The sequence below is a fragment of the Misgurnus anguillicaudatus genome, chromosome 19 (assembly GCF_027580225.2).
Source record: "Misgurnus anguillicaudatus chromosome 19, ASM2758022v2, whole genome shotgun sequence".
NCBI lineage: Eukaryota > Metazoa > Chordata > Actinopteri > Cypriniformes > Cobitidae > Misgurnus > Misgurnus anguillicaudatus.
In genome coordinates this window covers 18,059,877-18,131,965 of record NC_073355.2, presented here as the reverse complement: position 1 = coordinate 18,131,965, position 72,089 = coordinate 18,059,877, and the positions used below count along the sequence as shown (strand labels likewise).

The following is a 72,089-nucleotide window of genomic DNA, read 5'->3' as shown; positions in this document are numbered from 1 at the left end:
TTTCTTTATTGTTTATTAGATTTTTCCCACCTTTTTGCTGATCCGAAAAATAATCTGATCTGTGCCTCAAAAACTGTAATGTGATCCGAACTGTGAGGTTTTTTTTTCTCGTCACACACCCCTAGTAAAGTTAGTACACAGTGATAGCCATAAATGCAATTGTACTAATAATTGGCATAATAATTTATTTCGTGTTTCGGTTTCAGTTTTTCGGCCTTGGTTTCCTTTTTTCGGTTTTCGGTTTCGGCCAAGAATTTTCATTTCGGTGCATCACTAGTAAAAAGTAAATGAACCCAGATACTGTTGTGCTTTAAGTTCACTAAAACATGTAATTTCTTAACCCTCATGTCGTTAAGTGAGGTATATTTTCACATTTACACTATAATCTGTTTATCATATAAATGTTAATGTATTAACTAACACTAACAAACAAAAAACAATACATTTGTTTAAGTACTTGTTTATCTTTTTTTACTACGCTAATGCTCACAAGAGAAAAACTGAGATAATGCTGCTAAAATTATTCTTTTTTTTACCTTGAATGCCATTGGTCTAATTTATTTTTTATATTTTGATATATTTCATATTTTGCTTAAATGTTTAATATATCTGCTGTTCATATGTTCATTTATTAGTGTGTTATATGATTAGAATGTTGTGCTGTTTTTAAAATAAAGCACAGCAATGATATTTGAGAGTGTTTCTCCCTTTTCAGGAAAAGTATCGAAAAAGTATCGGAATCGAAATCCTTGACATAGTATCGGCATCGAACCAATAATTTTGGTATCGTGACAACACTAATTTGTTGGAGTTTACCTTTTAGACAAAAATTTATGGGAGGAGAGTATTTAAATGAATTACTCAACACGATTTACTAAGGTTTGCGTCTGTTTACTGATATTACCTTTATTTAATGCCCATAAAAAGCATGTCTTAAACCCTATTCTAATTGTGCTGCTCATCATACTGTAGATTGTGTTGGTCATTATAAAAATAACATTTTGGCATCGGCCCCCCTGGAATATGATAGTAATATGATAGCCCCCCTGGAATATGATTGCCCCCCCTGGTGCCCCCCTCCTCCAATCTCATTGGGCCAGCTAGATTTACTCTCAACCTTTAAATGCCCACCGCACCATTGGACCAGAGAGCTGTCAATCACTGTTTGATTTGAGACTCGAGCGAAAACGAAGCGAGCACAGTAGTTGCGGGTTTTTAAAAAAGCGGGAAAGAGACACCATGACACCCACATCACCACTGGACCAGTTGTCAATCACTGTTTGATTTGAGAACACGAAAAAGGAGCAGGCACCCCGCCACAGACTCAACACTGGCACAAATCAACACAAATCAAATAGATTTTTCATGATTACCATTTACATTTTATTTTACTATTTAAATGGCTTTGTTCGCTTTTGCAAGCGCTCAGCAGCGCCTCTCTCTTGCGTGCACGCTTTCTCACTTCTGCGTGCGGAACCTCGACAGTGCCTCTCTAATGACACTGAGTGAAGGAATTAAAAGTTGGCGGTGTTTTCCACCTGGGTTCCTCCGTTGTCTTTTCACGTAACAGTTAACAGTCAACAGATGTTACTGACAGAGAGACAGTTGATCGAGTATCATGACTTAACGAAAGGTTAGTAGTGTTTTCCCACACACACACACCAGGGGCCTTATTTATAAAATGGCTCGTAAAAGCCATCCAACATTTGATCTTATGATCATTTAACAAAAATGCGTACATGTGATTCATAAACTGAACGTACGCCAAAACGCGCGTACCCCTTTTAAATCTATAAATCGCAAATTAACTTGAACTTGTGCGCGTAGCCGAGCAGTTTCAGATCTCCACCTTTAAACAATGTCTAATTAATATCATAGACATATAAAATAGCGCTTGTCAATGTTTAAACGCAATTTCAAACAGCAAGATTGGCTTATATTTCCAAAACCTGAAGCAATCAGAAAAGCAAAAGTGGGTACGTCTGCTCAGACACTGACTTGGCGTTAAGCACTTTTCCCCGTCAAAGACAGTTTTTATAAATATTGACTTTGCCGTCGATTTTTGCACATGCACACTTTACGATCAAATCTGTGCCTACGCACGCTTTATAAATGAGGCCCCAGTTCTCTGTGCACAAGCTCTCTCCCTCCCTATGGTGCGGTATGCGCGTGCGCATAACAGTATTCTCTGATATTTTTAAAATTGGCGCTGAATTGTCTGCGCTATACGCGATCTACAATTAAACTATCACTCGCATTTAAAATTAAAAGCGCTCATAAACACAATCAGATGAGAAGAGTAACCCTGCATGAGACACACAGGTAATCCAAAATCACCTCGTATCAGCTCTTCAATGTAAACTGTATCAGACAATGTCGCATTTAAATTAGTATTTTAGCACTATAAAGTACAGCTGGTTGGATTAAACACTAGGGGGTAGTTTCCCGGACAGGGATTAGCTTAAACCAGGACTAGCCTTATTGAATTTGGAAATATAACTAGTTTTAACAAACATGCCTTACTAAAAACATTACTGGCGTGCATTTTGAGGCAAAACAGAGGGCAGTGATGTATTTTAAGATATGTCAGTGCAAGTTGTTTTCAGTTTGGACACCTCTTACATTTTTTTTTAATCTAGGACTAGTCAAATCCCTGTCTGGGAAACCGCCCCTATGTGTTATTGGGTCGTGTTTAATCACTATTTTAAACTCTTACGTCTGACAACAGAACAGATAATATGTAAAATTAGCATTCAGTTGTGTTAAAATACAATATAATAAACAATGAAAGTCAGATCAGACAGAGTAAAAAAAAGTAGGCTAATATTTTCCCAAAATCCTGATTTGTCAGAACGTTAACTAATACCAGCTACACGCAATGTAGATAGCCTGGTTAAATGAATAGTTCACTTAATTTAAATGGTCATATACCTAAACTTGTTTCAAACCTGTATGAGTTTCTTTCTTCTGCTGAACACAAAAAAGAAAAGAGTTAAGAATGTCGGTAACCAAAATCAGTTGATGGATCCCATTAACTTCATATGTAGGAACAAAATAACATGCAGTCAATGGGGTTCATCAACTTTCTGGCTACTAAGATTCTTCAAAATAATTTATTTTGTGTTCAGCAGAAGAAAAACTCATACAGGTTTGAATAAATAAATTATGACAATTTATTTAAAGTGAACTATTCTGGAACAGAACTGTGTTGTCTAATTCATGCAAAATACAAAAAATTAATACCATCTATATTAGAGAATGTGGCATTGCACAAGAACCATGCTTAATATTTTCTAAACCAGTATTTATTTTCATTAGAATTTTCTGATTGGCCCCCCCTGACTGGTTCTTGGTCCCCCCTGTGCCCCCCCCCCCATTTATAAAATCCTGGAATCGCCCCTGTTTACCTGCACCTTCAATTGCGCCCTTATTTGCCCTGTTTAATAAATTTGCCCCTCAAATGTAAATGCAATATTTATCTGTAAAGCTGATTTTAAAAAGTGCATTGTGAAAGGTGAATGCATCTAATTCTTTCACCTATTCATCTAATGTGATGAATGCATGTGTTTTTACATCGGACCTGCTTCTAGCGCGAACCCAACGTTTTTAGACACAATTTTTAGACTGCCATTGATAAATCTAATGTGGCTGCATTCCGCCTTATGTTTCATTTTGCGAGAGTTTGAAAGTTGTGCAAGCTTATTTCATCACATGTACAAAACTCTGTCTGTTTACCAACAAAGCAAGCAGCACAATTGTGCTTCAATTTGAACCCGTTATTTCTCCTGCTCGCCAACAGCCCAGTCGCTCCTCGAAGTAATTAGGGCAGACGTGGCTGAGAGTGAACAAAAGAGATTGATTAAAACATCAGGGGCCTGATGTATAAACGTTGCGTACGCACAAAATGGGCATAGAAATATGTGTACACAATTTTCCACGCACATATCGGGATTTATAAAAAATAAACTTGCCGTAAATAAGTGCGCACCGTACGAGTGCTCTCCACTGCACGTACGCACTCTTTTTGAGTGCGTACGCACTCATCCTCGCGCGAGAATAGTTTAAAAATGTGACAAAAACCACAAATCTAACCCGAATCCCAAGCAACAATGGTAAGAAAATAGGAAAAACAATTGAGTAACCAATACGTGAAACTGGCACGAACAAGAAAGTCGTGCCACGGACACGTGAAAACGCGTCACTTAAATGCTCAAAACGTTTCGAGCTGAGTTCAAAAACAGTCTCATTCCTATCTTACCATATCTGCGCTACTCATCTGACCAACGGTGAGCTCGAACTGCTTCACTGCAGAAGCTGCCTTGGAGGCTCCGCTGAGGGCTTAAACCAGTAACGAGCATTTTGATTGGTCGTTTTTGTGAACCAATCACATTCTTTCTGCCCTCAGAACATGTTTGAGTAAGGAAAACTCCTACGTGCATTATGCACGCGCTTGCCGCCTGAGATAAGGACGAACATGACCCGAAACGATCTCTACCATCCGCTTGTCAAAAACATTTAATCTCCCTCTGAGTTTGTTTTCCATTAAAAATGTTATGAATATAATGACACCTGTCTGGCCATATGTGAGACCAGTATCAACTTTGACAATGCCAGTGTTTAAACAGCGTTTTTATAATTTCATAAAAACCCATAAGGCAAAAAATTATAATTTCTCTGGCCAAAAGTATATTTTAAACATATGCTAAATAAATAATATAATTTATAAAATTAACTTAAGTTGAAACTATTTAATTTTAATCTTTTTAAAACTGTTTTGTTTACAGGTTCGTAACAAAGTTTTTCTTCCAATGTGACGTGAATATATTTCCTTGAATTAAAATATATGAAGGGCTAAATATATGTTTTAATGTTTTAAAATGTATTTATTTGTGAAAAGTATATTTTTGTAAAAATATTTCAAAATATATTTCAGCAAATATATATTTTTGGCATTTTTATTTTATTATTTTGAATTTAAAAATATATTTTTACGATATTTTCCTTGTGATTTGTAATGTCAATCCATATTAAAATGATATGCAGACCATATTATGCCAAGTAAAACTAAGGGTTGTACGCTCCATATATGGTTGTTTCGGGGAGGAAATGGGGGCGGGACGCACGTACGCACAATCTTCCGCTCATTGGGATTTATGAATGGAATTTAGCGCGGTTTCTGGAGTACGCATGGTTTATAAATCTGAAAACTTTTGTGCGTACGCATATTCTGCCTTATGTGCGTACGCACACTTTAAAGGGGTCATATTATGAGATATTTTTAAGATGTTAAATAAATCTTTGCTGTCCCCAGAGTGTGTATGTGAAGTTTTAGCTCAAAATACTCCACAGCTAATTTATTATAGCATGTAAAAATTGATAATTTGTAGGCCTGAGCAAAAGTGAGCCGCTTTTGGATGTGTCGTTTAAAATGCAAATGAGCGGATGAAGTGCAAACACTGATCACAATGATGGTGATTTGTTGTAATTGAAACTCAATTGTGCTGTCAATTATTTTTTCTTTCTCTTTTTCTCTCTGCACTAAATGGCAGTGCTGTGGTTGGATACTGCAGATTAAGGGGGCGGTATTATTGTAATTCGCCTTACTACCTACCTCACAAAAGAGGCAAAATCTGAACAACCTAATTTTTCACATACTTGCAGAAAATGGCTTACCCAAACAAAGTTACTGAGTTAATCTTGATTACATTTTCTAGGTTGATAGAAGCACTGGGGACCCAATTATAGCACTTAAAAATGGAAAAAGTCTGATTTTCACGCTATGACCCCTTTAAGGATGGAATCTACGCAAAGTTTTATACATGAGGCCCCAGGTGTGAACGGGAATGTGTCCGTCTCTCTCATCCACTTGTGATCCAATTGACCAAGGCACATCGTAATACCAGGTGTAAAGTTTTGCCATAAATGTAATGTAAAATCTTTCAGTACACAAAAGGTGTGATTGGTTCACTATGAAACTCCCCCCAAGACAAGAGGCATAAGAGAAATGTAACTTTAATTTCATTCATTTATTTCATGTTTTTGCTGTAATGGTTTGCTGTTGTTTTCACAGGGATTTACTGCATTGGGGTTTTCTCACTTATTGGCATAAGTATTCTGGAGACCATCTTTGTGACTATTCTGATTGCTAAAGGAAAAGAGACCAAATCAGTAACACCAACAGAAAGCGGAGTAGATGTAACTGTTCAACATGGTAAGAGTCAACACAGCAATTGAATATGAGAAACACTGTCTTATTTTTTTTTCACAAATTAAGATGACACAAATTAGGAATCCCGGAGTATGGTAAAAAGTCACCATATAGACAAAAGTCATCCACAACATCAACTTTGATTGTAGTAACCACAACATAACCAAAACCACACATCACCTACAATTGCCACAGCAGACAACAGAAGATGAACTGAATTAATTCCTTAGTTAATTATGTTACAGCCTGCTTAAGTGGGGAATAATTGATGACGGGACGTTGAATTATTGGAAGGTGGTGTCTTTTTCAGGATTTTTTCCTCTTATACCACCACAGTTACAACAAACATTGCTATGGTGGTTATTTTACGACATTTGACAGGTCAGGTGTGCGTTTTACAGAAAAATAACACATTTCTTAACCAATCAGAATAAAGCATACAACATCCCTCTCAGCTAGCAGAAAAAAGTTCTAAGAACGTTCCCTGAAAGTTTCCAAGGTTCCCCAAAACGTTGTGCCAACATAAAAAGTGTCCAGTTTTCTAGGAACGTTTCTGGGTTGTCTGAACTGGATGTTAGAGCTGGATCTATACATTATTGACAGAAAATAAACTTTTGATTAGTAAATTAATTAGGTGATGATCTTTACCATTATATACCAACAACCACAGAATTACACTATTAACTATACATGTTCATAACAAATGTGGTGCATTGACACAATATTAAAGGGGACATATTATGAAAATCTGACTTTTTCCATGTTTAAGTGCTATAATTGTGCCCCCAGTGCTTCTATCAACCTAGAAAATGTGAAAAAGATCAACCCAGTAACTTAGTTTTGGTAAACCATTCTCTGCAAGCATGTGAAAAAATAGGTCATTGTAATTTGGCCCTTATTGTGATGTCAGAATAAGGTAATACCGCCCCCTTTATCTGCACTATCCAACCACAGCACAGCTATTTAGTACAGAGAGAAAGAGAGAGGGAGAGAAAATAATTCACAGCACAATAGAGTTTCAATTGCAACAAACTACCATCATTGTGATCAGTGTTTGCACTTCGTCCGCTCATTTGCATTTTAAATGACACACCCAACACGGCACACTTTTGCTCAGACCTAGATTAAGACTTAGTTTACATCTTAAACAAAATCTCATAATATGTCCCCTTAATATGTAATACAACCAGGAAACAAAATAGCAAGCAAAAAGTCAAGTGTCAAGAGTCCAAGTAAAACAAACACTAATCACAATATTGGTGACTTATAATTAAACAAAACATCAACATCTAAACCTAATAAGTGAATTGTGTTTTCTACAGCAATAAATGTCCTGGGGCCTATACCATGAAGCTGGTTTAGTTGGTTAGCCAGCTTTGTTTAGGATTAGTTTGTGCAAATCCTGGGTTTTGGGTACCATAAAAATATCTTTTACCAACAAGGCCTGCACATTGGCTTGGTTTTGTCAACCTGAAACTAATCCTGTAACCCTGAGTTTGTTTAACCATTTTCATGGTACGGGCCCCTGAACATTCAGAAATAATGTTTTATTAAATAATAAAATGCAATGTTTCTCTATCATTTACATAACAATTAAACAAGTCAATATTGTTGTTTTAAACATTGTGTGAACATTAAAACATGACATTGTCATAACGTTAAAAATGGTAAAATGTAACATTCCTCTAACGTTCAGACAACCCAGAAACGTTCTTAGAACTTAAAGAAAACAACACTTTTTACGTTGACAGAATGTTTTTGGGAACCTTGGGAACTTTCAGGGAACATTCTTAGAACTTTTTTCTGCTAGCTGGGCTGCGGTATAAAAGGTATTAAAACATTATACACATTGTCAAGAACTTCTTGACATTTTGTGCAGCTGTATAGAGTAATGTAAAATATGTACATAAATTAATTTGTTACAATTACTTTTCCAGTTACCTTAAGTTAACATGTTTAAAAATATGTAAATAAAAATGGTTGAAAATGTTTCTATTTTTGTATTAAAATATTTTAACGTAAAGCTGCTTTGCTCCAATGCACCTTAATAAAATGGACTAAAATTTTTCAAAATTAAGTTTTAATTTTAAAATTAAGGTTTAAATGTTATGATTTCCCATAAGCATTATATACAAAACCATATGCTGACCAGAGCCATGGCTTGTATTTCTTTCCACAGATGGCGTAAAATACTTGCATAACTCTCTAGACACGGTTACCGGTAGAACTGAACAGATGACATCTACATCTGAAATTCTGAAGCAGATCCTCATGGAGTTTCGGGCTTTAACTCACCACCAACAACCTCAAAAAGTCTCATCGTGCTGGACCTTAGCAGCAAGAATTGTAAATGTGATCTTTATTGCTATGTACATAATCACCATTATTGTGTCTCTGTCCATTCTTGGCAAGGTTTGGTTTAAATTTTAAAGGGGACATTTCAAAAAAAATTTTAGGATGTCAAATAAATCTTTAGTGTCCCCAGAGCACATATGTAATAAGTTCTAGCTCAAAATACCATAGATAATTTATTATATCATGTTAAAATTGACCCTTTCTAGGGCTATGTTTACATTAATGCGTTTACCATTTAAAATGCATTACTTTTGCCACGTTTACGCCTTTCATTTACACTACGCCACCGTTTTCGACCCTCATAAACGGAGTCGTTCGTAAATGCTGAAGACACTGTTTTAGTTTGAGAACTCAAGACGTTGCGCTGCAGTGTACTGTAAATGAACATAGACAGAGTCTTATGTAAACAAACAGCTGATGTTAACATGACCACGTATCATTTTCAAAGTAAAAATTATTTTTCTTCAGGTAAATGGAGGTTTGCAAAGGAGGTTTTACCAAAAATAGTAAACATCTACCAACCAGCTATTCTAAACGCTATATCGGATTGTTTTAACATGTATCTTTAATGTCTGTTTTATGTTTGAGTATTGTTGGGTTTGAATATTGTTGTAATACTATTGTATCCGTTAGTTTTCTTATTATTCTTCCGTCTTCTTCTTCTTCCGCCATTGCGGTCTATGGCAGCCCATAGCATCGTACATAGGAAAGTTATGAAATTTTGCACACTGATAGAGGACTGTACAAAAAGTCTCTACAGCAAATTTGGAGTCTGTATCTCTAACCCACTAGCGCCACCAACAGTCCAAATTTGCACTTATGTTTTTGCTTATAACTTCTGATCCATAAGTCCTATAAACATAATTATTGCCTTCTCTGATTCCTTGGCTCAAGACAATTCGATTGGACCCTATGCCGTCATTTTCCGTCATGAAAATTTTCTGACATTTTGAATTATTCGTAAAACCTACTTTTGCGAACTTGTCCTAGAGCTTTTGCCCGATTGCCACAAAAATCGGTATGCAGCATCTATAGACTCAAGGCAAAAAGTTATTAAAAGAATTTTGATAAACCAATCCGTTGTTGTATAGCGCATCAACAAATTTTACGTAGAGCGCAATGAAACAGGTTTTAGTCTGTATTTTCGGCAATCTTATGCCTATTGACAAGACACTTGGTAGTTGTGATGCCAGTCAGGAACTGAGTGTGCATGCACCATTTCATTGCAGCGCCACCTAGTGGTCATACTTATGCTTTAAATGCCTATAACTTTGGCTCTGATTGGTGTTTTTTCACGGGACTTGTTTCCCTGAAGTCCTGAATAGTTGCCGAGTCCAACGATACCAAACATGCCAGAATTCCCCTTACAATTAACCCTATGCAGCAAAATAGCGCTTAAAAACACGTGTGAATATCTCCGTGAGCGTTTTTCCGATCGACTCGAAAACACCATAGGAAGAAACTAACCTTACCTTCTGAACAAAAGTTCTATTGGCGTTATATTAAAATTTCCATCAGAAATGGCCGAAAATTGCAAAAAACAAAAAATTACCTTTACATTTTGTATTTTTTACACACAAATGGTTATAACTCTGCAACAAAAAGAGATTTTTTCACCAGATTTGATACGCTGATACGACCACAGTCTGAGGCTACACAAAAATTGTATGCTTGCACCACTAGTTGGCCTTATAATTGAACAAAACCTTTCATATCAAGCAAGCCCTATGGTCATACAACTATTTTATTGCTAAACTACAGTGTATAGTCATAAAAAACAGCTAGATGTAACGCAGTCATGACCTGAGGTTGCATGCATGATTTTGTCATAGCGCCACCTACTGGTTTTGAGATAGAAAATGGCTATTTTTGCCTAAAACTACTGCAACAACACATCTAAAACCATGAGTCATCATGGATTATTCCTTTCATGGCTTGGACTATAATCACTGGTGGATGTCAATTTACTCTCTAGCAACCAATGAGAATACCATATCAACTTTTTTGCAAGAGTTTTTTCTCTGCATCAGAACATCGTTGTAACATGATGTGACCCATGTTTTGCCACTACAAACACCACTCACATGTCCTTCAGTGCTCTAATGTTCCATGATTGTCAATAACAGAAGAACGATTGCAGTAGACAAGCACTGTTTTTTCATCTAAAATTATTAGGTTTACCTAGGTTCTTCAATCTGCTTATCCAATCTGAATTTTACATCCTTTTGTGCCCTTTTCGGCTTGACCCCGATATTGCTGCTTGCAGCTATATTGTTGTTTATGTTTTGTTTAAATTGAGTTAGCTTATTACGAAAGATAGACTGTAATTTTAAACGCCATATAGGGAGTTGTAAAGGCCAATATGAAGGGAGAATTATAATGGGTCAGACATTATTTTTGAGTTTAATATAAGTTTTGTTTGCTACTTTAAAATGAATTTCATTTCATATAATTTGTCTCTTAATTTTAATCGATGTTTTGTTGATAGGTTTAGTGAATATAAATGAATAAAAACAATAAAATCAATGTCAGATTAATGTTCATTGTTTAATGTTCAAATTTTTCCCAAAGATGAAATATATGAATTTGTGTTGTATTTGTAAGTATATTAAACAATCAATGTCAATAATGAAAAAAAAAACATATTTGAAAAGAACCTGAAAAAATGTGATTTATATCTGGTCACAATTGTGACCGGTCGTAGGACACAGGGAGTCTAAGTCTATGGTGTATATAAATACATAAATATATACACAACAGCATTTTTATCAGCAAGGGGATTTTTAAGTGGACTATTGACACAAAATTTCCACCAGATGTAGCCATCAAGCCAAATATTGAATTCATACAAAGAAATCAGAACATTTAAGTATACAATTTGAGTCATAATAAATAAATAAAGTGAAATGACACAGGGAATAAGTATTGAACACATGAAGAGAACAAGGTGCAAAATGGCATAGAAAGCCACGAGATCACCTGAAATCGGTTAGAATTGTGAAAGAAACCCTGCCCCCTATCAGAACTAATTGATATCAGCTGCTTTAGTTCCAATTGATGGCCTATAAAGGGTTCTCACTACCCAGGAGGCACATAGGAAAGACTTCATGATGGATAAAAGCAAAGAACTCTCTCAAAGTCTTTGTAATCGTATCGTTGAAAAAGCATTTTGATGGGAATGGTTATAGGCGCATTTCCAGAATGCTGAATGTTCCTGTGAGCACTGTGTAGGCTATTATCCGTAAATGGAAAGATCATCACTTCACCATAAACCGACCATGATCAGGTGCGCCATGTAAGATCCTTGTCCGAGGAGTCCAAAAAATAATCAGGAGAGTTCTCCAAGAGCCGAGAACCACTTGGGCAGAACTTCAGAAAGAACTTGCATCAGCAGACACTATTGTTTCAAAGAAAACTATAAGCAATGCACTGAACCGCCATGGCTTCCATGCACGCTCACCATTCAAGACTCCATTGCTGAACAAAAAGCATGTTGAGGCTTGATTAAAGTTTGCAAAACAGCATTTGGAGAAGCCTGTGGATTATTGGGAGACTATAGATTTGGTTGGCCACTGCAGGCAGGTTCAGGGATGTTTTCTGGCAAGGATGGTATGGTGGCAGTAGTACCATCTGAAGAGGGAAATAAAGATGATGACAGCTTCAAGTTTTTTTGAAAGATTTCTTGTTTGAATTGTGAGTTTTGTTTGGTCCTCGAATTCAGGTTCAGTTTCCTTAAAATTATCAGATCCAAACAGTTCTGCAGTAGAATTCAAAAGTCTTGATGGTATGTGAGCTGAGTCACCAGTAAAATCCATGTCAGATGCATTGCTATCACAGTCACTTTCAATTGCATCTTTATCCTAGGGACCACTGCTATATTACAAATTGCAGGCTCTGGATCATCAGTGTCAAGTAAATCCAAAACTTGACTTAAAGTCAGTCTGAAAGAGAGTTCATAAAAAGAACACAGAATTATAAGGAACATAGACTCCCTGTGTTATACCACTGGTCACCATTGTAACCATCTTTATTTATCTGCAGTTTGACAACAGAATAAAACATGTATTCATTTAATTTCAATGTGTATGTATAGACAACCCTTTCATGATCATATGTGCAAGAAAAATTTTAGTTATTCAAAAAGGAACTTGGTATTCTTACCTGTCCTTTCCGAATTTTGACGTTATCCTTTTGTTCAGATGGCAGCACCAGGAAATAAATGTGTGTGGTCACATGACCAAACTAACCAATCATGTTAGATCTGCCATAAACTCATAAAGACATATTACATTTTCAATATATATGAACATATGCTTCATAATATCAGTTACTTTTTAATTTTACACAAAAATATGGAAAAATTGTGGTCACAATTGTGACCTCAATGCTCGTTTAGCCGATTGCGCTTTTTGCTATTTCTGTGTTGTTCTGTGTTGAGGACGTACACTTTTAAAAATTAACGTCATATTCATTTTTAATACTTTAGCCGGTCACGCTTTTTTGACGGAGAACGCGTGTGAGGAAACACACACACGCACTGAACAGCGACAGGAAAGGGAAAATAAGTTTTTGGTGTTTTTCTGAAGAATACAGTCAGTTTGTACAAATATTTTCAAATGGACTATAAGATCATAAATATGAACTGCGAACAATGAACTATTATAAATATAACAGTGTGAAATGGCTGAAGAGGAACTCCCTACATTAAAGCAATAGCATTTCTGTACACTGAAAAAAATGATTCATTCAATTTAATCAATTTTTTTAAGGTAAGCAGTTTCAATCAATTTATTTAAGCTACATTTAAACAAAATAATGTGTTGAATTTAATCAATTTTATTTAGTAACCCTAGTATAAAAAAGCTTAGTAAGTTGTAACATGTAACGTGCAACGTGACTGATTGCGCTACAGCTAGTAATAATTTTCAGTCTGGGCCAATGAATATCAGAAGCAAGGAACGTCTACTGGAGAGTGGAGGCAGTACAGCAGGTGAGTAAGTGACTGACAAAGTTTTGTTCTGATTCAGTGAATTGTATTATTATAGAAAATTTCTATTTTGTTATTTGTTTCAATGAATAATTCACAGATATAGACTCAGTTGTTAACAGTGAAGATCAACAATTAACAATCTTCTTTCATTTCTTATAGGATCAAGAATTCAACAGTTTGACAGATTCAATTCAATTTGAAGTGTCACACTCTTCACAAAATATAAAAATAAATAAAACTCTTAAAATAAAACAGTAGTGTGTTTTTCTTTCACTTCAGGGAAAGTATTTTACAAATAATATGACCTTCAGCAAAATATTACATTCAATAAAACCCCAAAAAATATTGAATGGACATTCAATTTAACTCAGAACACTGAATGTGATTCAAATTTCTCAGAACAGATCACTTTTCTTTTCAAACTCAACAGAATACTCAACAATATGAGATGAAAATACACAAATGCATCAAATTGATTCAATTCAGTTCAAATAATGATCAAACGACTCAGTTGAACACAGTTCGTAAATCAAATGATTCAGTTCAGTTCGAATAAAGATCAAACGACTCAATTGAACACAGTTCGTGAATCAAATGTTTCAGTTCAGTAACAAGAGTTATTAAACTCTCGCAATGAGCTCAAGTTCAAAAGACAATCTCTCCTTTTGGTAGAAGGAAAAATATCAAGAGTTCAACGAACAAGAGTCTTTTGTGTCCAAAAGCAAGAAAAAATTGGAAATTTCCTACCAGTTGGTGAATTTTAGCACAGTTCAAAGTGGAAACAGGTTCGTTGATGGCTCGCCATTGTGCATATTTAATCACGTCAGATACACAGATTCCTCTCCAGAAGGATTAAATATGGCACAAAACAGGAATCTCTCACAGGAAATCACGTAGAATAAATCATAGACAAAACAAAAACCCAGCCTTGAAGAAATACAAGGCAGAAAGATAATCAATATCAATTTCAAATTTTTAACAGCAAATATCTTAACAGCAAAATCATGTATACACTTCGATTAAGATATTAAATCATGTTTTAACACTTATTGAACTTATAAACATATAAATTTCACATTCACATTTCATCAGCATCTTTACACGTGAAATTAGCTTTAGCCCTCATGCTAATACTACAGCTCACGCTGTGCTCACGTGGCCCATGTAAACACTGCATATCAATAGCTTATTTAGTTAATGACAGTTTACTCAGATAATGTATTACGTAAAATGTGACTCACCAAGCCAATAACTTCATATATGTTCAAATAAGCTCATTTGCAACACTCCAATTCTCCGTTGGATTTCATCCACTTTCAGTTCACAAATCTTTGCTTTGTCGTCCTCTCACTCCAATGACAACTTCACGTAATCGAATCCGTTCAGAAATATGACTATTTACTGCATCCAAAGTTATTTGCGATCTATTTTAAAACTTTCTTATAGAGGATCTCTGAATATCGCTCTGTGTAGCTGCTCCGTTTCACTCTCCCACTCTGTCTTTCAAACTGACAGTCTAGCAGCGCCACTGCAGGTTGTGGGCGGGGCTTATGAAAGTGCTGCTAACATTGGCTCTTTGGAGAGTCAGTCACTGAAATAAGGGCTGTGATTGGGCAAAACAGTTTTCCTTCTAGAACTTTCCTCCTTTCTTACTTTTTTCACTTTTCTTCACTTAATTATTTTATTATATTTCACTTTATTATTATTTTATAATTCTTAATCTTAACTAGTAACTTGGTTACCCGGGTTACACTCTCCCCGTCTGGAAGATATGCAGGTCCCGCTGCATCTTTTAGGCTGCGAAACAATCGCAGAAGGAATTCCGCCATACGTTTCCACAGACGTACTCTTAAGGGAATCAGGCATTTCCAAAGACACAGTGAAGGCAGTACTAAGCCCTTGCAGTAATGACTGTACAACTAATGAAAGGGGATTACCCAACTTAGGGTACTGCAGTCTCTTTGGTGGCTCACAATGTCTCTGAGAGCGCCGGGGGACATCTTCTACCCTCTGGCTAGTCTCCATTAGGCTGTCTTGAGTACTCAAATTTACAGATTCATCCTGTATCAGGCCATCACTCCTTTCATCCTCCTGATTGAGGGTTTCAGATGGGGGCTCAACAGACTCCTGGTCCTGTTGTTTATTCTGCACAGGTAAGTTATTTAAGACATCAGTTCCTACAGGGTCTATAAACTGCAATGTCTCTCTTTCAGGTTCATCATGCAATGTTCTGTCTTCGTCATCAGGTAGGTCAGGTAAGTTCCTTTGTGATTCCACTGAGAAAGGGTGCATGATGTCTGCATTAGTTGTAGTTCTCATTTCAGGAGAAACTTCTGTTGTCACTCCAGGTTTTGACTGTTTCTCAGGCCTATGTTTGGAGATGATTCTGCTCTCAATGGTAGGTAAGTATTCAGGCACGTAACTTGTAAAGTCATCTTCGGTCTCAGAACTCTGGATTTCACTCTCAGACTCTCTTGAAACAGGATTTGCTCGAGTCCTAGGCCTGCGGGGTTTGTGTGGGCCTACTGTTTCATCAGGTTCATCTTTCTTTTGCAGAAACCCACAGGGTAATAGCAGGTCACGGTGTAATGTGCGGAGGGGCCCATCTTTGCCTTCAGGTCGAACAGTGTAAACTGGTAAATCGCCAGCCCTCTTGATCACAACATAAACTTCCTTCTCCCACTTGTCAGCCAATTTATTCTTTCCTCTTAGTCTAACGTTCCTCACCAGGACACGATCACCAACCTCAAGGAACGATGCGACCACTCGCTCATCAAACCTCTGCTTATTGCGTGCCGCTACTTTTGCAACGTTCTCTTTCGCTATCTTGTAGCTCTCTTTCAGGCGATCCTTCAGATTCCTCACGTAACTCAAGTGAGACTGGGGTGACTCATCAGCAGGCAAACCAAAAGCCAGATCGATTGGTAGTCGGGGCTGCCTCCCGAACATTAACTCGTATGGTGAGAATCCAGTCGAATCATTACGAGTACAATTGTACGCGTGGACTAATGGCTTCACAAAACTCTTCCAGCAGGTCTTTTCTTTATCATCCAAGGTCCCCAACATCTGAAGCAATGTCCTGTTGAAGCGCTCCACTGGGTTGCCACGAGGATGATAAGGCGTCGTTCTCGTTTTATGAATTCCTGCCATTGTGCAGAGCTCTTTAATCAATCTTGACGCGAAGTCGGGCCCTTGATCGCTGTGGAGTTTCTCCGGGAATCCATAGTGAACTAGAAAGTTATCCCACAGGCATCTGGCCACTGTCTCAGCTTTCTGATTTCTGGTGGGTATCGCTACGGCATACCTGGTGAAATGATCGGTGATCACTAAAATATCCTTTGTGTTACTCTGGTCTGGTTCAAGCGACAGAAAGTCCATGCAGACTAGCTCGAGAGGTCTGCTTGTAACTATATTCACCAGAGGTGCGGCTCGCTCAGGGGGGGTCTTTCGTCTCACACAGCGCTCGCAGGTCTTTATTTTCTCCTCTACAGCCATCGCCATCTTTGGCCAGTAGAAACGGGACCTAATGAGGTCCAGCGTCCTCTCAATCCCTAGATGGCCCATGTCATTGTGGAGGCTCATTAACGCTGTCTCCCGAAGGTCCACGGGTAACGCCAACTGATACAGCACTCCTCCTCGATCTTGTTTCTTTCTGAACAATATTCCGTTCTTGAACTCAAATCTGTCCCACTCTCTCAGCCATAAGGATACTTCTACAGGCTCGACTTTCCCAACTGGTTTCTTACCAGACTCCAAGCATTTAATAACAACTTTAAGTTCTGGATCCGCTCTCTGACGTTCCTTCAGCTCTTCTTCAGACATTCGAGGGAGTACTGGAAGGCCATGGGCATCCTCTCGCTGGAACTCTTGGGGTATCGCATCAACTCCTAGGGACAGGGACTCAAAGACGGTAGGTTGGAAGTATGAAATGCTAGGTTCAGCACAGCTTTGATACACTTGATGTCGCTCACAGAGCGCTTTCACCGCTGCTGGCAGAATTGTTGGTTGATCAGATTCTGTCAAATGGTGAAGGGTGAATTGTCTGATTCTTTCACACTCCTTTTGAAAGACGAAGTCATCCAGAGGTCTATCATGCGGACGTCTCGAAAGTGCATCTGCGTCTAGGTTCCGCTTGCCTGCACGATATTTGATCTTGAAATTAAATGTTGACAGGCTGGACAACCACCGATAACTGGTTGCATCGAGCTTTGCAGATGTCAGAATATAAGTGAGTGGGTTGCTGTCTGTTATTACAGTGAACTCTCCTCCATACAAATAGTCACTGAATTTGGTCGTAACTGCCCACTTGAGCGCGAGGAACTCTAGCTTGTGCGCTGGATATCTCATTTCACTTTTGGTTAAACCTCTGCTGGCAAAGGCGATTGCCCTCATTCGGCCCTCTTGTTCTTGATAAAGTGCAGCTCCAAGTCCAATGGTGCTGGCATCTGTAGTTAACACATAGGGAAGGCTTGGATCTGCGAATCCGAGGACTGGGGCTGAAGTCAGCTTCTCTATCAGAGTGTTGAAAGAGTTTTGGCAATCCTGAGTCCATCGGTCCCCAAATTGCTCTTTAGGATCTCTGTATTGCATACTTGTCTTGGGGTCTCGTCTCTGGTTTTTCTGCAGAGGGGGGTAACCAACAGTAAGGTCATTGAGAGGTCTTGTTATCTTAGAAAAATCTTGTACGAACCTCCTGTAGTATCCAGCGAATCCAAGGAAAGATTTGAGCTCTTTAAGGTTTCTGGGCCTCGGCCAGGTCTTGAGGGCTTCAATTTTGGATGGATCTGTTTCGACACCGTTTTCAGACACGATATGGCCCAGATATCGGACTGACGTCTGAAAGAATTTACACTTTTTAGGAGAAAGCTTCAGTCCGTAGTGTCTCAACCGCTTCAGGACTTGCAAAAGTCTGGCTTCATGTTCCTCTAAGGTCTTAGAGAAGACAATGAGATCGTCAATGAATACAAGTACTTCTCTTCTGTTAAGGTCGCCCATGCACTGCTCCATGAGTCTTTGAAATGTACTTGGGGCATTAGTAATCCCTTGTGGCATGCGGTTGAATTCCCAAAAGCCTAAAGGGCACACGAATGCTGTCTTCTGTTTATCTGCCTCCTCCATCTCAATTTGATAGAATCCGGATTTTAAATCCAGGACAGAAAACCACTTGGAGCCGGTTAGGACTGAGAAGGCCTCTTCCAAATTTGGCAGCGCGTATGCGTCCTTTATAGTTTGGGAATTCAGCATTCTAAAATCAACACACAAGCGTACATCATTGTTCTTTTTCCTCACGACTACAATTGGAGAGGCAAAGGGGGACTCAGACTTTCTTATAACACCGGCATCGAGGAGCTCTTTAAGGTGCCTTCTTACTGCATCCATGTCCTGAGGATGAATAGGCCTAGCACGTTGTTTGAAAGGTGTGTTGTCATTAAGATTGATATGGTGTTTCACTTTATCTGTGTGGCCATAATCTAGCTCATGCAGTGCAAAAACATCTGGCATGGAGTTTAGTTGTTCTGTTATCTTTTCCTTCCATTCACTTGACAAGCAAGAGTCACCAAAATCAGGAACGACTTTAACTTGTGAAGGATTCACAGTTTTGCATTCTGAAGCACTCATAGGGTTTCTTCCTTCAATCACGTGCTGGATAGCATGTACTTCAGCCAGTACCGCTTTTGGAGGTATTATCAAATCAGTCTGCGTCTCATTCTTCAATACTACTGGTATTTGGACATTGCGTTTTGAAGGTAAGTTGTGCAGACTACTAGCCACTAGCAGTCCGCCAGGCAAGGAAGACGTTGTTGATGGTTCTACAGTCACACAGGTTTCTGTCAGTGGCCCAATGATGTTGACACAGCCATCGAGAACTACAGTACTTCCAGCCGTTACAACTTCAGGTATGCTTCCTTTCACTTTAACTTGACCCAATATACTCTCACCAGCTCGTCGATGTCTTGCCTCAAGCACTCTTATTATGGCTTGATACCCATGGTGATATGACACAACTTTTGGTATGATTGCTTGCGCATGATTGGCATACAGGACATCCAAAGTGTTGGTGCCAATAAGAATTTGGGGTGTAAATGTCAGATCTGGAACCACTAAGGCCAACGTCGGAACTTCAGCTTCAACCCCGAGGAATTCCGGAGGAAACTGCAGAATTAATTCGACGTATCCCAGGTAGGGAACAGCTTGCCCGTTTGCTCCTTCAACTTCCAAAAGATGGTTCAACGGCTGCATGGTATGCTGTGACAAATGGCTGTTGTAGAAAGACAAGGGAATTGTTGTTACCTGAGATCCTGTATCCAATAAGCAGTTCACTCTCTTCCCTTCAACTTTAATTTGTGCAGTGCATTTCATTCCTACCAGGCCGGTTGGTAACTTCAAGGAGTTCCTGGTGTCAGCTTGCTTGTTAAACACTTGTCGATGTTTAGGGCGTTGTTTGTTTTTCTCAGTCCCCGTCAGCCCTGCGACAGAGACCGTCTTTAATTTAAAGGCTCTGTGGCGAATCCATGCTGGAGATCCCACTCAGCCTGTCTTTCTCTCAGCTTCCTTCGGTTTTCTTCAACTCTAGATGGATTTGGCGGACTTTCGCAGTTAATGGCTAGGTGGCCGTCTCCTCCACAGTGGAAACAATACCATGGCCGGGGCCGATTGGTTCTAATCTGGGTGTGTTTTGGTCTCTCATTTTTGTCTCTGCCGATTTCGCTGGCTCCAGGTCTACTCAGATTATCTCTTTGACTGAAGGATCTTTCAGAACGGTTTCTGTGCACTCCAGAAGAAACAACTTGGACTTTAAGTTCTGCTATCTGTTCTCTTAGTTCTTGAAGATCATTTGTCATTCCTTGCTCTCTCACTTCCTTGTTAGTAGCTGTTTTAATGGCCGCAATTTGGCTTTGGAGAGCCACAATTTCTTTCTTCAGAATGCTTACTTCAGACATCTCAGGGTGTTGAGTTTTAGTTTTCTGCTTAGATGTGTTCTGCTTAGGAGTGTCAGGGGCTAGAGTGTTGTTAAAATCCTCCTCTGTTGCATCACAACAATAAGCAGACTGTTGGTGGGCTGCAGTTCGCAGTTTGAGTTGAGCTGGTTGGTGTTTACTCCCACCGAGATGCTTTCTCATTCTCTCCTCCTTCGACGTTTGCTTTTCTTCAGCCGTACGGATAAGTATAGCTAACTCGGCAAAAGGAGGTGGGTCCAGTTTTCTGTTTTCGAGCTGCAGGTCGGCAATCAGAATATTGTCCCAGCAGCCACGACAGAACTGCTTTAGCAGACATCGGTCTCGTTCATTTTCTGCAACTCCACCCCGTCTGATGGTAGCACTCAAGGCGACGTGTAGTCTGTGAAGGTAGACGGATGACTTCTCGCCAGGATTCTGAAGAGTGCTTATGAATTTGGCTAACAGTTCGTCTCCGTCCTCCACTGAACCGTAAACAGACTCAAGCAGCTTAAGGCACTCTGTCGAAGGGGCAAGTGGGCTCACATGTTTGATAATGTCAGAAGCTGGTGGTAACAGACTATCTATAATTCTGCGTGTTTTGTGTGACTCTGGAAGGGATGGCTCGTTTAGCAGGTAATCAACACTTGCCTGCCAGGTGTCAAAGTCAGGCTCATTGCTTGGGCGTGGGCTCCGTCCAGAGAAAGCTTTAAGACGGAATGAGGTGTTGTGCGGGGACACAGGATCACTTGTCTTTACAATATGCTCCATTACTACTCTCTGGACACCTGGGGGGTGCACAGCAGACGTGGGAAATTTCACTGATATGGTCTCAACAGAGTCAGCATCATTCAAACAGTGGGGCGACGTTGCGCTTTTGGTTGCTTTGGCTGGGTTTTCGGGTTCCAATCTCAAGACAGAGGGTGACTTGAATCCTTCCAACCTTGAGGGGGTGCTAGTAGCGCTTGTCAAGGGGTTTGTCCCTAGTGGCACATCAACTGGAGTTTTCGCCCCACCAACCTTCATCAACTCTCGTTGGAGGACATCTTGTAAAGTTTCTCCGTTGGCGCTTGCTATTTCTTGTAGTTTCTCCAAGCACTCAACAGTGGCAGTACCAATGGTGGGGGTGTGAACCGTACCCAGGGCACGCACACGGAACACAATGTCTGTATTAGTGGGGCTCACTAAAGTTAGAGGCAGCTGGGGCTCGAGATTGCTCATAGCTGACCTGTGTGTGAACTCTACTATTGCATTGCGATGAAACTCTGACTGCGGATCATCAATTAGCAGGTTGCGTCGTACAGAGCCAAATCTTGAAAGGTATGTTTCTAGAACTTGGTCCTCTTCAGTCAGTGTTACTCCACTAACGATGACTGCATTTTGCACATTGACATCTTCTCTCCCTACAACATCCATTTTGTCTGTTTGTCTGATTCACTGTACGTCGATCTCAGTAGTTATTCACCTTAATTTCTGCTGCGTCCTCTCTCCTGGATGGCTCGCCAAAGTTGTAACATGTAACGTGCAACGTGACTGATTGCGCTACCGCTAGTAATAATTTTCAGTCTGGGCCAATGAATATCAGAAGCAAGGAACGTCTACTGGAGAGTGGAGGCAGTACAGCAGGTGAGTAAGTGACTGACAAAGTTTTGTTCTGATTCAGTGAATTGTATTATTATAGAAAATTTCTATTTTGTTATTTGTTTCAATGAATAATTCACAGATATAGACTCAGTTGTTAACAGTGAAGATCAACAATTAACAATCTTCTTTCATTTCTTATAGGATCAAGAATTCAACAGTTTGACAGATTCAATTCAATTTGAAGTGTCACACTCTTCACAAAATATAAAAATAAATAAAACTCTTAAAATAAAACAGTAGTGTGTTTTTCTTTCACTTCAGGGAAAGTATTTTACAAATAATATGACCTTCAGCAAAATATTACATTCAATAAAACCCCAAAAAATATTGAATGGACATTCAATTTAACTCAGAACACTGAATGTGATTCAAATTTCTCAGAACAGATCACTTTTCTTTTCAAACTCAACAGAATACTCAACAATATGAGATGAAAATACACAAATGCATCAAATTGATTCAATTCAGTTCAAATAATGATCAAACGACTCAGTTGAACACAGTTCGTAAATCAAATGATTCAGTTCAGTTCGAATAAAGATCAAACGACTCAATTGAACACAGTTCGTGAATCAAATGATTCAGTTCAGTAACAAGAGTTATTAAACTCTCGCAATGAGCTCAAGTTCAAAAGACAATCTCTCCTTTTGGTAGAAGGAAAAATATCAAGAGTTCAACGAACAAGAGTCTTTTGTGTCCAAAAGCAAGAAAAAATTGGAAATTTCCTACCAGTTGGTGAATTTTAGCACAGTTCAAAGTGGAAACAGGTTCGTTGGTGGCTCGCCATTGTGCATATTTAATCACATCAGATACACAGATTCCTCTCCAGAAGGATTAAATATGGCACAAAACAGGAATCTCTCACAGGAAATCACGTAGAATAAATCATAGACAAAACAAAAACCCAGCCTTGAAGAAATACAAGGCAGAAAGATAATCAATATCAATTTCAACTTTTTAACAGCAAATATCTTAACAGCAAAAATCATGTATACACTTCGATTAAGATATTAAATCATGTTTCAACACTTATTGAACTTATAAACATATAAATTTCACATTCACATTTCATCAGCATCTTCACACGTGAAATTAGCTTTAGCCCTCATGCTAATACTACAGCTCACGCTGTGCTCACGTGGCCCATGTAAACACTGCATATCAATAGCTTATTTAGTTAATGACAGTTTACTCAGATAATGTATTACGTAAAATGTGACTCACCAAGCCAATAACTTCATATATGTTCAAATAAGCTCATTTGCAACACTCCAATTCTCCGTTGGATTTCATCCACTTTCAGTTCACAAATCTTTGCTTTGTCGTCCTCTCACTCCAATGACAACTTCACGTAATCGAATCCGTTCAGAAATATGACTATTTACTGCATCCAAAGTTATTCGCGATCTATTTTAAAACTTTATTATAGAGGATCTCTGAATATCGCTCTGTGTAGCTGCTCCGTTTCACTCTCCCACTCTGTCTTTCAAACTGACAGTCTAGCAGCGCCACTGCAGGTTGTGGGCGGGGCTTATGAAAGTGCTGCTAACATTGGCTCTTTGGAGAGTCAGTCACTGAAATAAGGGCTGTGATTGGGCAAAACAGTTTTCCTTCTAGAACTTTCCTCCTTTCTTACTTTTTTCACTTTTCTTCACTTAATTATTTTATTATATTTCACTTTATTATTATTTTATAATTCTTAATCTTAACTAGTAACTTGGTTACCCGGGTTACAAATTTCTGCCATATTTAATTGTGCTACATTTTCGTATATTATTTATTTATGACTGATGAAAAATTATTAATTGAATTGAATAATTTTTTTAAGGTAAGTGGTTGCAATCAATTTATTTTAGCTACATTTAAATAAACACATTTCATTGACTAACTTTCAACATTTTTAAGGAAATTGTTTGCAATCACTAACCTTAAAAACAATATATAAAAATGACCCTTAAATGGCTTTGCAAATACACCAAGTGGTAAGTTAAATGTTATTTTTTAATGTCAGCAAATACAATTTCTTTGTGTGTACAAGTGTTTAAATTTTAAAACAAGTGCACTGCACATTCACAAAATATAAATAAAAAAAAAACACAGATGGAAAGAGGCCACAATGTTTGTGAATCAATAAAACAGCACAGTAGTGCTGACTTCACACATTGCACAATAATTATTTAAAAAAAAAGTGTTACATTTTTACAGACAACAGTTATGAATCATTAAAAGCATTATTAAAATGTTTAAAACTACGGATTCCCAGGTCTTAAATGATAAACAGAGTAGACTGTGACATCTGGACTAACATTTCTGAGCATGCACATACATGTCTGCTACAAAATTTCAGTATTAAAGGTGCAGTGTGAAATTTTAAGAAGGATCTTTTGACAGAAATGCAAAATAATATACAAAACTATATTATCAGGGGTGTATAAAGACCTTTCATAATGAACCGTTATGTGTTTATTGCCTTAGAACAAGACCTTTTCATCTACATACACCGAGGGTCCCCTTACATGGAAGTCACCCTTTTGTGCTGCCATTTTTTTACAGAAGCCCTTAAAGGACAATTTTTTGCTAAGTTGTCTCCAACGATGACATGTTTGTCCTTCTCTATGTGTTTCAAAAGCGAGAAGTGAGCCGTGGACTATAAGCCGTTGGTTGCAACTCGCAACCTCACCACTAGATGCCGCTAAAATTTACACTGCACCTTTAAAACGTTTTTCAGTCCTTGAATTTTTGGGGAGAGCTTTAGAATCCATCTGCATAATAAATTTCTAAAAAATTTCAAAAACGTAGTATTTTAGTTCTTTGGGGTACGCCAAAGTAAGCAAATAGATTGTACCCAGCATCAATGCAGGCTTGTGCCACAGATTTGAGCTGCTCAAGAATCATCACTCCAACAACGATTCCAATATCGTCATAGTCGCCAAGAACACCTTCTTTCTTTTTGATTACACATATGCCCATGGTGATGTTTTCCAGGTCTTTCAATAAGTCATCTTGTTGACTGTCCTACATTTAAATAAAAATAAGCTGTTTTGTTCTGAGTCATAACACTTTGACAAGTCTACAGGCAAGGGTAATTACAAAAACCATGACACCCCTGTTGCCCATATATTATACAGTGCCCTCCATTAATATTGGGACAGAGTGCACACTTTGAGCTGTATTTAGAGGGTATTCACAAATTCCAATTTGTCTTTAGGATTTAGGAATTACAGTCGTTTAAATGGGCCAAACGTAATGGGACAGTTGAGCTGTAATGGACATGCATTTTGTATTTGTTAAATAATTTCCTCATATATGAAGCATGTTGTGATCTAAAGTTGAAGTTTGGCATTTGGACGCTGTGGCTGTAAACACACATCATGTACACAATTCACGTCCATAAAACAACTTTTAAGGGAACTGTCCCATTATATTTGGCCCTGAAATACACTGAAATACATTTTTACATATATAATAATATATCCCAATATTTATGAAGGGCACTTTGTGTGTGTGTATATATATATATATGTGGTTAAATTGGCTTTTGTAGGGAGGGGGAGCCCTTATTTACCGTAAATGGTCATCATTCAAAATCGCGCCGTAAAATTACTTAATGTATTTTACACCAAAGGGGCTCTTTTTCCAGTATTAATGTGTAAGGTATAGGTTATTCAAACAAAGATAAATACATTACATTCACTTACAAGTTTGTTTTAAAGCTGTGCCAGAGGTTGACCCAAACTTTAAAACCTGAACTTTTAATGGGTGGTTTCCCGGACAGGGATTATCTTAAACCAGGACTAGGCTTTAGTGTAATTAGGAAATGCAACTAGTTTTAACAAACATGTCTTACTAAAAACATTACTTGTGTGCATCTTTAGGCACAACAAAGGGCGCTGATGTATTTTAAGATATATCAGTACAAGTTGTTTTGAGTTTGGACAGCTCTTACATTTATTTTAGTGTAGGACAAGTCTAATCCCTGTCTGGGAAACCGCCCCCAAATTATGCACATCTATGAGTCTGACACCCTATAGGCCTATGCATTTGTTGCACATGTCATTATGCACAATTGTTTCATCTAACATAGGCTATTGTAATGAGATGAGTGACATGGCTATATACTTTAATCATTTGTTTCTAAGTTTTCTCGACGTGTGCACCATTCTTAACTCTCTATCGCTCTCATCTCTACAATGTCTAATGTCATGATCCTGTGCAAACGCGCATTCTTGAGGATCTGATCGAGACGCGGCCTGCGTACCAGTGATGCGTTTTCAACTAACCCGCTGCAACTTGGACCGCAAAAAAGACGTCTGTGATTTTGGCCGATTCGGAACGGGATTAAAATTCTTATGCTATTCTTGAGATAGGAGTGTCTGTTTCATGCGTTTTGGAGTTGCAGAAGATCACGTGCTCTGGATATGCGTGTTTGTAACCTAATTTGTAACCTAAGTTTGATATTTTGCTTTAAATGTAAAATTATTACAGAACATGTAATTTATTAATTTGATTTTAACAAATCAAAATAACTTATACAAATCATAGCCTACGTGTTTTATATAACTGGCTGCTTATAATAAACCCAAAGAAATTAAGAAATAATGATTAATAACAATTTATTATCTTTATTAATTAACATTAACATTTCAGAGCGAAACAAAATAAGGTTGAGTTTCTTACCTTATAACGTTATTGATATTACAGTGGCCAGTCTTAACAGTGTATGATATTCAGCTCATCTTGATTTAATTTTTTATTTTGCAGAACGGAAAAAAACATAAATCTGAATGAATGGGACACAAGACTTTACGGCAGATCACGTTGGCCAAAACAAGAAAAGAACCGCGTTTTTTAAAAGATATTGCGAGCAAACATAGACATTTGCATCCGGACGGGATTACATTTATCAAAAGACCTCTGAGTTTGGCGAAAAACAGTAGGTGAATTGCTCTGGAATTTTTACAGAGGTTGCAGAGAAAAACACAGACATGGCCGATTCGGACGGGAATAAAAACACAGTGGACCTCTTAGAAGCATGATCAAAAATTACAACGGTTTAAATTGCATCTTTATTTTAAACAACCCGACCGACCGCGACCCGAATGTCATTAAAAATATTTGGCCCTAGCCAAATTTAAACCCTGTTGCTGAAGGAGACGGAGCTGAGCTCCGGCAGGGTGTGTTGTGGACCCGAGGAGGCGGAGCTGCGCTCCGGTGAGCTCCGGCCCAATTTAACAACTGTATATATATATACACTCTAAAAAAATAATCCGTAAAAAAACGGACAATGTCATGGCAGAAAATTACCGGCACATTTTCATTTATGTTTACAGAATTTCCAAAAACTGAACATTCTGTAAATTTACAGAACACTGTCCGCAAATTTACAGAGCATTGTCCGTAACCTTTAGGGACACTTCAATCTGCCTATGAAACGCAACAATGGTGACAATCAACAACAAAGCTTCATGCCGTAATGCATGCTGGGTACCAGGACAGAAAACTTTCTTAACATTTACTCTCACCATTGTTGAGATTTGTATCCAAAGTGTTGATGTCTCTGAAGCAAAAACACAGCTGATACATTTTCAGCTATCTTATTCAAGACGGTGTGTTTTTAGATCAGCATAGAGCCTCACTTTTATACATTTCAGTTCTTTATTTTTTTTATCATTTTATATTTAAATGTCAGACAGCGTAAGACAAAAACAACTAAGCTTATATGACATTATAGACTACTCTCCTTCCTCAAGCTAGTGATGGGAGAAACGAAGCTTTTCGAAGCTTCGAATCAATTGAACCAATTGATTCGAAAATTGATTCAGTTTTTCGAAGCAGTTCGAAACACCACACACGCTGGCTACCCCTGCTGGTCAAAATAGTGTAAAGCAGATATGGCCAAACATTTTACACTTTTTTTTTTTACAAAATAATAGCAAGATTTTTATTAAAATATGTTAAAAATATTATTTAACTTAATTAAGACATAGTTAAAAGTGTATTATGTGTTTTTAGTTTTATTTAGGGCAAACAAATCATTAAAACTAACTACCCTTTTAATTATGCACATTTTTGTCATTAAATCTGTCTATAAACAATAAATAGACAAAATGGCAGCGTTATTAGTCAGAAGGATAAATGTTTTTTGAATTTTTATAATAAAACTGACCCAAGTTCTCCGAAACATATTAGACACTGGTCATGTGATCAACTTCCCCCTAGTGGTGAACCATCGGATTTTCAAAACATTTCGAAACAGTTATGACTTAATGAAGCCTCGTTTGCTAAAATCACATGACTTTGGCCAATTTGAAACACGTTCCGAACCACCGATTCAAAACAAAAGATTCGTAAATGTTTCGAAGCCTCATGAAGCAGTGCTTCGAAAACGACCATCACTACCTCAAGCAACAAACAAGTTATAATTGCTACAAGCAAAAACACTGTTGCAATGCTGAAAGAGCAGAATCAGTTCTGTGAAGGTAAAGGGACAAAAGCCTAACTAAAGGGAACACTAATCACCATAGTCGTGACTTCAAATTAATCTAAAACAAACACAAACTGGAGATTTAATGTGATAAATGTTGTGGTAAATATCCATTTGACTTTTACTAAATTTATCTACTAAATCACATGTGTCGATGCTGGAATAGTTGAGCATTTGTATCTTGTTCTGACAGCATTTGTTTAGAAGTTAAACATCATCCATGTTAGAAAATAACTCTGCAAGCAAGTTGTAATTTTAGGTTTCAAACAGAGATGGTGATAGAGAGGCAAAAATGAAAGATTGCAGAAGGGGTTATTGCACCCATAATGCAACATGTTATTAAAAAAGCGGATAAATGCTATATGGGGAGGCTGCAGACCTGGAGCCGGTAGATCTACGCCCCTGACAGTTTTACGCCCCTGACAGTTTTACGCCCCTGGCAGTTTTGCGCCCCTGTTGTTCCGCATGTGTCCAGTAGGGGGAGAGGGAAATACAGGATACTAGTCTATTTAAACAACCGTTTATGAGCACTATTTATTAATATTACACATTTAAGCGAAAATTGTATAAACTTACAGTGTACACCGCAGTCTGCACACAACGGAACTACACACAGTAAACTGGTCCTCTTGGTTTTTATTATTGGAGATAAAAATAAGGATCAAGGGTTTAAATAGTAGCGTGTTTTCCTGTTATTTCCTATGGCATTTAAAATCGATTGGACCCGGAAGCGGCGCATGATGATGACGTCACACGTAACTATTTATATTTATTTATAAACTGTTTTTATATACAAGAGACTGACTGATATATGATGTTGTGAATGTATATTAAGTTACATTTAGATATTAACCATATTTAGGCCATTAGACATACAGTAGCCTACTGTGTAATCATATGGATCCTACATTTAATATCTGCTGTACAATCCACAATAGGCTTTATGCCCAGCTGCACTACTTCCTGAACTTCAGCCAGCTTCTTGTTTCCTGTCTGCCATTATTGGACAAACTGATTAATCCAGGAGTGCCTGACCTCAGTAGTCACAAACAAACTGATTAATCCAGGTGTGCAGACAGGAAACTAGGAGCTGGCTGAAGTTCAGGTAGTAGTGCAGCTGGGCATAAAGCCTGTTGGTCGTCATACAGCTACAAAACATGTCCTACATAGCATTTTATGAAGACAAACACAATTTAACTTTTCTAAAATTCCAAGGGTCATTTAAAAGAAAGACAATATTGTGGTTCACAATTTTTTTTATTAACACCATCACTCTCCTATGGTTTTCCACTCTTCTTTTACTGTTTTTTTATCCTGCTGTCAAAGTGCTCCCGCTCACTGATAAAAATAAATAAAGCAAAGGTTGAATAGTGTTAGAAACAATGGTTACTTATAATTAATGGCAGGATGTCATGTTTAAACATTTCTTCCTTTATAGGATCCTTACAGTATTTTGTGTCAATGACAGGTCCCCCCAGGAATTTCTCCTCAGCCTCCAAGATGGACACATGTTCCACAACAGCAAGAGCACAGATGATGGACTACCATAGAAAGAATTGAGATTGATCACAGCCCAAATAAGCCAAACATCATTTTGCATTTTTAGCATGTTGCATGTTTTTACAACAAAATCAAAAGTGCCTTTTCTCTATTAACACAAAACTATTATTTTTAGAGCAATGGTCTAACATTATAAATAAACTATTTGACATTAAAGGTATAGTTCACCCAAAAATGAAACATTCTGTCATCATTTACTCACTCATGTTGTTACAAACTCGTATAAATTTCTTTGTTCTAATGAACACAAAGATATTTTGAGAAATGTTTGTTACAAAACCGTTTGTGGACCCCATTCACTTCCATAGTATTCTTTTTTCCTACTGTGGAAGTCAATGGGGTCCACGAGCTGTTTGGTTGCAAGCGGTTCTCGAGATGTCTTCCTTTGTGTTAATTAGAACAAAGAAATTTATACGAGTTTGTAACAACATGAGTGAGTAAATGATGACAGAATTTAAATTTTTGGGTGAACTATACCTTTAAAAAAAATGTGAATGACACCATGCAGAGCACAACTAACACACCTCTGGAACAAACCTCTGACCTACCTCTGGAAAAGGGACATCCATAATGAATCAAATCTGGTCACTGTGGGTGTGTGTGGGTATGCTGTCCAGAATTGAAGTCAGGTGAGTGTAAATAACATCAATTTGCTCCTACTGACAAGGAAGGAACAAAGAATGAAACGCCACACTGAGATGTAAAGAAACGAATACACATACCCCTCTGTCTCAAACCACTCAATTAGACGTAGACACCACCACTCCCTGATTGCAGGCATGTCAAGCTAACAAAAATTGTAATGTCACAGGATTAGTATTTAATTTGCATTGTTAGATACAATACAATAAACTTTATAGCAACCTTCTAAGGAAGAAATAGAAAGGCTCACAGAAGTGAAATTGAATGGAATGTTCAGCACAGTGTAAAGGGCATACTGAAAAAGATTAAAAATTAATTTCCAGAAAAAAATTGCTTTAGTATCCTGTTTTAATAGCTTACCATGAGCATGAAAACACCACAATCAATGCTGTTGGTCTGCTGAGGAAAGACCTTTAGGAAAAAAATATATTAGAATTTAAAATAATAACATACACAGACGTGAAAATATGTACAGTAGTATTGTAGTTGTGTGTCACCCCAATATCCAATCCTGTGACTTCTGTCCACTCTCCAGGGTCAAGACGATGTGCAATACTCCTACGATTTGGGTAAAAGACAAATTAACAAAGAGGTTTACATACAGGTCATACAGGTTTAGAACAACATGAGGATGAGTAAATGATGACAGAATTTTCATTTTAAAGTGAACTATCCCTTTAAGATAGATGTTTCTGTCTAGAACAATGTAACCACATGTCTACATTACATGCCATAAGAACGTTTTTGAAATAAAGATGCCAATGACGAGTTTGTCTGAGTTGCGGGGAGGTTAGTTGAAAACGTCGGTGGGGTGTGGGTTGTTTATAGATTGTCCCGCGCATCACGGGTTAGCTAAGTGACTCAATCAAGTAGGGTACTGCCTCTCGAAATAAATTATTGACCCCTCTTTTGAATTGATATCGCGTCAATCGTTTATAAATAATAAATGTTGCATCATTACAATACAATCAACAACAATAACTTTAGCAGATTATTTAACATACCTCAATTCGTATCGCTTCAAGGTCTGCTAATCATACTGTCTCCTGTTCTGATATATGACTAGGCTCATATTCTAAAATACAGCCTCCCCCTACTGGACGCATGAGGAACAACAGGGGCGCAAAACTGTCAGGGGCGTAAAACTGTCAGGGGCGTAGATCTACCTTCTCCAGGTCTGCAGCCTCCCCCTACTCGATAAATGCCTGTAAAACATAAATACGGAAAATTCCTTCATATTTACACAGTACTTTGTCTGTTTTTTTTACGGATTTTTTTTAGAGTGTAGCAACGGGGACATGGATACAGAAAAGTTTACGTTACATCGACACTAAAAAAATACTTTCTTACCTTGAATACACCAAAGCCCAGGTCCAGCGCGAACTCTGCGAAGTGACGGTTATTTCAAACGACTGCTGTGAGAAAATTCCAGAACAACAGCGGGGGGCAGGGCTTTAACCCAGAATATGGGTTATTCTTTGAAAAATAGCCCAGAAACCCAAACAACCCAGGAATTGGGTCAAAATATTAGCCCTATAACCCAGAAAATGGTTACTCTCTGAAAAAATAACTCATAATTTTAACCCAACACAAATAACCCAGAAAATGAGTTGAAGAAATAACCCAGGAGTTTTTAGAGTGTAAAGCATAAGCAATGCTATGCTTAAATCTACTTTTTAATTGAATTACATTTAAACACTACAATTCAAAAGATCTGTTTTCCCCCAAAAAAGGTGTGTGTTTAAGAAAGGGTGAATTCAAATATCAAGCAAGGACCTTTTGGCTTGAGTAGACACTAAGTCTGCAGGGGAAAGGAAATGTCTTAACACCTAACCGAGTTCCTAAACTTTTCATCTATTGATCTAGATTATTGTAATACCATGGCACCTTGTTTGTGGGAGATGACTGAGACTGCAAGGAAGTAATATTTGAATATCGAGGAAGACCTTTGGCGTGAGCAGACACTTAGTCTGCAGGGAAAGGAAATGTCTTAACGCCTAGCCGAGCTCGTAAATTTACCATCTATTGATCTAGATTTTTTGTAAAACCATGGCACCGTGTTTGTGGGAGATGACAGAGACTGCAAGGAAGTATTATTTGAATATCAAGGAAGGACCTTTGGCGTGAGCAGACACAGTCTGCAGGGGAAAGGAAATGTCTTAACACCTCGCATAGGTCGTAAAGTTACAATCTATTGATCTAGATTTTTTGTAATACCATGGCACCTTGTTTGTGGGAGACGACAGAGAATGCAAGGAACTAATATTTGAATATCAAGAAAGGACCTTTGGCGTGAGCAGACACTTAGTCTGCAGGGAAAGGAAATGTCTTAACGCCTAGCCGAGTTCCTAAACTTTTATTCTATTAAACTGTACCGACGTATCAGAAGTCTTGGGGAGTGACCCAGTTAGACGACGATGACTGGCTTGGAAGGAAAGATTTACATTACAACTTTCAAGACAGGAAGACAACAGCTTATTCAATTGAGCTCCTAACCGGTACCTCTTTTAAAAAACCTACCTAAATACTATTACAATTTATTTTATTTAACATTGTTTCTTCATCAGGTCTTCTTATTTCTTTAATCATATGTATTGATTTATTCACAGACATTATGCTTAAAAGCAAAACATTCTGGCATACAAAATTCGAACTTATCTTTTTTACTGACTTCTTATTTCTTTAATAATATGTATTGATTTATTCACAGACATTATGCTTAAAAGCAAAACATTCGGGCATACAATTCTAACTTATCTTTTTACTATCTTCTGATATCTTTAAACACTCACGCAGGAGAGGGGGGGCGTGAAACAACAGAGACTATAGGACACCTGGATAAACATCATTTCCGGAGTAATTTCCGGAGTATAAACATCAATTACCACCATAATATTTTATTACAGGAAGCAAAACAACTCATAAGGTGTTAGGTCGTAAATCAAGGTCATAAATCATAATTTTTGACACATGGTACATCATATTTTCTTCTCCTGTGGGACTCCACATGTCATGGATGTCCACTTAGATTTATGGTTACCTATGTTCACATAGTAACCTCTTCCTTGTAGGTATGAGTTAAACCATTTGAGGACCATCCCAGAGAGCCCTACCCAGTTTTCCAGTCTATGTAAGAGTATGGTGTGATCTACGGTGTCAAAGGCAGCACTAAGATCTAGCACCAGCACTGATATTTTACCTGAATCAGAGTTTAAGCGAATATCATTTATTATCTTTATGAGCATTGTCTCTGTGCTGTGATGCTGACGGAAACCAGATTGAAAATTGTCCAGATGGCCATTTAAGTTTAAGAATTTGTTCAGCTGATTAAAAACAACCTTTTCAATGATCTTGCCTATAAACGGAAGATTTGAGATTGGTCTGTAGTTGCTAAGTATGGTTTTGTCTAGGTTACTCTTTTTTAGGAGAGGCTTAACAACTGCTGTTTTTAATGACTCTGGAAAGGTGCCTGTGATCAGAGAAGTGTTTACTATTTTGAAGAGGTCAGTTTCTAAGCAGTTAAGTACCTTTTTGAGAAAAGATGTGGGAAGCGTGTCAAGGCTACTAGTTGATGCTTTAAGATGTTGTACTGTTTCTTCCAAGGTTTTTATATCAATTATGTCAAATTCTGAGAGAATGGCTAATTTCTGAGGTTTTTGCAATGATATCTGACTGACCACAGTACAATATGAGGCCGTATTGATCGTCATTCTGATATTACTGATCTTCTCAGAGAAAAAGGTTGCAAACTCATTGCATTTGTTGTCAGAGAGCATTTCACTAGGAACTTGATTTGGGGGGGTTGTTAGTCTCTCTACAGTAGCAAAAAGAGTGCGAGTGTGGTTTATGTTGTTATTTATAATGTTGGAGAAAAGGTCTGTCTAGCTGTGCCTAGTTCTACATTGAAAGCACGAAGACTGTCCTTATAGATGCTATAATGTACTTCAAGTTTTGTTTTCCGCCACATACGTTCAGCTTTTCTGCATGTTCTTTTCATGTGCTGTACTGTTGTTGTGTTTCTCCAGGGTGCTTTACTTCTGCCAGTGATCACCCGTACCTTTACTGGAGCTATACCATCAATGGCATCTTTAACTTTTATGTTAAAGTTTTCAAGGAGAACATCAACAGAGTCTGCCGATATGTTTGGCAACATTAATATAGCATTCATAAATACCTCACGGGTGTTTTTATTTATGAACCTTCTTTTAACATAGATAGATCTAGCATCAGTGCCAGGACAGATCAATAAATCAAAGTAAACACAGAAATGGTCAGATAGCGCTTCATCCTTGATTACAGTGGATGAAATGTTTAGACCCTTGCTAATGAGCAGATCAAGAGTGTGTCCCCAATTGTGTGTAGAACCTTGCACATGCTGGGTCAGATCAAAAGTGTTTAAAACATTTAACAGTTCAATTGCAGTATTGTTTTCTGCATTGTCTATATGAATATTAAAATCTCCAGCAATAACAAAATAATCAAATTCAGAGGAAATTGTTGATAAAAGTTCAGTGAATTCATCAACAAATGCTGAGGTGTATTTGGGAGGTCTATAAATAATTGTAAACAGAATGCGTGGTGTACCTTTTAGAGCAATACACAAATATTCAAAAGACTGGTAATCACCAAGTAACACTTGCTTGCATTGAAAGGCATCTTTGAATAAAGCAGCTATTCTTCCACCCCTTCTAACAGCTCTACAGACACTTATAAAGATAAAGTTGGGTGGGGCTGATTCATTGAGGACTGTAGCACTGCAGCTGTCATCTAACCAGGTTTCATTTAGAAACATAAAGTCCAGGTTGTTAGTGGTGATAAGATCATTAACTAAAAAGGATTTGTTCTTTAGTGAACGGATGTTCAGAAGTGCTAACTTAACAGTAACTGGTTTTGGCACTGTATCAATCTCAGAATTACGTATTATAGGCAGTAGATTAGATAGAATTGCTGTGCGGCTGGAGAAGGCCTTCGTCTTTCTATCACATGTCAGGACAGAGATAGGGAAAGCTAAAGGGACATCGGGCGCCCGCTTGTTCTTAAAATATTTATGATTGTTACTGCTGTCGTAGCGGGAACCCAACACACATCAGTTACCAGTGCTGTTTGCAGATGAGGGCTGGTGTGATCCCTGATGTTGAGGCAGAGGTCGGAGTGCTCTCTCAGATGGAGGGGGAGGGCGGGCTGGGCCCGAAGTCTTTGGTGGTTGAGGAGCCCGCCGTTTCTTGGTTGATATTTGGGGACTCGCAGCAATAGAGTGGGAGAGCTTTGTTCCAGCAGATACCAGTTTCTCCATTTTCTCTGAAAAGCCCAGTAGTGGTGATGTTGGAGAGAGGGAGAGAGAGTGTGACGACATCAGCTGTGATTCTGGTGTCCCTGAAGGCTGGGAGGGAGTGTTATCATTCCTCTGGTCATTATCAACAGAAACGTCCTTGGGTGTTGATTCACAATCCAGCTGAAGCGAGGTCTGTGGGCAGGGCTCAGCCTGAGCTGTGTCTGTGAACAGTAGTTGTGACTGCAGAGTTTTATCCTTGTCATCTGAATGTCCATCCAGGTGCTGGTGTAGAATCTTGTGGTCATTTCCGCTGTTCAGTAGTGGACTGGCACACTCAGCTGATGGATGATGCATGGAGAAAAAGATATTGTCTTTAAGCAACCTAGCACCTAGTTTGTTTGGGTGGATACCATCTGTGTTAAAAAGCTGCCTTTGACTCCAGAAGATATTAAAATTGTCAATGTAATTCAGTCCTCTCATGGTGCAGGTTTTTTGCAGCCATGAATTTAAACTTAGTAGCCGAGAAAACATATTTGTTCCCCGGGCTGGGAGAGGTCCACTGATAAAAGATTGAACTTTCAGTCTTGCAAGTGTTTCAAAAAGTTAATTGAAATCCACCTTAAGGAGCTCAGACTGCTCTTTCTGAATATCATTCTTTCCCACATGTATGACAATCCGACTGACAGACTTATGTTTCATCAGAATGTTGCAAAGTTCCTTGTTAACATCAGAAACCATTGCCCGAGGAAAACAGTATGTACGGGTAGCCTTGCTTTCAAAGTTTCTGATAATATTGTCACCCACTATCAGCGTGTTTGGCTCGGCTGCTGTCTGAGCGGAGCGCCGCTGCCTGTATGGTATTGAGCGTCTGTTAGCTCTGTAAGCTACTGGCTGATGTGATCTGTGTACATTAACATTTGGGGATTCTTCACCCAAACTCATTAGTGCTTCATATCTATTTTCAAGCCGTACAGGGGGTGGTAGAATACCAATATTGGCTCCTCGAGTTGTACCCATATCTGGGATAGATGATGCTAATGCAGCAATTTGTGACACTCGTGACAGTCTAATGTCTTGAGCACTTTTGGGTCTCGCACCCTGTTTATGCCATCGGTTTGTGTCCTCAATTTCTTTAGGTTTCTCTGAGCTCACTATGACCTGTTTAAAAGCATTAGGTTCACAGGACTCACCAGCTTTATGTTGAGAGGGACCACGATGAAGCTCCACTGTGTGTTCTGGCAGGGTCGGCAGCGCCACAAGTAACTTTGTTTCGAGAACTGCAATCTTTTGTAAAAGTCTGTGGCAGTCTGATCCAAAAGAAGGCATCTTCTTCTGTTTGAGTGTGGGCAGCTGTGTTGTCCTGTTTTAGGATTGTCAGTTGCCGGCAAAAGCAGACTGGTAGACTGCTATGATAGAAACCCCAAGTTGTTGAATATTCCAAATATCAATATAGTTCCAGGAATTTGTAGTTTTTGTGTGAGAGCCCAATTGTTTAGTTTGAGCACTGTTTGAGCACTGTGCTGAATCTCTATTGGTTTTAACTTACAGAGCTTTCCTCAGATCAAGCTTTTCAAATTTTATTTTTAAATACTTGCTGGAAAGTTTGTTTTGTGCCTCACGTGCAGATATCATAAATCACCCCATTAATCGCAACAATGGTGACATAATTTATGTTGCAATGCATGATGGGAGCCATGAGTTTTATACTATGGTGGATCCCAGCATGCTTTGCAACATTATGTTTGTCACCATGGTTCCGATTAATGGGGTGATTCATGATATCTGCACATGAGGCAAAATTAATTTCCAGCAAGTATTTAGCAATAAAATTTGAAAAGCTTGATCTGATGAAAGCTATGTTACTAAAATCCAATATAGAATAATATGTATTTGATCAACATCTAATTTTCTAAGAATACCATGAATTTTTTGACAGTGTAAATAACTTACTTAAATCTATAATCTTTGTTGTTTAACTATATAAACTTCGTTTTAACAACCTTTGCAACAAATAATGTGTTTAATAAACACTGTTGCAAAGACCTCAAAGATAGAAACAAGAGTCAACCCACCCAACTAAAGGAACCACTGATCACCATAATGGTGACCAAACAATTTCAGAGTAGACAATAGTCAGTCTGGTTTGTAATAAGAGAGATGTTTTTTCAGTTGAATTTATCTAAAGCAGTGGCTGGAAGTTGTAGTTGTAGTTCGGCTCATTATTACCAGGTGTCTTCAATAATCAAATAATCACTCAAATGATTGCTAAAGTATCTAATTAAATCTAACACTGCTTCGGTGTTACTTTTAACACCCTGCTGGTGGTACCCATATAAACACAGAGCCGGTGTTAATTTAACACCGGGGATTTTGCTGTGTATTGGTATATAAAGGCAGTTTAAACAAATTTGTAAACATTTTTTTTAGATAATTCCTGCCTATCCTGCCTTTAACTGTCTGGTCTGTGCCTGTTTAATCTCCCTAGGCTGTCTAACACCATAGCGCCCTCTAACAGCGGCTTTGCCATAACATATTCCCAGATAGCATACGTACGTCGCGGAGACGTCTGCTAAATATCGCTTCATCTTCTGTAGATCGGCTGCGAACATTGAAAAGTAAGACATCTGCAATATCTCTGCAAGACGTATTGGCGATGTCTTGAAACATTCAAATTTTTTACGAGCTGCATGCATCTTCTGGAGATCTTGAATCCGAGCAAACGCAGACGAATCAGCTGACCTCAATGCTCAACTCATTTCATTGTTTACACTTATTTCTTGTTTAATTGTATTGAACACAAACTAAAGATTTAAGAAAAAAACTCATCTGCATATAATTTGCCAGTTTTTTTAAGAGTTTGGCATTTATTTTTCATTCATAAAATATTATTTTTATATACCCTACCTTGTATCACGTGTAATATAGTAACATTAAATCATACCCGTATGTATACTGTATGCGTTTAGTCCAGTTTCACTTGCATATTTTGCAGTAAGGACGAGAGGACTCCTGCATTTAAATTGCGTTTATGCTTTAAGTGCAAAATAAAGCACATAAAGGTACTCAAAGAAAGTACCTTGTGCACGAAAATTATCTTACTGGCAACATTTTAACAAATATACTGTAACCAATAATGGATAAGCAGTCTCTGCACCGTTCTCTAACAGATGTCTGGATAGATGAAGAAACATTATACAATGTCGAAACACATTATACATGTATTCATTTTATGGTAGAGAAATTTTGAGTGTTTTATCTTAAGCTTAGTATAAATGTTTTATATAAAAGTATACTTTTAATGTGTTTTATGGTTGAGGTCTAAATGAATTAAGTTGTCTCTCTGTTGCTTGCCATGACAGTGTTTTTCCACAGCTAGGCCCGGATGGGGGACGTGTGACCTTGGTAAGAATAGCAAGATAGCTTTATGACGCATTAGAAAACAAAGGCATTGTGTTTTACCAGCAATGGCTGTCTTTTTGTGTAGCAACTTAAAGGTCGCAAAGATACAGGCACAGTACAAACAGATTGTTCGAATGGGAGGGCTACTAAAACTGGGGCACTATTTAAATCACTGAAAAACTCAGAACGGGGTCATTGTCATAGTCATTGTCATCATCATTTTTCCAATGCAGGTGTATACACCCTATGACCAGTATTGTGTTTCAAGCTGTCTGACACAATTCTTTAATAAAATACTTTGAAGAGAATTTTACATCTCAACCGTCTCTGATTCTCCTGAAAAAATCCACGACATTATTGGCGCTGCGAGCAGGGTTACATGAGAGAACATTGGACAACCGAGTGGGATCGTTCAGAGGCTGTTCACGGTCTGGGGGAGATGTTCTACAACTTGAGTTGATTGTTTCTTCTTTGTGGGTGTTAAACTGCAAGCCTTACTGCTAGTGTTTATGAGTGCCAGCCGCTTGCTTCTTAAATTAAGGTAAGCAAAGCGTTATGGCATTTTTTCACCTGCATTGATGGGAATTTTGGCTCTGTTTGGAAAACACAGACAGCACAGCGTTTTCATTTGAATTCCTTAATTCTCTCTGTAACTCATAAACGAACTAGTATTGCTATTAATGAGAAGGGACTTGTGGATGATATTACAAGATAAATTATCTCTAATAGGGAAACCTGGTCTTCTGAGTAAATGTACTCTTATCTGAGGGTCAAGAGGACCCAGCTGTGAAACAGTTGATGGAAATTAATATTAACATAGCCAAGAGGACGTTGACTGTTAATAGCCAAGAGGGCATTTAATTATACTAAATTTTGTTGATTTTATGGACTCAAACTAAAACATTAATTTTGAAACTAAATTTTGTAAAGCCAGTGGGCTGATTTAAATAGATTATCTGAGATGAGTACAGATATATCTTTTTAAAGGAAAGAAAAACCAGTTGGTTGATTGTGAGCTGTTTCTTGGTATAACTGGTTAAGTTACGAAACAAAGTGAGATAAGAGAGAAGATTTTTGTTGAGGGAGAACCAGTGGGTTGCTTAAATGAGTATTTGAGAGTAATTTATTGATGAACTATGATACTATAAATTGCTCTGCAAAACAAATATGAAGAGTTTGCATAGTTTGTGTTCCAAGGAGCTTAGAATGTGCAAACGAGGGTGAGCGAGAGAGACTGGAGTGAGGGAAAAACCAGTGGGTTGCTTGAGTGAGTGTTTATGAGTGCCTCTATCGATGAACTATGATACTATAGAGAAGCTCACTGATATGGACACAGTGTTCAAGGGTGCTTTATCGATGAACTATGATACTATAAAGTATTCTTTGAGATGAACACAGCGTTTAAGGGTAATTTATCGATGAACTATGATACTATAAATTACTCTATCAAATAAACACGGGAGAGAAAAGGGAAAAAGCTTCGGTCCAACTTAAAGTTAAAAAAGTGTTTAATAATTGTTGCATGGTAAGGATTTACCATAAGTGAATTGTTTTAAATGACCCAAGAGGATTTCTGCATTTTATTCAACCCATATGAGAATTTTGATTTTGAAAGTTAGGGGTAAGAGTCATCCTGTGTGAAAAATATTGTCCATGATTGAATGTCAGTTGTTACTGAAAACATTGAATTTTGGTGGAACCTGAAATCTTTATCTAATATTGAAAAGTCATTATTGAGTGTATTTGATTTGACAAAAGAAAAGTTAACAGAAGGAAGTTTAACAATTAAAACAGAAGCCTCTGAGATCAATACAGTTACGTCTGCATTTAAAAAAAGCCCAATTAATCAAAGAGATCTTTTGTGTTAGTTTTAGTTGGCCTGAGATAAGAAGTTTTTCCAGTTGTAAGATTAATGTGTCAAAGACAATTGTGGGATATAGAGAACTGAGCATTGTAAGTGCTAAGTTTAAATTTGAATCAAATCTTAAAAGTGGTTGTGTGACAGATAAAGTGACTGGTGAAAAGGAGATCATTTACATACTTGTGGGACCCTTTGTGATTTATTCCAGTCGCCTGACTGGAACATTTTATAGTGCAGAGAATTGCATTGATTTATTGTTAAATAAATAAAGCAAACAACCACTTAGTGTAACATGGAAGCAGCAACCAAAGAATTAGAGCATGCTATCACTGTGGCCCCGCTAGAATGGTGTAACTTGCAAGACAAAGGCTTTGATGGTAAAGCATTGGCTAAGTGGTGTAATGATCTAAAATGGTATACCAGAAGTAACAAATATAAGAAAGGAGAGCAGCCTCCCTTTCACTGGCCAGAACAGGGAATGTGGAATAAAGAAAAAATAAAGAGTATGAAAATTTGGATGACTAATTATATAGCTAATCAGGATTTCAAAACCAAGAAAGATGGAAAGAAGAAAAAGAGAAAAGCTTTGTTAGATGGAATGGAATTGTGGGAAAAAGCTAGAGGTTGCTGGAGTAAGGAAGCTGAAAGAGTGATGGCTGATAGAGAAGACATCAGAGCTCAAGAGCTGGCAAAGCACAACGAAAGAACAGAAAAGACAAGATTGCTAGAACAACCAGTAGACACTGCAAACCACTTACCTGTGGTAACTAAAACAGTTAAGCCAACACCCTATGCACTGCCCACTGCCTCTGCCTCCCTCAATCCATGCCCCCTCTCTACCACACGCACAAACTGCCCTCCCTCTACCACACACACAAACAGCCCTCCCTTCACAGCTCTCTCTGAGAGTCGCACTCCCTTTCCCACTCTCTCTGAAAGTTGCCCTCCCTTCACTGCTCTCACTCCAGCCCCAACCACCCCTGTTGCTTCACCAAATGCTAGCACACTGTATCCAGTTATTAACGGAACTATGCAGCTTAAAGGGGAATTAGAAGTTGAGGGAAATGTGGAACTGTATGATGAGATGCATAGAGGCAAAGAAGGATCATTCAGTGAACAAAGTCAGGCAGCAGGAGGAGCTAGTCAGTATACCAGGACTCAGTTAGAACACCTGGACCGACTTATTGAACAGAGAGCCAAGGAAATAACAGAATTAACTAAAGAGGTGAAGTCTTTGGGTTTAGCAGGGCTATCGCAGGGCAGAGAGCTGGTTAAAAGATTACAAGAGGAAGAAAGGATGATTTTGGACCAAGAAAGGCAGGATAGAGAGATAGCAAAAGAAAGGGTGCTTAAGCAACAAGAGGTTAGGGCACTGCAGGCTATGGAACAGAGAAAGCGAGAAACTGATGACTGGCTAAATATGAAAATGACACAAGAGTACCCAGCCTCTAAAGGTGGTATAGATATGGCAAAAATGTCAGGACCTGATGGATTAAGAACTTACAGAGCTAAGATGTTGGTAGAGGAGAGAAACAGAGATTTGGAGTATAGGGACACATTAGCTTTAGACTTTGACCCAATAGAGGACAGATCCCCATTATTGAAAAGCACCCCTAGAGGTGGAATGAATGAGCCAGGTGTGAGTGTATTTCCGTTGCGTATTGAAGGGAAAACAGCTGTGTATGTCCCATGGGCTCATAGGGATTTAGAGACTATAATAAATTTGTTGCCAAGTTTAAGAGACGGTGCTGGTCCCTGGATCGGTGCATTGGAGAAAGAGTTCAAGTTCAAGTTCATTTATTTATAAGCACATTTAAAACAGCCACAAGACTGACCAAAGTGCTGTACATTAAAAGTAAAGGAAGACAAATAAGGCAGAAATAAAAACAGAAGCAATTAAATCCAAAAACACTTTAAAATTAAGACCAACTGGTTATACACTACAGTGAAATGCAATTAAAAGTTAATAAGCCAGATCAAACAGATAGGTTTTTAAAAGGGACTTAAAAGTAGATAAAGAAGGTGCCACTCTAATCTCGAGCGGCAAATTGTTCCATAGACGGGGCCCTACCACCGAAAAGGCACGATCCCCTCTACGTTTTAATTTTGATGGAGGAATTAAAAGGAAATGCTGATAGATAACTGGGGTCAAGGTTGTGTAATGATTTAAATACCAGTAAAAGGATTTTAAAATCAACTCTGAGTTGGATAGGCAACCAATGCAGGGATCTTAGGATGGGAGTGATATGGTGGCTTTTGCGGCTGTTATGAAGAAAGCGGGCTGCAGCATTTTGGACAAGCTGAAGACGGTTTATTTGAGCTTTGGAGATACCGCTATAAAGTGAGTTGCAGTAGTCCACACGGGTGGTAATAAAAGCATGCACGGCCATTTCGAGCGTTTTGTGATTTAAAAAATGTTTAACCTTAGATAGCAGGCGTAGTTGGAAGAAACTCGCACCAACAACAGAGGAGATATGTTTGTCCATTTTTAGGGACTCATCTAAAAGGACCCCCAGATTTCGCACGTGGGAGGATCTGAAAGCTGAAAGGCTGCCCAGATCCACCGTGGAAGCCTGTGGGTGGTCAGTAGGATTAAAAACAATCACCTCTGTTTTATCTTCATTTAGCGTTAAAAAGTTTTGGGCGAGCCAGATTTTAATCTCATCTAGACACATTAAAAGCATTCTAAGAGCAGACGAGTCATTTTTCTTAATGGGAATGTAGATCTGTGTATCGTCTGCATAGAGATGGAAACATATCCCGTGCCTTCTCAAGATAGTGCCCAAGGGAAGCATGTACAAGGAGAAAAGTATTGGCGCTAGTATCGACCCTTGTGGGAGGCCACACGAGAGAGGAGCAGCAGAAGAGGAAAAGTCATCTAATTTTATAAAAAATTGTCTATCAGTTAAAAAAGAATGAAACCATTCGAGGACCGTGCCTTTAAGACCCACGTCAGATTCTAATCTAAGTAACAAAGTGGAGTGGTCCACAGTATCAAAGGCAGCAGAGAGATCTAAGAGAACCAAGACCACAGAGTCACCGGAGTCAGAGGCTAAAAGGATGTCGTTTAATACTCTAAGAAGCGCCGTTTCTGTGCTGTGAGCAGATTTAAAACCAGACTGAAAGGTTTCAGATATACCATTAAGATGTAAAAAGGACTGTAGTTGTTCAAGTACAATTTTTTCTAAAATCTTAGAAATAAATGGTAAAACAGAAATTGGGCGAAAATTATTTAAAATAGAGGGGTCTAGAGAAGGCTTCTTAAGAAGTGGGGTGACAGTCGCTACTTTGAGGGAAGTGGGAATAGAGCCAGTTAGCAGGCATTTATTAAAAAAGGAAACCAGATCAAGCCCGATAGTATCAATGATTGTTTTTAAGTATTTTGGATGAATGGTGTCATAGGGACAGAAGGATGGCTTGGTGGAGTCAATTATTTTTTTTGAGAGAGGGGAGAGAAACAGGTTCAAAATTATCCCAGAATGCGGGAGACGAGCAGAGGAGAGGGGGCTCAATAGATGCAGTGGTAGAGCAAGACTTGGGTCTCAAATTTGATATTTTATCTATAAAATGTTTTAAAAAGCCTTCACATAGAGCAGCAGAAGCAGCATGAGCATATTTCATAGGCGGATTAATGACAGAATTTATGACAGAGAACAAGACTTTAGGGGAGGAATGATTTCTCAAAATTAAGTCTGAAAAATATGAAGCTTTAGCAGATTTTGCTGCAGACTGATAGGCGGATAAGCTGTCTTTAAATAGATGAAAGGAGATGTGTAGCCTGTCCTTTTTCCATTTACGCTCGGCCTTTCTGCAGGTTTGACGAGCCAAACGAGTGTCCCGGTTTTGCCATGGAGCAGATTTGGCTTTGTGTTTAAAGGGCTTTAATGGAGCAGTCATATTTAAAACATCCAGCCAGGCAGAGTTCAGTAGACTTAGATGTTGATCGGCATCTAGATCAGATAACGATAAGTCCGTGGATAGATGCGCATAGGAGTCCAGATAGTACTGATTAAAATTTGCCCCAAAATTCGTTGAATAAGAACGAGAGAGTGTAAAAGCTTTCTTGGGTAAGGGAGAGAGGGTGGGAAGTAACAGGGAAAATAAAATCGGCTTATGATCCGAGAGCGGCAAATCTGAAATAGCGATGTCAGAAGCAGTTAGCCCATAAGATAGTACAAGATCTAAAATGTGTCCGTGAGCATGCGTAGGGGCCGTTATCCATTGAACCAGATTGAATGAATCAATAAGATTGATAAACTCCTTAGATAGATGGTTAGACTGACAGCAAACATGGATGTTAAAATCACCAACTAATACAAAGCGGTCATATTTTATGGCAATATTGCCAATAAACTCAGTAAACTGCTGTATAAAGTCTGTTGAGGAATGAGGAGGACACAAGGTACAAGATTGGCGGTGGGTGACATAAAAGCCTTACTGGCAAAAATCACTAGTTTGAGGGAAATGGAGGATGTGTTGTGGTCAGCAGGTATGGGACAGAGTGTGGTTTCGTCTGATTTTGACGGCCAGGCTCTTGACTGTTACAGAGGCAGACTTTGGGGTGCCTTGAGAACTGAGTTCCCTGTCAAGTTTGACAGCACCAAACTAGCCTCCACTGCACTGGGTCAGGAGGACTGTGCGCTGTGGATTGCTAAAAACATGCAGACTTGGAGAGGGCAGGGGCTGAGAAAAGATCCCACTGACCCAAGAGACTTTGAAACCAGACTGTTCAGAAAGGAACTGCTGGACGCACTGCCAGTGTCTGTGCAAAACAAACTGAGTGACACCCCAGGGCTACATGCAATGCCACACAGCCAGTGGGTGGAGACCCTGAAACACTATGCTTCCAAACACCAGAGACACGAAAGAGACTTAGAGCAACAAGCTAAAGAGACTGAACGAAAGCTGGCTCAAGTTAGTCTGGAAGAAAAGAAAAGAAACAAAGACATTAGTAAGGCCCCCAGGTGAACCTATGTAGTGGGATGGGCAGGGTCATAAGAGTCAGCGAGCCACTCTCAGGGCGAAATGGTTGCAACACACCCTCCTAACAAGTCTGAAAAGGTAGCAGATCTGCCAAAACAAGCTGCGGATCAAACCCAAAATCAGAACCCATGGCAGCACCCTCAGGGCGCAGCCCCGTCTCAACCAGTAGTTGTGAATGTAATGGTACCTAGTGGACAGAGTAGATTAATTAGTTTTTGAAGATGGCCAAGGGGTAGAGGAAGGGGATATTTTCAGAACAGGGCATCCTCTGATCTGGGTCCATATTTCGGGCAAAACAATGTTTGCTGGGGATGTGGGGAGAATACTCATGCTAGGCGTGACTGTCCAAAAAAACCCATGGAAGCAATAGGGGTGTTCGGAGGGTCCCGTTAACCAACAGGTAGCATTATCCAAAAATTATTGGGAAGAACCTAAATTAACATGCATAATTAATGGAGTGAAAATTGAATGTTAAATTGACACCAGGGCTACATGCAGCTCAATTGATCCAAAATTGGTACCTAGGGTTGTTGCATCACAATCATCTGTTAGAACAATGGGATTCTCTGGAAAACCTATGGAAATGTGTCTGTCAGAACCAATTATGGTTCAGATAGAAGGAAAAACTGTTGTAAATCAATTTCTGATGGCACCTCAGGTTCCGATCACATTAATTGGAAGGGACATTTTGTGTAAATTAGATGCTACCATCAAAACCACACCACATGGATTAACATTGCAGTGTCTAACCAAAATAACTAGAAGATATTGGGTTGAGAAGTGAAGTTGTGCTGGTTTGAAAGACTGGAGTAGCAGTGAGAATCAGCAGTTGTCAGCTAGAGAATTTTGCCGTGGAAGGAAGCCACCCCCATGTGAAAGTCTGGGTGTGGGGAAATCATATGGCTAGGGACCCAGGACCTTATGTGAAAAAGTCATATTCCATTGAATGGGAAGAAGGAGAGGAAGGCTGGATGGAGAACAGGGAGCTAGGTTGGTATCTAATTCAAATTAGAAATGACTGAGAGAGGTTTACAGCAGAAGCAAAAAATTTTACAGGACAGCAGCACAAAGGAGCAGGTAATTGCATTGTTTAACCAATTGCTAAAAGATAAGCTAGTTATCCCCAGAGATGAGAGGGAGTATGCTTGCAATATGTAGATGATATTTTGATAGCACACAACAACAGATAGGGGTTTGAGAAATTAACAGAACAAGTTTTGAGCAGACTGTATGACATGCAGATAAAAGTATCAAAATAAAAGCTGATATTGGCTAAAACCAGTGTACAATAACTAAAAAAAAAAGTCATCTTTGAAGGTCAAAAATAAATTTTTGACAAACACCACAGAACCATGCTTGACTATCCATAGCAAAACACATTGAAGAAAATGATGGAATTAATGGGAGCCATAGGGTATTGTAGTTCATACCAAAGTTAATACCAGAATATGCCAGTAGGGTAAATTAATTTAGGGAATTTGAGGACATGGAAAAAAAATCAGACAGATGTTGTTATATTGTAGTGAAGGCACACCACATGTTTGTATAACAGAAGGCATTCATTTATTGACAAAGGAAATGAAAAAGCAGATGAGGAAGCAAAATTAGGCGTGGCAAAACCAGAGCGAGCTGATACCATGACCATGGTAGTGACAAGGTCAGGTAAAAAGACTATAGTGAACAGGTGAGCATTTCCGCAGACGTAACTGTAGATGAAATCAGAGACATGCAAAATACAGCGTAACAAATTGAAAAGATGGAGTGGCAAAGCAGAGGTGTTGTCAATGTCAAAGGTTTGTGGAGAACCGAGCAACAACAATTAGTAATACCATCTAGAATGGAGAAAATGGTAATGATGAACGCGCATGGTAGTGAACATTGCGCGAGGGGGGAGATGATAGATAAGATTTTGAGACAACAGGGTTTCTGGTTTATCAATATGCAAAACTAAATTAGCGAATTTTTGTCAGAATGTGACATATATATGAAAAGAAATGTCAAACCAGCAGTACATCCAATGCGTCTGTTTCCAAGTGTGGAAGGACTATTTGTGCATTTAGTGATGGATTTTGTAAATATGATCCACCCAATTAAGGAGAAAATTAGTTTTTTCGAGATGGACAGAAGCTTATCCAGTGTGAACGCAAAGTGCGCAAGCAGTGGCTGGAGCACTTAAGAGGGAAGTGGTCCCAAGATTTGGGCTTCCCAAGGTATTGCATGCAGATAATGGACCAGGATTTCAGGCCAACCTGTTGAGAAAAGCACTTGCTAGGGTAGGAATAACCCAAAAATTTGGAACAGTGTATCATCCACAGTCTCAAGGGGCGGTTGCGAGGTGTAACTTAAATCAAAAATAGCCTGTGCACAGACTAAACTAATTCGGGTTCAGGCCTTACCAATAGCGCTCATGGCCATAAGATTTAGTACTAACAGGGAAACGCATTTATCCCCTCATGAAATGGTCACAGGGAGACCAAGGTTCAAAGCTAACCAAAATTAAATGAATTTGGAGCATGAGGAGGATCTAAAAAATGAAATTAATGAATATATTGCTGAACTAATGAGAAACCATAAAGCTATTTTACAGATTGAAAGAAGGCCCAGAGAGACACCTGGTGACGAGACTGCAACACCTTTTCCTGTAGAAACCGGGGTGTACATTAAAGTTTACTAGCGTAAGTGGGATGAACCCAGACGAGAAGGCTCGTATGAGGTCATAGAAGCTAGCCCAACAGCTGTTAAGGTAAAATGTTACTAATTGTGGTATTATAATACTCTTTGCTTCCAGGTACCAGAGAAGACAACCGCGGCGACTGTCTCCATGTCATTATGTTGAAATAACCATATGATAAATAAACACTGTAACCTTATTTTTTAGATAGTGATGTAATGAACCATAGAAACTGGATTTGGAGATCACAATGAATGGGTAATGTATGATCAAAGCATTTAAGGATATGGAGGATGAAGATTGCATGAATGTTGTTTATTTGTTTCTAATAATGAAAATGTTTCTCCCACCAAATGTACAGGCTTATAAGGGTAATTGTACATGTTTTAAGATAACCATTTCACAGATGGGTGGTGCCAAAGAGAAATTGATGTTACAAATGACAAAGAGGAATACAAGGCAAACTGGTTTGTAGGCCAGACCACCGGAAGGGCAGACGTATGGTGGATGTATGTTGACATGAATTTAAGACCAAGTTTGAGAGTAAATTGGAAGGGAACCTGTACCCTTGTACAATAAATAATGCCATTTCAAATGTTTTCATTACCTGATTTTGGGAGCCTACATGATAAAATAAGCGTTAAGAGTATTAACAGACAGAAATGAAATCTGCCTGGATCTTATGATAATATGTGTATATAGAGTGTAAAGTATATAGATGCCATAGGGGTTCCAAGGGGGGTGCCAGATGAATACAAGGCGAGAAATCAGATTGTTGCAAGTTTCGAGTCAATTCTTTTCTAGTGGTCAACCCTCAATAAAAATGTGGATGGGATTAATTCATTGTATTATGTTAAAGGGATTACTGAACAAATGGGACTAACGTCGCTGATGGCACAACAAAACAGGCCGGCATTAGATATGTGGTTGGCTGAAAAGGGGGGTGTTTAAAAAAAATTATAAATGATGAATGTTGAAAATTTATTTCTGACAATACTGCCCCCGATAGCAGCTTATAAGGGCATTGGAAGGTTTGACCTCCTTGTCAAATGAATTGGCTGAGAACTGTACCAACGTGTGCAAATTAATGAGGACGACGAGGGAGATTAATTAATGAGGACAACATCCATGTGTGATGGGGAACCAACGAGGCTCTAGTACCCTCCTCCCTCACACGACCCTCTACGCGTGCAAAGCGCATGGGTTGAAGACCGTCGAAAGCTGGAAGATGCACCCTACACATACATATAGAGTTCATGTTTCTTAGAAAGACTCTGTGTGGACTGCCCACAAGAGCAAAACACTCTCATGTGAGAATCATTATGTTACTGGTCATGTTAAACTGGACATAGGGTGTCACCTATACTAATGCATTTATTATTTTTTATTAACATTTATAATCTTTTACATTTATTATTTTTATTGCAAGTTATTATCTTTTATTAGTAATGCAAGTTGCAAACCTGAAGTGTGTGTAAAATAGGGAAAGGGATGGTTTTAAGCATCACTGTCCACAGTGTGATGACAGTGTAACAAGCCTGGTAAGTGACTGATGGTCCAGGAATCTCCTGGGGGTGGAGGTAAAACATCCACCTAGCACGGCTTACCAGAAAGTGAAAATAATTTTTTGAAAAGATGATATGCTTGCTTTAGATTTAAAATTGAATGTTATGTTATTTTTTAACATGTTGTTAATCATTACTCTTTTTTACAGGTTGTTAATTATCATTTAAAGGATAACCCGTGTGAAATGACTGTTGAAACTAGAAAAGTGACTGAGGGTCTGGCCCTAACTGTCAGGGGTATTTTATTTTTCTGATTCTTTCTTTAAAGTACCTAGCCCGGCTTCTCTGGTATCATCAGTCGTATTTGCAGGGTGGTTATCGAAAACATTTAGTTTCCGAAGGGGGGATATATGGTAGAGAAATTTTGAGTGTTTTATCTTAAGCTTAGTATAAATGTTTTATATAAAATTATACTTTTAATGTGTTTTATGGTTGAGGTCTAAATGAATTAAGTTGTCTCTCTGTTGCTTGCCATGACAGTGTTTTTCCACAGCTAGGCCCGGATGGGGGATGTGTGACCTTGGTAAGAATAGCAAGATAGCTTTATGACGCATTAGAAAACAAAGGCATTGTGTTTTACAAGCAATGGCTGTCTTTTTGTGTAGCAACTTAAAGGTCGCAAAGATACAGGCACAGTACAAACAGATTGTTCGAATGGGAGGGCTACTAAAACTGGGGCACTATTTAAATCACTGAAAAACTCAGAACGGGGTCATTGTCATAGTCATTGTAATCATCATTTTACCAATGCAGGTGTATACACCCTATGACCAGTATTGTGTTTCAAGCTGTCTGACACAATTCTTTAATAAAATACTTTGAAGAGAATTTTACATCTCAACCGTCTCTGATTCTCCTGAAAAAATCCACGACAATTTGACCAGGTATTATCCAGCATCACAGCATGAATTGTTCTGACAAGTTTGTTTACCAAATTAAATTTATGAAATCTATGTGCTGAATGTTCATTACATCCAGAGCCTCCTACCCAATATACTGCAAAGCTATGACATTTACCACCTGTTCATTTAATCACTACACAAGACCCAGAGCTGGTCATGACACTTTACATTTTAGACTTTGCATGTTCTACATAAAGAAGGAATTCTTTAAAAATGAATGACTTTATAATAAACCTAAAAATGTAAGCATTAAAAACACTGTGATGTAGTAAGTGCTGAAAGTACCATGTGAAACTGTAAATATAATCACAATTTAAAATATAGCTGCAAGCAGCAATTGTGGGGCCAAGCACCTTCAGCGCAATGAGCACCCAAAGCACAGCAAAAACCACACAACACAGCAAATGCGCAAAGCGCAGAAAGCGCGCAATACAGAGCCCGAACCCGAAGCACAGCAAATGCAGAGCAGAACCACTGCAGTGCGGAGCAACAACAGAAAAGATGGCAAAAATATAACACGTGTGGAAAACCAGACAGGTCCAGAAGAACGTGTTAAAGGGAACACAAAAGGAAATCTCAATAAGTGAAGGTAATAGCTGGGATTCGACCCATGACCTCATGTTCCCAAAGCACAGCACTAACCGCATGCGCCACTGAGTAAACGATTAAACCACTGAGTAAACGATTAAACCACTGAGTTGGTGTGTCCAAGCTATAGAATACAGCTTTACAGCTATAAACATTGATATCCAGCAATTACCAAAAGTGTAGAAATGACAACAGAGAGCACAAATAACTGAAATACAATGTAAAGTATGAGAATCACAAAACAAAATACCACTGCACATGGGATTCGAACCCATGACCTCTGAATCTCATGGCATGTGATTAACCAGATGCGCAACTCAGTTAACACAGCTCAAGAGGCAGCAAAAAAACAGCTTAGGTGCTGCAGGGATTGACATGTGCCAATCAACACAGATGCAGAACTGACAGTGCAGAGCAGAACTAACAGAAATACAATGTATATGAGAATCAAAAAGCTCAAATGAGATTGAAGACAAGAACATCATTCTGTATAGTAATGCTATACAATGTAATATACAGTCACATTCATTTACTATGACAAATAGACAACTTCACAGGCACGGTCAACTTTGGAGTGGTATTTCTAAGAAAGAGAACAGAATATCAAAAATCTGCTCAGTCATTTCTGTGCGGATTGCTCCAAACATTATACGAGCAGTACCAGGCATAAAATAAACAAAATTTGTAAAAGGAGTAGCGAAAAAATAATCTACCATATGCTTTACAATAACACATGAACAGAATGTTGGAAAATGACAAACGAGGTATTGTTGCAATCGGCATAAACCAGTGAATACAATTTCACAAAGAAATTAATATCAGACAAAGTATTCAGAAGTTATAAGCAGTTCCATAAGAACTGTTATAGTTTATAACCCCTAGGTGGCGCTGTACTCTGACTTCCCAGGTACCTTCAGGACATGATGTCGAAGCTCCTTACTATTTTTTGCGCGGATATGTCCAACTGTTAAAAAAATATAACAAATTATGTGAAATTTCACCGACAGGCGGTTCGGTCAAACCCGGCATAATGCACATCGACAGATGCGGCATGAGGTAAGCAATCCATAGACATCAAGATCATAATTTTCTGACAAACAGTTCAGAAGTTATGGGCAAAAATAGCCTATTTTCATATCTCATGACCCATAGGTGGCGCTGTCACCAAATTTGGCATGGACCCCAACCTCCACATGAAGTGTACCAAATTTCATTTCAATTGATCAAAGAATGACCGAGCTACAGCTTCAGAACCATTTTTGCGTCAACCTCGTTAAGTTTGCACATTTATTACTTTTGAAAAAAGATAAATATCAAAATTCTGTTCGGTCATTCCTGTGCGGCTCACTCCAAAGTTCACCTGTGCCAAATTTCATAACAATTGAACCAAATTTGAAGGAGGAGTAGCGAATAAACAGAATACTGTACATTTCAAAATGGCCGCTACTGTAATGGGTGGAGTTTTACTGCAAGGCATTAAAAACAACAAGTTATAACCATTTGAACATTGAATTTTTGCACTGCTGGTGGCGCTATAGAGTTAGTGCTAGAGACCCCATTTTTGGTCACTTGACTTTTCAGGACCACCTCTACAACTGTGCCAAATTTCATCATTTTCCTATGTACGGTTAATAGGGCTGCCATAGACACCAATGGCTAAGGAGAAGAAGAAGAAGAAGCAGAATAATAATAATAATACTAACAATTCCAATAGGTCTCACAGCACCTTCGGTGCTTGACCCCTAATAATACTAACAATTCCAATAGGTGTCTCAGCACCTTCGGTGCTTGACCCCTAATAATAATACTAACAATTGCAATAGGTGTCTCAGCACCTTCGGTGCTTGACCCCTAAATATAGCTGCAAGCAGCAACACGGGGTCAAGCACCTTCGGCGCAATGCACACAAAGCACAGCAAGCACACAAAGCACAGCAAGCTCATAATGCACAGCAAGCACACAAAGCACAGCAATTTATTTCCTCGGCTAAACAACCCGGGGTTTTTGTTTTTTTTTAACCCGGGGAGGTAGCCTGCTTGGGCTTAACTTAGCTTCTTCTTCTAGATGTTACATTAGTAATACGCTCGCTCATAATGTCGAGTCATAGCCGCAGCAAATTTGACTGCTTATGCTATTGTGTATTATGTTGTGCTATCTGTCGTTTTTCTGTGCTTTTACTGCTTCTATTAATGTAAACCCAGCTAGAAATAAAAAGTTCCAAGAACGCTCCCCGAAAGCTCCCGAATGCTCCCAAAAACATTCTGCCAACGTTAAAAGCGGCTAGTTTTTTTTAAGTTCTAGGAACGTTTCTGTTGTCTGAATGTTAGAGTAATGTTACATTTTACCATTTTAAACGTTATGACAATGTCATGTTTTAATGTTCAAACAATGTTTAAAACAACAGCTGTTTATTATATTGACTTGTTTAATTGTTATGTAAATGATAGAGAAACATTGCATTTTATTATTTTATAAAACATTATTTCTGTATGCAGTAAATATATTGCTGTAGAAAACTCAATTCACTTACTAGGTTTAGATGTTGATGTTTGTTTCATTTTAAGTCACCCTTATTGTGATTAGTGTTTGTTTTAGTTGGTCTCTTGACACTTGACTTTTTGCTTGCTAGTTTTTTCCTGGTTGTGTTAACTTTGTGTTAATGCACCACGTTTGTTATGAACATGCCAAGTTAATAGTGTTATTCTGTGGTTGTTGGTACATAATGGTAAAGATCATCACCTAATTTATTTACTAATCAAAACTTTATTTTCTGTCAAAAATGTAAATGAGATCCAGCACTTTCACAGCAGTTTGTCATTAAAGGCGGAGTCCATGATGTTTGAAAGCCAATGTTGATATTTGAAATCACCTAAACAAACACACCCCTACCCCAATAGAATCTGGACCTTCTGTTGATAGACCCGCCCCACACATACGCAAACCGGCATTTGATTTGATTTGATTGGCTATAAGTGTGTTTTGGTAGTCGGCCCGTCTCCTTTTCCAACGCGTTTTTCAAACATCGTGGACTCCGCCTTTAAGGAGTTTTAGAAACTTTGGACAAAAAATATCTGCTGTATAACTGGGATGCACAAACACCAAGAATCAGAGTATGAATCTCAATCATGGTGACAATTAAATGAAAAACTTCATGCTGCAATGCATGCTGGGTATTAACAAATTACAAACCTCATTCAGGACTCCCAGCATGCACTGCAGCATGGATAAATAAGGATTTTTTTAACAATTTTAATTGTCACCATGGTTGAGATTCATAGTCTGATTCTTGATGTTTGGGCATCCCAACTATTCAGCGGATATTTTTTGTCCAAAGTTTCTGAAACTCCTTAATGACAAACTGCTGTGAAAAAGTTGGATCTAATATACAATATTGGCAGAAAATAAACTTTTGATCAGCAAATGAACTAGGTGATGATCCTCACCATTATGTACCAACAACCACAGAAACACACTAACAACTTTTCATAACAAATGTGGTGCACCACCACAAAGCCAACACAACCAGGAAAAAACTAGTAGGCAAAAAGTCAAGTGTCAAGAGACCAACTAAAACAAACATGAATCACAATAAGGGTGACTTAAAATGAAACATCAACATCTAAACCTAGTAAGTGAATTGAGTTTTCTACAGCAATATATTTACTGAACATTCAGAAATAATGTTTTATAAAATAATAAAATGGAATGTTTCTCTATCATTTACATAACAATCAAACAAGTCAATATAATAAACAGCTGTTGTTTTAAACTTTGTGTGAACATTAAAACATGACATTGTCATAACGTTTAAAAATGGTAAAATGTAACATTACTCTAACGTTCAGACAACAGAAACGTTCCTAGAACTTAAAAAAACTAGCCGCTTTTAACGTTGGCAGAATGATTTAGGGAACATTCGGGAACTTTCGGGGAGCGTTCTTGGAGCTTTTTATTTCTAGCTGGGAAGCTGCTTTGAAAAAATTAAGTATTGTGAAAAGCGCTATATAAATAAAATTGAATTGAATTGAATTGAATTTGAATACTTGTTCATTCCTGGATGTTTAGCCAATAAATTCTAAATTTGAATCAGTCGTTTGTTTTTAATTACAGAATATGGTGGCTTATGCAGTCAGGTTTTAGCATGATGGTCCAACCAGACTCTAGTACATTCATTTCATTTGTACAGAGAGTCTGGCCACGCTCCATTGCAAAGCGTTACTTCTGTTAAGGAAGGTCCTCTGTTGAAGTTTAAAACTATTGGATCTGCCCAGAGTCACTCAGGATCTGCCATAGGCGATCGCTAACGTGTGGTCGTTTCATATATCATGCGCCAAAACCGGCCTGAAACAACAAGTCCAAATGATCAGACCAACAAAACTTAGCAAAGACTGTTCTTGCTCCGGCTTTAACTTCTGTATATTCGGCAGTTTTGCAACAACGGACCAGATAGTAAAAAACAAAGAAAAACTCCAAGGCACTCTCTAAAAAAGTAAAAAGCCTTTATTAATTCGGCTTGGTCATAATAAACCTTTAAAAACTCCGACGCGTTTCGGCATACAAGCCTTCGTCAGGGAGTAAACACATTGCAACAAACAGGAAGAAATTTATAACCTTTGACACCAATCAGAATAACACCATCTGTAAGAAAATAAGGTACAGGGTTGTAGGATAATAAACAGTCCACTAGATGTCCTCCTTAGTCCTTACAAAGAAATCATAATAAACAAAAAAAATCTAAAGTAAATATATAAGGGTCAAATATAATACTCACAAAAAGTAGAATATATCAATAAATTAAAGAAAGACACTCAGATCAAGCTCTTCATTAAGACCTGGGTATCTAGTAGCCTGTAATTTATCAATCCAAAAACTTTCTCTCTGATTCAGTTGTTTAAGTCTATCACCTTTTCGTAGTGACAGTGGGATATGATCAATTCCACAAACCTGTAAGGTCGATGGATCACTCTTATGGTGTTCACTATAGTGCCTCGCCATAGGATACTTCATATTACTAATTCGAATTGCATACTTATGTTCAGCCAATCTATCTTGTAGACGTCTCTTCGTTCTTCCAATATAAAACACTTTGCAATCTGGGCATTCCAATCTGTATATAACAAAAATAGTTTTACAGCTTATAAAATGGTTAATTTTGTATTGATTGTGGGATACTACATCATCAAAGGTTTTAGTCTGTACAACATTAGTGCAATGATTGCAATGGTGACATTTATAAGAACCTTTGGGTTTAGATTTCAACCACGTTTGTGAACTTTCTGGTTTCAAATAGCTCCGGACCAATTTGTCTCGAATTGTCGGACATCTCCTAAAAGTGACCAAAGGTGGTTCTGGAAACAATTGGCCAAGCGCGTCATCACTTTGAATGATACCCCAATTCTTTCTTATTATGCTCTTAATTTGTTCTGCCTCTGTGCTATACGTTGTAACAAAAATAGGTCTATCTTTTTTAGGTTTAGGTGGGTTTCTTAATAAAAGTGATTCTCTGTTTAGAGATTTGGCCCTATTAAATGCTTTTTGGAGGATTATGTCTTTATAACCTTTTTGTGAGTATTATATTTGACCCTTATATATTTACTTTTGATTTTTTTGTTTATTATGATTTCTTTGTAAGGACTAAGGAGGACATCTAGTGGACTGTTTATTATCCTACAACCCTGTACCTTAATTTCTTACAGATGGTGTTATTCTGATTGGTGTCAAAGGTTATACATTTCTTCCTGTTTGTTGCTCCCTGACGAAGGCTTGTATGCCGAAACGCGTCAGAGTTTTTAAAGGTTTATTATGACCAAGCCGTATTAATAAAGGCTTTTACTTTTTTTAGAGAGTGCCTTGGAGTTTTTCTTTGTTTTTGCTATACTTTCATTCCCCCATCCAAAGAGCACCTCGATTTTTACATATATTTTTTTGAGTCCGGGTAGCGCTCCTTTATTTTTTGATATTTGAACGGACCGGATAGCTTTTATCACGTCTTTCTCCGCTGCCATTACTGAACTACAACTCAAACTGATGCACGACCTCAACGTCATCGTTCTTAGCCACCCCCCTTCTGTTCGCTGATTGGACCTGCAGATTTTTGCAGGAGAAAACGAAACTCTAGACGTAGTACTGAAGCGAAATGAAAATTAAACGGAAGCACGTAGGAGGGCGGAGCCAGGCTAATCAGGTTTACACATTGTCTTGTTAAATGTGTCTATTGTCAAAGTCACATCATGGTGCCTTTATTTTATATCACCAACAGCTTAAAAGATCATACCCTACCTTTGTGGTCAAAGGTTGAGTTTGAGTCCTTGGTTAAGATAAACAAATGTATAGCCTACTTTATATACTTCAACTCTCTTCTCTTATACAGCATGGGCTACTTTTATGCCTGCAGACCTAGATTTGCACGTTTTGCACATGGGATTTTGTGTGTTTCAAACGGAAATTTACAAGTTTTTCACATGTGAACAACATAAATTTCACTTGTGAAAAAAACATGTGATCACATGTTGAATGTGTGCTTTTGGAACATTTGTGTGAATCCCATGTGAAACACATGCGAATTCCATGTGAAACACATTTGATTACATGTGCATGTGCCACATGGGATCCACATGGGATTCACACAAAAATGTTTCAAAACCAACATTTAACATGTGACTTTTTTGTTTCACATGTGAATTTGCATGTGTTTCACATGTGAATTTGCATGTGTTTCACATGTGATCTCATGTGTTTCACATGTGAATTTGCATGTTCTCCACATGTGATCCCATGTGATTCACATGGGAAATTGCATGTTTCACATGTGATTCACATGGGAATTTGCACGTGTTTCACATGGGATCCCATGTGATTCACATTGGAATTTGCATGTGTTTCACGTGTGATCTCATGTGTTTCACATGTGAATTTGCATGTTCTCCACATGTGATCCCATGTGATTCACATGGGAAATTGCATGTTTCACATGTGATTCACATGGGAATTTGCACGTGTTTCACATGGGATCCCATGTGATTCACATTGGAATTTGCATGTGTTTCACGTGTGATCTCATGTGATTCACATGTGAATTTCCATGTGTTTCACATGTGAATTTGCATGTGTTTCACATGTGATCTCATGTGATTCACATGTGAATTTGCATATGTTTCACATGGGAATTTGCATGTGTTTCACATGTGATCTCATGTGTTTCACATGTGAATTTGCATGTTCTCCACATGTGATCCCATGTGATTCACATGGGAAATTGCATGTTTCACATGTGATTCACATGGGAATTTGCACGTGTTTCACATGGGATCCCATGTGATTCACATGGGAATTTGCATGTGTTTCACATGTGATCTCATGTGTTTCACATGTGAATTTGCATGTTCTCCACATGTGATCCCATGTGATTAACATGGGAAATTGCATGTTTCACATGTGATTCACATGGGAATTTGCACGTGTTTCACATGGGATCCCATGTGATTCACATGGGAATTTGCATGTGTTTCACATGTGATCTCATGTGTTTCACATGTGACTTTGCATGTTCTCCACATGTGATCCCATGTGATTCACATGGGAAATTGCATGTGTTTCACATGGGAATTTGCATGTGTTTCACATGTGATCTTATGTGATTCACATGTGAATTTGCATGTGTTTCGCATGGGAATTTGCATGTGTTTCACATGGGAATTTGCATGTGTTTCACATGTGATCTCATGTGATTCACGTGGGAATTCACATGTGATTCACAAAAAAGTGTTCCAAAAGCACACATTTCCCATGTGCAGAATACATGTTCCACGTGTGATTTTAACATGTTTTCATGTGTCACATGTGATTTTAACATGTTATCACACATGAAATTTCACATGTGCAAAATGACACACACATGTGGTCACATGTAAGCACATGTGATTTTAACATGTTTTCATGTGTCACATGTGATTTTAAAGTTTTCACACATTATTTTCACATGTGCAAAAATCACGTTCACATGTGGTCACATGTGAGCACATGTGTTTTGCACATGTGAGCGCATGTGTATTGTACATGTGAACAGATGTGTATTGCACATGTGAGCACATGTGTTTTGCACATGTGCAATGCATGTGCTTTTTCTGTAAGGGTAATGTCATTGTAGTCTTAGGCTGCGTTCCACTTTAGTTTTAGACACGCACTCACAAACTTCCCTAAACACTTCCCCTCGGTGGAATCCCTGTCAACATTTTGAAGTGCGTTCCACTTCATCAAGTGAACGAGGGAAGTTTATACGGACAGACCCTTGCTCCCTCAATTTTGACAGAGGGAGCGAGTCTATTTCATATGCACACTTCAAGCAGCTTCATATACCATCCATATGAAGAAAGTAAATCATGCTGGACTCATACCATATCTGTGATCAAGATCACAAATAAAAACACAGAAACCACGGTGGTTTTATTTACAGTGAAGGGCCGCCTTTTCAATATATTGCTTTTTTTATACAAGGCCGAGCCAAAAGCATCATACAGTCCATTATAAACCGAGGAATAATCCTTATAATTGCATATTTTTCCATCAGCAGACATCCAACCTGCAAACACGACATTAATATAACACAGCTAAAATATATTCACCATGCAAACATTAAGCAAAGTATGTTTCTGTTAAAAGTTTTCTACTTAACACTTTTAGTCTGCCACACAAACGCAAACTACACACACTCTAAAAAATAATCCGTAAAAAACTGGCTAATGTCCTGACTGAAAATTACCGGCACTTTTTCCGTTATGTGTAGAGTCATTTCTGTTTATTCAAAAACTGAACATTTTGTACATTTATTGAACACTGTCCATAGATTTACAGAACATTGTCCCTAGCCTTTAGGGACACTTCAATCCTTCTATGAAACGCAACAATGGTGAAGCATGCTGGCTACCAGGATTGTGGAAAACTCTTTCTTAACATTTACTCTCACCATTGTTGAGATTTGTATCCAAAGTGTTGATGTCTCTGAAGCAAAAACCACATCTGACCCAAGTGAATGTAAAAATTACCGTCCAATATCACTGATTCAACTTGATATGAAAATTTTGTCAAAAATTCTGACTAATCGGTTAAATAAAGTTATATCATCACTTATACATGTGGACCAAGTAGGGTTTATTAGCGGACGTAGTTCTTCTGATAATATTCGTCGGTTTATTGACATTATGTGGTCAGTGAGGGAGGAACAGTCCCCAATAGCAGCCATCTCATTAGATGCTGAGAAGGCTTTTGACATGATAGAATGGAGATATTTATTCAAAATTCTAGAAGTCCATGGGTTTGGAAGCACGTTTATAAGATGGCTCAAACTATTGTACAAACAACCAGTAGCAGCGGTACAAACTAATGGATTAATATCAGAGTATTTTTCACTCGGTAGAGGAACACGGCAAGGTTCTCCACTCTCCCCGTTGCTGTTTTGTCTAGCTTTGGAACCTCTAGCTGCTGCAATTAGGAAAAATGAAGACTTTCCTGGCATCGTAGCAGGGGGGCAGATACACAAGCTTATGCTTTATGCAGATGATATTTTACTATTTGTTTCTGATCCTAGTAGGTCCATACCTTGTCTTTTTAGAGTAATTGATTCTTTTTCAAAATTTTCAGGGTATAAGGTGAATTGGTCAGAATCTGAAGCCCTCGCACTGACAGCATTTTGCCCTGCGTCAGCTTTTCATCCTGGCATGTTTCAATGGCCTAAGTTAGGTATTAGATATTTAGGAATTATATTTCCCTCAAATTTAAATGAATTAGTAAGAGTTAATTTTGATCCACTGATGAAGAAAATTTCTTGTGATATGAATAGATGGTCTCGACTCCATATGTCAATGGCTGGAAAAGTAAATGTAATTAAAATGAGTTGCATGCCAAAATTGAACTATCTATTTCAGTCTCTACCAATACAAATACCTCTTAATTACTTTAAACAGTTTGACAGAATGTGTAAGATTTTTATTTGGAATGGTAAGCGCCCTCGGATGCATTTTAACAAGCTGCAGAGACCTGTTGAGAAAGGTGGTTTAGGCCTGCCTAATGTTTTATTTTATTATTATGCTTTCAGTCTTAGACACCTGGCCCATTGGTCACTGCCGCCTGAGCGAGCTCCCCCTTGGTATACAATAGAACAATCTGTCTTCCCTTTGATTTCATTATTGCAGAGTCTGTCCATTAAATTGGATAGCGAGGCAAAAAAACATCCTATTATTTCGCATTTGCATACAGTTTGGATAAGGATTTCCCGTTTGCGTAGTTCTGATCCGTACCTTAATATATGTTCGAGTATATGGTTGAATCCTAAACTGTGTATTAATAAAGTCCCCTTTCTATGGAAGGAATGGATTATGAAAGGAGTGATTATGTTAAGGGACCTCTATGAAAATGATAGTTTGAAGTCATTTGAACATTTACGCCAGCAGTATGGTATATCTAGATCTCAGTTTTTTCGATATTTACAGCTACGGCATTTACTTTGTACTATTTTCGGTTCCAGTACACAGCTTCCTAAGCCAGCAGATATTCTTTGTATAGTAATGTCAACATATGGAAAGGGTCATGAAGTATCAACATACTACTCCTGGCTGATTCAAAATCTGGGTGATGGTGCGTTATCAGCTCTTAAGAAAGTATGGGAAAGAGATTTAAATTTAACACTTGATGAGGAGGAGTGGTGTAGAGTTTTAAAAAATGTTAAAACTGCATCTAGGGATGCAAGAATACGTCTCATACAGTTTAAGATACTGCATCGTTTTTATTGGACCCCTTCCAGATTATTAAGGCTTGGGTTAAAAGGCACACCATATTGCTGGGGATGTAAGACCGAGGATGGAGACTTAACTCATGCCCTCTGGACCTGTACAAAAATTCAGGTTTTCTGGAAAAGGGTACATGAATATATTGGCAGGGTTTTGGAGACCCAGGTTTCACTATGTCCTCAGCTGTTTATATTAGGTGCGTGGACAGATAGTGATATAAGAGACAAGCACATAAGAAACTGGGTACAAACCTGTTTAATGATTGGCAGACAAATTATTCTTAGGAGTTGGAAGTCAGAGGAGGCCCCTTCCTTTCAAGAATGGGTAGCAGAACTGGGTAGAGTGGCTGCTCTGGAAAAAATGTCTTACGGCCAGATGGGTAATTTACTTTTTTTTTTTAAAGAAATGGTCTAGATATTTATCTTATTTGGAAAGGGGGCAGTAATTAGTATCATTATTAATATTATTTTATCCTTTATTTGTTTATTTATTTATTTGTTTATTTATTTTTGTTTAGTGGTATTATTGTTGTCTCTTTTTCATTATCATGTAAGTAATTCTTATTATAATGAATTGTATAGCCAAGTTGTGACTTCAAGATCTAGTGGGGACCTCTCCTTGAGTGGGTGGGGATAGGGTTTTGGAAATGTTAATTTGGTACAGATGTGTTATGCTGTATTGTGAAAAGTGCCTGAAAATCAATAAAATGTTAATCATAAAAAAAAAAAAAAAACACATCTGACACATTTGTATCAATGTTATTCAATACAGTGTCTTATTAGATCAGCATAGAGTGTCACTCTAATACATTTCAGTTATTTATTCTTTTTTCATCATTTCATATTTAAATGCTAGGCAGCATAACATAAAAACAACCAAGCTTAGATGACATCATAGACACTTCCCCTTACTCAAGCACTAACAAGTTGTAATTGTTACTAGGAAAAACACTGTTGCAATGTTCAAAGAGTAGAGTCAGTATTGGAAGGTCAAGGGACAAAAGCCTAACTAAAGGGAACACTAATCACCATAGTGGTGACTTCAAATGAATCTAAAACAAACACAAACTGTAGATTTAATGTGATAAATATTTGGTGTAAATATCTATTTGACTTACACGTCACGTCAGAAAGAAGATTTGTCTAGAAGATTTGTCTACTAAATCACATGTGTGGATGCTGGAATAGTTGAACACTAGTATCTTGTTCTGACAGCATTTGTTTAGAAGTTAAACATCATCCATGTTAGAAAAGAACTCTGCAAGCAAGTTGTAATTTTAGTTCCCCTTCGAGGGAACTCGAGCTGCGTCACCGTAGCTACGCTATGGGAACGCCCTCTGCGTGATTGCGTCTGAAGCACGTATGTCAAATCAGTCCAATGGTCAAGTGACACGTCATAGGCGGGTGACGTGGGAACCAGGAAGCTATAAAAAGAGCACCCGGCAAGCCAACTTCAGCTCTTTGTGCCTCAGCAAGCGAGTGTGTGTCATTATCATGTCTAAGTCCAAACAAAGTTTTAAGGAGTGTGCTTCCCCGTGTCCTCGTTTCATTACGAGCGAGGACTCGCATCGTCTCTGTGGTATGTGCCTCGGGGCACAACACGCACGATCATCTCTTGAGAGGGGTGGTTGTGCACATTGTGATAGGATGCCGCTCCGTACGTTGCGCTCGCGGCTCGCACTCTTCGAGGAGGGTGGTGAGCCGCATGTTCCCCACGGTTCTGGCCCCGCTGCTGCCGAGGCAGAGCGGAAGCTGTGATCGTGGGGATCACAACTAGATCTCGCGGACGAGCTTGAGACGGGTCTTCCCCTTTCTCAGCCTTCACCCGCGGGGTCTAGTGCCCCATCTCTGGATTCGGAAGCCCGCGCTGCGGTTTCTTCCGCCCAGGGCGGGAGCCCAGATTTGCATTAATCGTCGTCCGAGGAAGTCGATATTATGTCTGTGGATGTGGTGGACGCTGTCCCCCGCGTTCGATGATTTGATGGAGATTGTCACTAATGCCGTGGCTCGCTTAAAATTAGACTGGCCGGCGGAGACACAGAGCGCGCGTCCTCAGAGTATGTTAGACGAGCGCTTTTTAAAACAGAAACCTCAACCTTCACGGCGCAACATGCCTTTCTTTCCTGATCTCCACAGCGAGCTGTCGAGATCATGGAAAGCTCCGTATTCAGCCCGTGTTCATACCCCTCACACCACCATGTATTCCAACATTGTGGGGATGGGTGAGCACGGATATTTAACGATGCCCCGGGTGGAGCAGACGCTTGCGAGCTATCTCTCCCCCGCTGCGGCGTCATCATTAAAATCGCCTTCGCTTCCCACGAAACCGGTTAGGCTAACTTCATCTTTAGTGGGTAAAGCTTATAAGTCTGCAGGGCAGGCTGGGGCTTCATTGCATACAGTAGCTGTCTTACAGAAGTACCAAGCAGAACTGCTTAAAGATTTAGATACCGAGGCGGGGGGTACGTCTGATATATTTAAAGAGCTTCGTCGAGTCACTGATGTGTCACTCAGGGCGATTAAAGAGACTGCGAAAGCCGTGGGTAGATCGATGGGAGCTCTCGTAGCCACGGAACGCCATTTATGGCTTAATCTGTCCGAGCTTAAAACCTCAGATAGGGCATTTCTCTTAGACGCGCCCGTTGCGCCCTCCGGTCTCTTCGGCGATGCCGTTAATACTGTCGTCGAGAGATTTGCGGAGGCTCGTAAGCAGTTGGCGGCGTTCGAACTCTATCTCCCCCGCCGTGCTCTTGATTCTAGGGCTGCTGGGCGGGAGCAGCCATCGACATCATATAGAGCATCGCAAAAGCATAGTGTTGCCACTCGTGGTCCCCCTCAAAAAAACTGGGGTTCGGGCGGTCGCACTCAGACATCATCCAAGCAGAAAACAGACCTGAGGGCTGTTATTATGGCGAGGAAGGTGTCACCAAGTGACGATCTGTGAGGGCGGAACCAAAAGTGTGTAAGATCGGTTCCGCCCGGCGATGGTTCCGTCAGGACGACTGAGGCAAAACACCGGAATTCCCGGGGCTTCCCCAAAAAACTCTAAATCAAGCCTGATATCGTTCAGGTGAGAGCGATCAACACAGCTATCGCTGATAGGCTGAAGAGGAGAGAAGGTTGAGGATATAAAGAGCTTTGAAGGTGTCAGATGTTGTTGTTGGTGGCACTCTGTTCATACGTTGCTTGTGCTCGTTGTTACGGTGGAGATCTGCTGGGTTGACTCACATTTATCCCTCAGGGAAGACGAGAGGTTGGAGACGTTGGAATAAGGAAGTTATCATGTGATTTGGATGTGGAGAAGCAAACACGACTGGTGGATGTATATTGGGAAATCGGTTGGACAACCAAGCGTGAGTAAACAATCACAACGAAACGCTTTGTGTTATCCAGAAGAGGAGTTACTATTATCTTTTTGGGGGTGTTGAAGGTTACCGGCCCTGCGGAGATTGAATGCGTAGGCGAGCCGAAGAAGTAACCGGAAGACATAGAGGGGCGTTGTGAATATATTTACCTGCGAAATCTTTTCTCTTTCTCTGGCGTGTACAACGCCCAACCCGCCTCTCGAGCAGCCAAGACCTAGGCGGCCAAGCCTTAAACTTCACGTGGAGTGCGTGTGCAGAGTGCTGTGGTGAGTGTGGCTTTTACCGTGTGTTTCACTAAGCTTGCTCTGTGTGTGCTGTATTGACAGTAAACGAAGCCGCCCGGGCCCTGTGCAGATTGTGCGAAGAAAATAGCATGTTGAGGCCCGAGCCAGAGGAGAGAAACTGTATTAAAGGTCCAGTAGTGTGAGTAACCTACCTGTGCAGTATATCACTTACCTGTGTTTACAGCAACGCCTCGAAGAGGACCAAGCAGTGTCAGTAGTGAGAAACCCTTTACCTCTGTCTTCACGGATGCTTTGGAGTATATTAAAGGTCCAGTAGTGTGAGTAACCTACCTGTGCAGTATATCACTTACCTGTGTTTACAGCAACGCCTCGAAGAGGACCAAGCAGTGTCAGTAGTGAGAAACCCTTTACCTCTGTCTCCACGGATGCTTTGGAGTGTATTAAAGGTCCAGTGTTGTGAGTAACCTACCTGTGCAGTATATCACTTACCTGTGTTTCGAGCAACGCCTCGAAGAGGACCAAGCAGTGTCAGTAGTGAGAAACCCTTTACCTCTGTCTCCACGGATGCTTTGGAGTATATTAAAGGTCCAGTGTTGTGAGTAACCTACCTGTGCAGTGTATCACTTACCTGTGTTTGTAGCAACGCCTCGAAGAGGACCAAGCAGTGTCAGTAGTGAGAAACCCTTTACCTCTGTCTCCACGAATGCTTTGGAGTGTATTAAAGGTCCAGTGTTGTGAGTAACCTACCTGTGCAGTATATCACTTACCTGTGTTTGTAGCAACGCCTCGAAGAGGACCAAGTAGTGTCAGTAGTGAGAAACCCTTTACCTCTGTCTCCACGAATGCTTTGGAGTGTATTAAAGGTCCAGTGTTGTGAGTAACCTACCTGTGCAGTATATCACTTATCTGTGTTTGCAGCAACGCCTCGAAGAGGACCCAGCAGTGTCAGTAGTGAGAAACCCTTTACCTCTGTCTCCACGAATGCTTGGGAGTGTATTAAAGATCCAGTGTTGTGAGTAACCTACCTGTGCAGTATATCACTTACCTGTGTTTACAGCAACGCCTCGAAGAGGACCAAGCAGTGTCAGTAGTGAGAAACCCTTTACCTCTGTCTCCACGGATGCTTTGGAGTGTATTAAAGGCTCAGTGTTGTGAGTAACCTACCTGTGCAGTATATCACTTACCTGTGTTTGTAGCAACGCCTCGAAGAGGACCAAGCAGTGTCGGTAGTGAGGAACCCTTTACCTCTGTCTCCACGAATGCTTTGGAGTGTATCACAGGCCTAGTGTTGTGAGTAACCTACCTGTGCAGTATATCACTTACCTGTGTTTGTAGCAACGCCTCGAAGAGGACCAAGCAGTGTCAGTAGTGAGGAACCCTTTACCTCTGTCTCCACGGATGCTTTGGAGTGTATTACAGGTCCAGTGTTGTGAGTAACCTACCTGTGCAGTATATCACTTACCTGTGTTCGCAGCAATGCCTCGAAGAGGACCAAGCAGTGTCAGTAGTGAGAAACCCTTTACCTCTGTCTCCACGAATGCTTTGGAGTGTATTACAGGCCCAGTGTTGTGAGTAACCTACCTGTACAGAGTGTAACTTACCTGTGTCTGCAGCCGTGCCTTGTGGTGGATAACCTGCGTCCAGTGGGGTCGAGACGGAGTGACCTGAGGACAAGAGATAGACAGAAATAACGGTCAGATAAGTTGTGACCCGGTGCTAGACCAACATTGATTGTACTTCTCCTGTTTTGCCTCCAGGAGGAAGCGGAGGGCGCCACGAGTTCAAGAGAAACAAGGAAGAAGACCTTTGGCCCCCATCCCCTGGTCCAACTCATCCTGGAGGCGAAAAGATTGTTTTAAGCTGCCCTTCCCCTTTTTCCCTTCCCTTTTTTAAATATTTAATAAGGATACCTTTTAACTGTAGTATACTCGTCTGTTTGGTCATTGGGGTGGTCTTGGGAACCTCCTCGAGGTGGAAAGTAGAGAGGGGCGTGGCCTGTTAGCTATCTCGGGTCCGCCCCGGCCGTGACAAAGGCGTCGGCTAAAAATAAGTCCTGAGGGACGTAGTGTCATATTTCCGAGGGCAGCCCCCAATCGGGGAGAGCCGGCAGTCACCTCACAACACGGTGCCCGTCTCTCCTCAATGCCCTCGGGATGCCAGTGTGTTAACCACGCCGCAGTGTGTGTTTCGGGGCACAGCGGCTTCATATTCTTGTGTGCCTCGTGCGCGGGGCACGCAACACCTCTCTCCGAGGAGGGAGGCATTAATATCACCCAGGTTGAACCCTGCCAGTTTGGTTCAGGGCACCGGGAAAAGTTTAAGCAGTACACAAAAAGCCAGTCTTGAGAGGCTGGTCCCCCTTATAGAAAATTTGGCAGCGTGGAAACTCCTGCCAAACGTGTCTCAGTGGGTTCTGCAAATAATAGAAAAAGGCTACAAAATTCAGTTTTGCAACCAGCCACCCCAATTCAACGGCGTGTTATCTACCATAGTGGGTGCTGGGCAGGCTCTAACAATGGAACAAGAAGTAGAAACTCTCTTGTGCAAGAAAGCCATAGAATGTGTTCCTCCTCACAACAGGGAGTCAGGGTTTTACAGCCGCTATTTCATAGTTCCAAAGAAAGACGGGGGGTTACGTCCGATTTTAGATCTACGTCATCTGAACCGGTCTGTTGCAAAACTAAAGTTCAAGATGTTAACTATAAAGCAGATCGTCACACAAATAAGATCCGAGGACTGGTTTGTGACGATAGATCTAAAAGACGCGTATTTTCACATATCTATCCTCCCGCAACACAGGAGATTCCTGAGGTTCGCCTTCGGGGGCGTGGCTTACCAATATCGGGTTCTCCCTTTCGGTCTATCTCTGTCACCCCGTACATTTACAAAGTGCATGGATGCAGCGCTGGCTCCATTACGACTCCGGGGCATCCGTGTCTTAAACTACATAGACGATTGGTTAATTTTAGCCCAATCAGAGAGTATGGCAGCGCAGCATCGAGATGCTGTGCTGACCCACATGAGAGAACTGGGGTTAAGGCTAAATGCAAAGAAAAGCATGCTCTCTCCAGTACAGAGGATAGCTTTTTTTGTCGTTATATGGGATTCAACAACAATGCAGGCACATCTGTCCCTTGCTCGTGTGGAATCCATTCTTTTGGCTATAGGCAGAGTGAAGTTAGGCCAGTCACACACTGTAAAACAATTTCAGAGGTTGTTGGGGCTCATGGCAGCAGTGTCCAATGTGATACCCCTTGGGCTGCTTCACATGAGACCGCTACAGTGGTGGCTCAAAACCAAAGGGGGTCTGATCAAGGTCACGCGCAGATGTCTCCGTGCCTTAGATCTTTGGAAGAGACCATGGTTTCTCTCCCAAGGACTGATGTTGGGGGCTCAGTACCGTCGAGTTACACTGACAACGGATGCTTCCCTCACAGGCTGGGGAGCAACTATGGAGGGCCATTTGGCTCATGGATTATGGGGGGCCAGACAGATCAGCTGGCACATAAATTGCCTAGAGATGATGGCGGTGTTCTACGCCCTGAGATGTTTCATCCCTCACCTGCGGGGCCATCACGTGTTAGTCCGGACAGACAACACGTCGGTAGTCGCGTACATCAACCACCAGGGGGGTTTGCGTTCACGCCCTTTGTACAAATTGGCGCGGCATATCCTTCTGTGGACACAGGGGAAGTTGCTGTCCCTCAGAGCAGTGTACATTCCCGGGTGTCTGAATCAGGGAGCAGACGTCCTGTCGAGGCAGGGGCTGAGGCCCGGCGAGTGGAGGCTCCACCCTCAGGTGGTGGAGTCCATTTGGACGAGATTTTACCAGGCGGAAGTGGATCTGTTTGCGTCCAGAGAGACGACACACTGTCCGCTATGGTTTTCTCTCACACATCCAGCACCGCTGGGACTGGATGCCATGGTTCAGCCATGGCCGAGGCTACGGCTGTACGCTTTTCCCCAGATCGCTCTGCTGCCGGGAGTTCTGGAGAGGGTTCGTCGCAACAACGTCCGCTTGTTGTTGGTAGCCCCAATCTGGCCGAACCGAATATGGTTCTCGGACCTAGTGTCCCTCCTTGACGGCTCACCTTAGGAAATACCCGTCAGGAGGGATCTCCTCTCTCTGGCGGGTGGCTCGATTCTTCACCCCTGCCCAGAGTTATGGAAACTGTGGGTTTGGCCACTGAGGGGGCCAGACTCATAGAATCTGGTCTCTCAGCTGAGGCTGCTGAGACCATTCTTCACTCCAGAGCTCCCTCCACGAGGAAGCTTTATGCCTTTAAATGGAGAGTCTTTACTTCCTGGTGCAGCAAACACCTGCATGACCCTGTGAACTGCCCAATTGGTACAGTCTTGGAGTTTCTGCAGGAAAAGTTCACCACAGGGTTATCTCCTTCTACACTGAAGGTGTATGTGGCGGCCATCTCGGCTTACCATGTTCCTTTGGTCGGGCAGTCCCTTGGGAGAGACCCGCTGGTGGTTCGCTTCCTTCGTGGCACTCGGAGGCTGAGGCCTGTAGTCCGACCCAGGGTCCCAGCTTGGGACCTGGCCGTTGTGCTGGAAGGTCTGTCCTTGGCTCCGTTTGAGCCCATTGAGACCGTTCCAGTCAAGTTTGTGGCACTTAAGACAGTACTTCTGTTGGCAGTCACTTCTCTGAGGAGAGTGGGTGACCTTCAGGCCCTGTCGGTTTCCCCTACGTGCCTTGAATTCGCACCGGGGATCGTTAAGGCTTTCTTTTACCCAAGGCCCAGCTATGTGCCTAAGGTACCGACTAATGTGCCACGACCTGTCGTACTTCAGGCCGTCTGTCCTCCTCCATTTAGGGATAGGATTTAGGAAAAGCTTAACTTGGTGTGTCCAGTGCGAGCACTGGATGCCTATGTTCACAGATCTTCTTTGTGGAGGAGATCTGAGCAACTGTTTGTGTGCTTTGGCTCGCCCAAGAAAGGCCTGCCGGCGACCAAGCAGACACTCAGTAAGTGGATAGTTGAGGCTATCTCTCTGGCTTATGAGACCACTGGACGGCCTTCACCTATCGCCGTCAGGGCTCATTCTACTCAGGGTATGGCAGCCTCCAAGGCCTTGTGGCTAGGGGCTTCAATGCAGGATGTCTGTGATGCGGCAGGCTCGTCCTCTCCGCTCACATTCGTTCGGTTTTACGAGTTAGATGTTGGTGCTACGCCTGGAGCCCAGGTGCTCATGTCTTAAGCTGTGCGGGTTTTTACACACAGACAGGCATTTGGTAGTATGGTGTTTTGGTACATCGTTCCCATAGCGTAGCTTCGGCGACGCAGCTCGAGTTCCCTCGAAGGGGAACGTCTCGGGTTACGAATGTAACCATTGTTCCCCGAGAAGGGAACGAGACGCTGCGTCTCCCTGCTAACTCCCTGCATCCCTGTCTCGCCTTCCTTCGGCACAATCTAGCTGAAGTTGGCTTGCCGGGTGCTCTTTTTATAGCTTCCTGGTTCCCATGTCACCCGCCTATGATGTGTCACTTGACCATTGGACTGATTTGACATACGTGCTTCAGACGCAATCACGCAGAGGGCGTTCCCATAGCGTAGCTTCGGCGACGCAGCGTCTCGTTCCCTTCTCGGGGAACAATGGTTACATTCGTAACCCGAGACGGTTTCAAAC

General features: G+C 39.7%; 1 protein-coding gene and 1 long non-coding RNA gene across 2 annotated transcripts; one reads left to right on the top strand and one right to left on the bottom strand.

Annotated features, from left to right (window-relative positions):
• Positions 1 to 22,179: 22,179 nt before the first annotated feature.
• Positions 22,180 to 23,861, bottom strand: LOC141351030 (uncharacterized). Its single transcript, XR_012359173.1, has 2 exons — positions 23,357 to 23,861; positions 22,180 to 23,041 (listed from the first exon to the last, which is right to left on the bottom strand). It is a non-coding gene; the product is annotated as an uncharacterized lncRNA (long non-coding RNA).
• Positions 23,862 to 39,300: 15,439 nt separating this feature from the next.
• On the top strand, positions 39,301 to 51,397 carry LOC141351029 (uncharacterized). Its single transcript, XM_073857045.1, has 2 exons — positions 39,301 to 43,129; positions 45,745 to 51,397. Exons 1-2 carry the CDS (start codon positions 41,643 to 41,645, stop codon positions 46,316 to 46,318), a joined length of 2,061 nt encoding a protein of 686 aa, XP_073713146.1. The 5' UTR covers positions 39,301 to 41,642; the 3' UTR covers positions 46,319 to 51,397.
• The last annotated feature ends 20,692 nt before the right edge of the window (positions 51,398 to 72,089 follow it).

Bases quoted from the DNA above. Each gene is read 5' to 3' on its own strand.
- LOC141351029 (XM_073857045.1), top strand. From the start codon at position 41,643: ATGGAAGCAGCAACCAAAGAATTAGAGCATGCTATCACTGTGGCCCCG. The intron at 43,130-45,744 runs GTTCAAGTTCAA...AGGAATGAGGAG, and splicing joins ATCGGTGCATTGGAGAAAGA to GACACAAGGTACAAGATTGG.